The sequence below is a fragment of the Felis catus genome, chromosome B4 (genome assembly GCF_018350175.1).
Source record: "Felis catus isolate Fca126 chromosome B4, F.catus_Fca126_mat1.0, whole genome shotgun sequence".
NCBI lineage: Eukaryota > Metazoa > Chordata > Mammalia > Carnivora > Felidae > Felis > Felis catus.
In genome coordinates, this window is record NC_058374.1 from 114,561,160 (window position 1) to 114,633,248 (window position 72,089).

General features: G+C 41.9%; 1 long non-coding RNA gene across 1 annotated transcript; it reads right to left on the reverse strand.

Annotated features, from left to right (window-relative positions):
- Positions 1-23,892: 23,892 nt before the first annotated feature.
- LOC109501718 lies at positions 23,893-27,434 on the reverse strand. Its single transcript, XR_006600965.1, has 3 exons — positions 26,161-27,434; positions 25,590-25,698; positions 23,893-24,618 (listed from the first exon to the last, which is right to left on the reverse strand). It is a non-coding gene; the product is annotated as an uncharacterized LOC109501718 (long non-coding RNA).
- Between the last annotated feature and the right edge of the window lie 44,655 nt (positions 27,435-72,089).

The following is a 72,089-nucleotide window of genomic DNA, read 5'->3' on the forward strand; positions in this document are numbered from 1 at the left end:
TGAAGAACAAAGGGCACAGATAGGATAAATAAGTTGTCCAAATTCACACAAGTAGTAATGGACAGAGGTAGGAGTCAAATTCATGTATGAATTTGAACACACCCTTCTGTTTCAAATACTGGGTTCAACACAAAGTCTCTGACGTAATTTCCAAAGATTTGCATGGTGATTCCTCTCTCATCTTACAACCAAAGCCTGGCAGCTGGCAGCCAGGATCTGAGGTCCTGACCACTCAGGTACCTATCTCTGGGTGCCTAAGCAGTCCATTTAAGTTCCTTTATATACTACAAGTTACAAATCATAATCTGGGAGCTTCTGATTTAAGTTCTTTCTTACCAAGGAGAGGTTCAAGAAACAGAAAAGAGCCTTTCAAAGAATGATTCAGTCTGATCTGGGTTCCCCACCCAGGTGTATTGGAGTTCTTCACTGTGTCTCTCCCTCCTCTGAGGCTATCCTGGTCTATGGCAGAAAGCTGCCTCCCCAAATGGGGGCTCTAACTTCGCATTTGCAGAAAGCTTATGGTCTTTCTCTCTGCTGAATTTTGCTTTATCATTAAGTGGCTCTGAGCTCTTCACATGGTCTAGTGTTCTTAGCCTCCGCTTCCTCATGTGTGCCCAACACCGCAATCAGACTGTCACTTTCAAAGTGTTGCCCACTTGAAAAGCTTCGACTTTCATGCAAATAGTAGAAAAGAGAATTCTCAAGTGCATTAACTAGGACCCTACTTGTGCTATTGCCCAGTATAATTTCTTAAACTTTCTCTCTCTATGACGTTTATCATTACTTCTTGTAAATGATGACTGATGTGAAGGTCACAAGTTATTTAGTGCCTTTAGATCTCATCCAAAGGTACTTTCCAGCTGAAAAATTCCATGATTCCACTGTGTATCAGTTTCATGTCAGGCAGGATCAGAGGCTTGGTCAATATTATTTTTTCCACACTGAAACTGGGTAAGGCAGGACATCTTACTTAAGTTAACAAATGTGTATCCTTCAAGTGGAAGAACAAATAAAACTATAATTTATGAATCTGCTAAAGGTTCCTTCCTGCTAGAAAATATTAACCTTTTCTCTTCTTTAGCAAGAACTTGATACATATACATAGTTTAAGATCAACATGTTTGGGGGGTGCCTGGGTGGCTCAGTCAGTTAAGTGTCCGACTTCAGCTCTAGTCATGATTTCATGGCCCGTGGTTTTGAGCCCCATGTCGGGCTCTGTGCTGACAGTTCAGGCCCTGGAGCCTGCTTCAAATTCTGTGTCTCCTTCTCTCTCTGTCCCTCTCCTGCTGGCGCTCTGCCCCTCTCTCTCAAAAATAAATAAACATTAAAAAAAATGTTTGGGAATGTTGGTGTCTTACAGTGATTTTCTACAAGCGTATTTCCCATCTCCAAACTCAATATTCCTTCTCCAAATGTTCTTGAGGCAATATTTGCATGTATTCATCATCATGGAGATCTCAGCTTCCTTTCTGCTCTTCTCTGACCTCACCAGTATTTCTGTATTTCCTAAGTCATTATTTTCTACAGAGAAATCTCCACTAGATACATCAGTATTTGAAAGTAGCTGACACCAATAGAGAATTTGCTTTCTGTTTACTTGATAAAAGGATCTACCCCAAAGTAAGACCTGACATATTTTTATCTCCTTACTTGTGGGGGAAAAAAATCAAATTGTAATTACGTTGTGATAACTGCAGCATATTGTATCTCATATGTTGCCGTAATCAAATTGTTTCTAAACACTAACAGGAAAAACTATAGTACAAGTAACTTTTGGAATACCCAAGTAATCCAAAGAGGAATGACTTCTCAAAAAATATAGGGCGCAACACCGCACATTTCAGTCTTCAGGCTGGGCAGGGAAACATTCACAAATTACCCCTTCCAATTTCGCTATTAACATAGATTGATGTAAAACTACCTGCTGTGGGTGAAACACTCAGCCTCAGCAAATGGTCTCATTTTGAAACTATAGGTGTCATGGAAATTGTGCTTTCCTTCTACAGCTCATTGAAATGGAGATGGGATGGAATGGAGTGCAGGGATCTGCTTTCTAATGAGGCAAAATGAGATGCATCTGAATTGGGGCATGGACTGAAATGAAGGGAAAATTCAATCAGTGCCTCATTTTTATATCCTTCGAAAGGCTTTGAGCAGCTGGGCAGAGCAAAAAGACACCCATGCTCAAAATGTCCCAAGTAGGATACAAAATTCATGAGGAAATTATTTTCAACTTTCACACAATGGCTCTATTGCATATATTATCAGTGTAAAGGAGAAAAACGTCTAACCTCAGAGGCACATTTTCATATTTTTCATCAACTTAGTTTCTTTGATACAAACATAAGAAATCACTCCAATCATCCTAGAGTCCATTTGCAATCTCTACTATCCATAAGATTTATCTGACAGAAGCAAAAATATCAGAGCAAACACACACACACACACACCAAATGAAAACAACTACAACAACAAAACCTTTATAATAATCAATGAAAAATATGTATTCTAAAGAATTGTGATATTTGATACTATGCAGCTAGACTATATTCCCATTTCTACCATTGGTGTTTATAAATTAACCTACTATTGCAGTAGAAGGAAGTGAAATTTTACACAATGGATTATGTGAAACACAAATTAATGAAACCAGCCAAATGTTGAGTCCTTTTTTTTTTTTTTTTGAGAGAGAGAGAGAGAGAGAGATGGAGAAGGTGCAGGTGAGTGAAGGCCAGAGAGAGACAGAGAGAGAGAGAGAGAGAGAGAGGGAGAGAGGGAGAGGCCAATGTGGGACTCACGAACTATCAGATCATGACCTGAGCTGAAGTCAGATGCTTAAGGGACTGAGCCACCCAGAGGCCCCTGAGTCCTTAATTTACGTAGAATTCCTCTTAATTTTGTCTATTTCATCATCTTAAATTTCAGAATGATAGCATTCTTAGGTTAGTGGTTCATAGACTTAAGTTTTTTTAGGACAGTAAAACTCCCAAAGCAATGGAGAGAGCTAACCAACAGTTGACTTGCCAAATTGTTCATTTTGCCAACATCAACAATAACAAAAAGCTACCATTTCCAACATTTCAGAAAGGAAAGGATATTTCAACACCAAAAGTGTAGGAAGTTCATAATTTCAGAACAAAAGAGAGCTCTTCCCAAGAAACACTATTTGTTAACCAGAGATAATTTTAAAGGATACATTTATGATTTTCTGTAAATACAGAAACATTTACAACATTAAATTTTATTTTATAATACCATGTATGTTGTGTTTCCCTGGTGCAAGTTTTCCTTTAATCAGGTAGCACTGTCTGTATGTATTTGATACATTTGTGTGCGATTGTATTATGAGGACGGGCTATATCATGCAGCTTGTTTTGGTGTTTCATTTTTATACCCGTCACTATCAAAAAATTCCTCTCTATATTGAGCACTAGTGAAAATATCAGTCTGAATACTGTTGTGATTAATTTGAAATAGTCTAGGCAAACCCTGATGCTAAGGAACAAGAGCCCCCATGTTCCCAAGCCCTTTTTTCTTCCACTTTGCCCACTGTAGACAGGTAGGAAAGCTGCTGAGTGGCTGGGGCCCAAAGGAAGCAAGCTGAGGGTGCTCTCCACTCACTGCTCCTCATTTTAGGACAGAACCATTTTGGCCCTCCCTGCCATTATGGAGGGAAGATGGACATTTCTTCAATCTGGGTTCTAAGGACTCCAGGTTCAAAGGAGTATAAACTTTGTCCCTGCCAGGTGTTGGGAACCCCTGCTGTGGGTGGGTAGTCTTGGAATCTGTCAATGTCACATGGTCTGAAACAGCCCAAGGGTCAGTGTGGTTGTAGGTTGAGTTCACATCCATCACAAAGCATCTTTGCATTTGCAAATTAAGCACAATGGAAACTGGTGGTGGGAATGCCAATGTGCTTAATTTGCAAATGCAAAGGTGCTTTCTGATGGATGTGAACTCAATCTACAACCACACTGACCCTTGGGCTGTTTCAGACCATGTGACATTGACAGATTCAGAGACTACCCACTCTGGAAAACAGTGTGGAGGTTCCTCAAAAAATTAAAAATAGATCTACCCCATGACCCAGCAATAGCACCACTAGGAATTTACCCAAGGGATACAGGAGTGCTGATGCGTAGGGGCACTTGTACCCCAATGTTTATAGCAGCACTTTCAACAATAGCCAAACTATGGAAAGAGCCTAAAAGTCCATCAACTGATGAATGGATAAAGATGTGGTTTATATATACAATGGAATACTAGTTGGCAATGAGAAAGAATGAAATCTGGCCATTTGCAGCAACGTGGATGGAACTGGAGGGTATTATGCTAAGTGAAATAAGCCAGGCAGAGAAAGACCGATACCATATGTTTTTACTGATATGTGGATCCTGAGAAACTTAACAGAAGACCATGGGGGAGGGGAAGAAGAAAAAAAAAGTTACAGAGAGGGAGGGAGGCAAACCATAAGAGACTCTTGAATGCTGAGAAGCAACTGAGGGTTGATGGGGGGGGGTGGGGGGGGGAGAGGGGAAAGTGGGTGATGGGCATTGAGGAGGGCACCTGCTGGGATGAGCACTGGGTGTTGTATGGAAACCAACTTGACAATAAATTATATTTAATGTAAAAAATAAATAAATATCGGGTAGAAAAAAATTAAATTAAAAAAAATTTTTAAGCACAGTGGAAAAAGCACTGGCTTTAGGGACAGAAATGTTGCCTTCCAGTCTCTATTCAACATTTACTTGATTTCTTGATGTTTTTTGATGTTTTTCTCATGCCTGAGCCTGGGGGTGTGGAGTTTTGGTAGGAAGAGCACAGCACTATAGGGCTATTTTCATCACATCCTATCAAGGATACATACTATCAACACAACTTTATCACTGTTGATATTGACCTTGATCACCTGGCTGAAGTTGTGTTTGTTAGATTTCTCCTTTGTAAAGTTATTCTTTTTTCTCCCTTTCCATATTGTGCTCTCTGGAAGAAGTCACCCTGTGTAGCCCACACTTACGTGAAAACATATGCACCCAGAGGGTGGAGTACCAAATATAAATTATTTGGAATTCTGTGTGAAAGATTTGTCTATTCCCCTCCATTGATTAACTGATTCATCCATTTATTTATGTCAGTATGTTGTCACTCTTTTAATTTTAACTGTTCTAACTGTTCTAATATGTATAACAGTGATAGTCTTAAGTTGCATTTCCCTTAATGACTAATGATACTGATCATGTTTTCAAGTGCTTATTAGCCATCCACAAATCCTCTCTGGTGAAGTCTCTGCATGTTTTTTGGCAGTTTTCCAGTTATAACTTTCTTTTTTGAGATTAGAGATTTCTTTATATATCGTAGATACTAGTCCTTTGTCCGATATGTGATTTGCAAATATTTCTCCAGTATTTTGCTTGTCTTTTCATAACAGTGTCTTTTGCAGAGCAAAACTTTTAAAGTGTGAGGAAGTCCCACTTTTCAGGTTTTTTTCTTTTATGGATCGCACTTTTGGTGTCATATCTAAGAACATATCACCAAGACCTATGTCCTGAAGACTTTCTCCTATGTCATCTTTTGAAAGTTTTATAGTTTTACGTTTAAATCTATAAGCCATTTTGAATTAATTTTTTTATAAGATGTGAGATTTAGGTGAACATTTATTTTTTACTATCAATATCCATGGAGCCAAGAATGTTTTTAAGGAAGTGATATCAATGGATATGGACTCTAAGCTAGACAAGGAAGAAAATTAAGATGAGAGGAGGTTTGTAGATCATTCTTTTTAAAAGGCAGAATTTAGGGGTGCCCAGGTGGCTCAGTCGGTTGAACATCTGACTCTTAATTTCGGCTCAGGTCATGATCTCACAGTTTGTGGGATCAAGTCCTGCATTGGGCTCTGTGCTGACAGTACTGAGCCTGCTTGGGATTCTCTCTCTCCCTTTTTCTCTGTCCCTGCTCTGCTCATGTATGCTCTCTTTCCCTCTCTCAAAGTAAATAAATAAACATTAAAAAAGAAAAAGCAAAACAAAAAAACATCCTACCCTTCAAGAAGCTGTGGGGAAAGAAATATCCTCTGGAGATCTCTGGGTTTCTGTTAAGGTTACAGAAAATATTGCATTAGCTGATCACCAAGTGAGGGGTAGGGGGCAGCTTCAGAGTCCCAGAGGTGCTGGCAGCGGGGAGCAGGCTTTGTGTCCGATTGCAGTGACTTGAGTGTCATAAAATTTGGGGGGACACAGTTGTTGAACAAGTTCTGGAAGTCAAGGGAGGCAGTTTGGCGGGGGTGGGGGGTGGTCCTGAGAGAAGAAGGTGAGCAAGTGTTCAGGCCACTCAGTGAGTCAACTCTGTGAAAGCACTTTGTAAAATTATATCTTACGAAGCTGGAAATTACCAGCCATAGTTAGGTGGTGAAAGACGCTGTACAAAGCAAGTTAATATGTTTGATTCTCGTTGTCTAGAAATTACTTATGATTACATTTACATGCACGACAGTATTTTAGAATATTCATTGGCCTAGACATGATGATCCTACAGTTAGTCATAGAAGATAAATATATGAACACATACACAGACACAAACACAATTTAGCCAAAAACAGTAAGTTCCACAGCTATAAAATGAACAATCAGATAGTTCACAGATTGTGTTTTAAGGCCCTGGTTGGATCAGCCCATCTTCTCACTGGTTCCTGCCTCTTCCTCCTTTGTTCCGTTTCCATTTTCCATCATGTTTTGACAGGTGAGGTTGTTCGTGCAAAGGGATCCAACAAAAATACAGGAATGCCACCTTGGCCTCCTTATCCAGGATGGAGCAACCCTCCCTTTCCTCCTTGCAACAAAGCAGCCTAAACACACACTCTGTCAGCACCCCTCAACTGAGCGCAATGACGAAAGACGGTGGCACAATTGTTTTGCTTGCGGGGAGGGGATTTGTTTGCAGTCAATAGGTCACCCGCCCTCTCTGCTCAGGATCAGCTCTCCGCCCAAACCCCTGTGCCCTTCGGTCTTAGAATGCTTCAGGCTTCAGCCAGCACAAACATGTCACAGCAAGAGGAACAGGGATTGTATTTGCACGTGCAGTTGGTTTAAGCACAGGCTTTCTTTGATCCTTCTCTATATAAAAAAAGCTTTATTATCATATTATAGCCAAAGGAATTTAGCCTTTAACCTGCAGTTTCCCTACACTTAGTAATAGAAAGCCTTCTTTTCTGACAACAGCTGAGGTCTGGAATAATTTTCTTCTTTCCCCTCGTTCCTGGGGGTGAGGGAATTAACAACTGTTTTATATCAATGAACATAATAGAAAGGGGTCTTTGGTAACATGGAGGGAAGAAAGAGAATCTTCTGGCAGAGCAATGCAGAGAAATACACAATACAAGTGACGAATATCTGTAAAAGGAAGATGTTTATCTTGTAGAAGCTTTACCCTGAGACCATACCAGGTGCGCCATTTTCCTTTTCGGCCCTCCAGCGGGCAGAGTGGCTCAAGGGGAGCCCTCCCTCCACAGCCCATCTTCACTGAGGGCTTGGGAGCTAGGACTCCAGAGACCACTGAGAGGCAGAGGGCCAGCTGGAGAACAGGGGGAGGCAGGACAGAAAGTTGTATCCCATTCCTACCCCTGCTGCCCCATTACTCACTGAGGAGGAGGTTCTTATGAACTAATTTCCACCAATGGAAGAAGCCTGAAAATGGCTTTGCACCATCCTCTGGACCCTATGTACATGTCTGCCTAATCATCCAATAGTAGGGTTTGGTTTTGTTTTCTCCAAGCAATGATTTCTGTATTAGTTTTCTATGATGTGTATCAAATGACCACAAGCTTTGTGACTTAAAACAACACATATTATCTCATAGTTCCTATGGGTTAGGGTCTCACAAAGTTGCTGTCAAGGTGTTGGCCAGAGCTGGGGTCTCATCAGAGGCTTGAATGGAGAAAGATCTGTCTCCAAACTCCCTCAAGCTGTTGAGTTTACTCCCTTGCCACTGTAGGAACTGTGGTAAATTGCTTCTTCAAAGTTAGCAACGAATATAGAGACTCTAGTGTGAGTCTACTGGCAAGATGGTATCTTACATAACCTAACATAATCACGGAGTGACACTCTGTGGCCTTTGCCACATTCCATCGGTTAGCTGCACGTCACAGGTCCTGCCTACACTCAAGGGGAAGGGATTATACGAGGGTGTGAACCCCACGAGGCAGAGTTCATGGGGGCCACCTTAAAGCTTGTCTGTCTCAGTCTGTGTCCCCCAGCCTCAGAAATGTAAGGGTGTGGCTAGGGAGTAATGGAAGCAACATGTGTAGGGGAAACATGGAATGAGGAAAGATATTTTATACTTACACACATATACTCACGCATCCTCACCTAAAAACAAAATGAACTTAGGAAATTTTCTTGGTGGTTGATGGCGTGAAACTTTGCCACCATACAGCCATGGATTTGAACCCCTGATCTATGGCTTAGTAGTTGGCAAACCCTCGTAAGCCTCAGTTCCCATCTTTAAAAATGGAAATAGTGGTACCCGCCTTTGGGTTATTCTGAGAATTAAGTTAGACAAAGTAGATAAAACACTTAGCACAAGAGAAGGGCTCAGAAAATGCTCACTACCGTATCCAGGTAAGAGCCTTGGGTACCTTAAACAAGGTAGAGTTTTCACAACATGCTCTAAACACGGAGAGCTTAATCCTCCAAGTCGGGGCGTCCTTCTGAGGCTTGAAAAGATTTGGCACTAGCTGGCTTTCAGGCTTCCCACAAAGCTGTGGGTGTCCCCTAACCTCCTGGGTGGCTGTGCCTGCTGTCCTTACCCCTTCTCCTGCATCTTCATCAGTGGAACGAGTAAAGTTTTGCAGAGCTGGACACGAGGTCCCTGCAGACCTCCAAACTTCACAACTGAAATGCCTCAGTAGGGGCCGGCCTCACTCCAGATGCCTCCATCCACACTGTCCCTGGGCAGAAACTCTGGTCATAGTCTACCGTTCTATCACAAGCTTCCCAGCTGCTATCACAAGCTTCCCAGTGCTAGTCCCACTTAGTCCTCGCAACCTGGCTTCCAAGATGGGTTTACTTAATTACTCACTCACTGAGCACTTACTCAATACCTACCACATGCCAGGCACGGGGCTAGTTTGGGGGAGGGGTAGCAGTGAGTACCAAACCCTTGGCCCATCAGCCAATGCAGAGGCAAGCCAACAAACTAAAGCTGACTCTTGACTTTGGACAGGAATATACCTGATGCCTTACATCAGTCCCTCGGTCTACAAATATAGGATGTTCAAACTGGCCCCTCACTTCCTCTACATTGCAGATTCACCCAGACTTGCACTTCTGGAATATGGTCTCACACCCCTTTTGTGTTTCCAAGTTCCGCTGCAATTTCATGTTTCATCTGATCAGCAATTTTCATGCTAGCTGGAGTACTTTCTCAAACAGTTTCACAAACCATGTTTTCCATGGAACATGAATGGGGGACTCACTTCACCAGTCTTGGGCACCGCCCGGCTTAAAGTTCCACTTTTCATTTATCCCACTTGACTGATCATTTTCCAGCTAAGAACCATCACTTTCTCAGAGCTCATTACTTTTATCTGCATCATGGGCACCTGCTGATATCCTTTTTAAAACTTTGTTTTCACAAAGAAATGAACTATTTACTATTTCACAAGAGTCGCACTGCATACATCAGTGAATAGAGAAAACAGAGCATGTTGAGGTGCGCACCAGCCTCCTACACACCAGGTTTCTCACAGCCCAACAGGTGTGCAGCCAACAGCCCAACAGGTGCGCAGTCAAGCCTTGTCAGTCATTTACACCTTACCCATGCTCATACTCATACTAATACTCACAAATACCAACACCAACACTAATACTAATAAAGTTAAAATCTATCAAGAGATTACCATGTGCCAGGCATTTATATGTGTTATGCTATTTAACCTTACAATCACCTCTTGAGAAAGAGACTGGTATCAGCACTTATGTCATCAGGACACTGATGTTTAGAGTTTTTAGGCCATCTGCTCAAGGTCACACAGCTAGTTAGTGTAGTGTGAGATTAAATCCCTAGAAGTCTAATGCAGTGCTGTCACCCAAGAGTGAAGAGAGATGTGTGGGCCTGAGAACAAAGTTAACTTACTTAGTTACTTTGTCCAAGGTCATCCCTGGCTTCAAGCCCAAGGAGAGGAAGCATGATCAGTAGTCACAAAGACCAATGGTTAGCCAGTCACCTGTACTTTAGGGTACCTGTCACAACCCAGCTCTGGATATGAGCAAAGAAAGGACAGCAATGGATGTCTGTGCTAATGGGAGCCAATGTGGAATAATCAAGAACAGAAGAGGGGTGTCTGGGTGGCTCAGTAGGTTAAGCATCCGACTCTTGGTTTCCCTGCTTGGGATTCTCTCTCACCCTCTCTCTCTCTCTGCCCCTCCCTTGCTCACTCTCTCTCTCCCTCTCTTTCTCTCTCAAAATAAATAAACTAAAAACAAAACACACACACAAACAAAAAAGAACAGAAGAGAGGCAAAAGATGTAGGGTGACTTAGCTAGGAAGGACTAGGAAGCAGACACAACTTTCAGATAACTCTTTGGATTGAGGAATAAATGCCTTTCTCTGAGCAAAGCTTATAATTCTGTGTGTCTAGGGTCCCCAACAATGACAGGGACGGATGGGTGTGAAGGGCACTAATCAAAGGCATAGTAGACTTGTGTTTACACTGAGAAGGACGGCGGACCTGGAATAGGCCTTTGAAGCCACCCTTGCTCACGCAGATCATAACGCACTGTGAAGAAACGTCTTCAAAGAAAAGGGGGGAAATTGAAATACACATGTCTAGCCAGTTATTTCACTAAGGCACTTCAAAGAAACATTTCCTTTGATCATTTTGACTTCTCATTAATAATGAATGTGAATATATGACTCATAGAAATTACTCAGGGACCTTGGGCTAATGGAGGCTTTGGTTTGACCCACCACCGGTGCATGGGGGAGGATAAAGTAGAAAATGGCACGCGGGCTATAAATCTTCTGCGGGAAGTGACACATATCCCCCTACTCATACTTCACTGGCCAGAGCAAGTCACACAGCCCACTTAACTTCAGGGGGGACAAGGAAATACAACCTTGCCTATGTCGGTAAGGGAGGGCGGGACACCGACAATATCTGGTGAACAGTGCTGATGACTAACGCAAAGGCCAAGTGATAAGTAGGTATTTTTAGGAGGTCAAATGAAGAAGTATGTTCAAGAGAATAAGGCACTTATGAGTTTTGTTACATTTCCGTAATAATTTCTCAGATAGAATATCCCCATAACAGCCTTCAGCATGAACTCCACAATTGTTTGTGGAAACAAGGTGCCCTGATCTGACAATATCACCAAGGAAAAATAATACCCCCCAAAATGTGAAATTTATATAATTGGGACAAGAGCAATTTTCTCACGTGTAAGAGGAGGATGAAACTATACATCCGCCATCCTCGATCACTGGTGGGACTGCTAAGAAATATCATTGTAGGACTCTGCAAAGGTGAACTACCAAAATTTGGATGGCACCATTAACCTTCTCTCCCTTGAACATGCCTATTGTCTTTCTATTTCTCCAAGGCATTTCAAAGTAAACTTCAAAGAATTTTATTGTATACCATCATATCTGGAGCTTCAAACAACGTGATACCGACGATTTTGTCTCATAATGAAGACTTATTACTTCATTCAACAAACATTTGTTTTGAGGGCCTACTACAGGCAGTATACTTCCCTAGACCCTAGGGATGCAAAGATAAAACATAGTGCTTACCTTCAGGGCACTCACTAATAAATCTAATGTGGGAGAAAGAGCAGGGATTAGAAAATTATAGGATATTGTGTAAGTATGGTTATAGAACTATGCACCAGATACAGTGGGAGAGCTGTTAGTATTGATATTTATGGTGACCATCACCTGCCTTGGAAGGGTACAGTGAGCCTGTGTGAGCCATCCAAAACACAGGACCACCTCTTACAAGTTGTGTAAGATGTTTGTCACAAAACTCCAGGCTGCATTTTCTTGCAGGCTTCTTAGATTTGTATGGATGTCGGTGTGGTGTCTTGAGCCAGAGGCTCCTCTGTTTCCCTCCAAGGTCATCGTTTGAACTATCTACAGAACTGCCAGCATCTAACCAACATTAAGTACTCTGCAGTATTTTCATTATATGTTTACTCTTATTTTTACTAATATTGATGTAATGGTAATCCTTAACTCATTGACTATTTTTTTCCTGAATAATCATCGATTATACAGCTAGACTGACTAAGACTCTTCTAGCCACATTGGAAGTCCCAGATGAATACAAGCCACTATCCCTGACCTCAGAAATTTTTTAAACTAACTGAAGAAGGACAAAAGCACATAAATCAATTAGAGGTTAATAATTTCTAATCTGTGTGACATGGAGTCTAAAAACAATCTCAGGTGTGAGAACCAAGAGATCAGCCTTGGATAGGATTTCACCTGGAGCTGGAAGGAGGTTGAATATTTGGATAGACTAGGAAAAAAAGACTAGAAAAAAAGACTGATGAGAGTGTATAATTCTATCAGTCTTTGTCCATTCTACTCCAAACTCATTCCTTGCTGTACAGATTGGAAGCTGCCCCCGTGTTATAGCAAAGAGGGCAGCACAGCTGAGAAAGTTAGTGAACTCTGCTCATCTCCCACCCCCCACCCTCACACACCTGCTGTAGCTCCTTTCAGTGCATCTGTTTACCTTGTGCCATTCCCCCAGCCTCCTCTTGGACAGAGCAAGTCACGGTATACTCCACTGATTCTCAAAGTGTGGTGCCCAACGGCCACATGAACATCATCTGGGAACTTGTTAGAAACACAAATCCCTGGGCCCTACCCCAGACCTAGTGAATCAGAAACTCTGACAGAGCCCTGCAATCTGGGGTTCAGAAAGCTCCCCAGGTAATTCAGATGCACACTGATGTTTGAGGAACATTGTGCTCGTCAGGCATCCTGGTTTCAAACTCTAGTACTGTTGGTACTTGCCAGCTCCACAGCTTAGGTAGATGGTTCATTTTGCTAAATTAGACAAGGGTAAAATAGCATTACCCACCCCCTTGGGGTCATTGTAAAGAATAAATGAGTTATTGTGCATAAAGCCCTTAATGTAATCCTTGGCAATTAGGAAGCACTCAGTAACATAGTACATTATCACCTGGCAGATCTTCTCTTTACTTTTAAGTGATAGTTTACTTTTTCTTTCTTCCTTTTTTTTAATTAAAATTTTTTTTAGAGAGAGAGAGGGCTCAAGAGGGGAGAGGGGCAGAGAGAGAGAGAGAGCGAGAGAGAGAGAGATGCTTAAGCAGGTGCCATGTTCAGGGCAGAGCTTGACACAGGGCTTGATCCCATGGCTCTGGGATCATGCCCTGAGCAGAAATCAAGAGTCAGTCACTTAACCGACTGAGCCACCCAGGCACCCCAGTGACAATTTACTTTTAAATAATATTCGTACCACAATATGGAAAATCTTAGAGCTGTGTTTCTTCACTCCTCATCCCCTTCACCGCCCTCACCATTCTCTCTCTCTATGTATATATACATTTTAATAGCATAAAACTTACCATTTTAACAATTTTAAGCATATAATTCAGTGGCATTCAGTACACTTACATTTTTTAAGTGCAATTTACATTTTTCTGCTATCACCACATCCTCCAATTCCAGAACCTTTCTTCATCCTCCGGAACTGAAACCCCAAGCCAATCAAACACTAACTGCCCACTCCCTCTCCCCGCCAGCTCCAGGCAACCCAGCGCTACTTTCTGTCTCTATGAATTTGACTACTCTAACTACGTCACATGAGTGGAACCATGCACAATGTGTCCTTTTGTGACTGGCCATTTCCTTAGCACAGTGCCCTCAAGTTTCATCCATGTTGTTGCATGAGTCGGAATTTTCTTCCTTTTAAAGACTGAATAATACTCTAGTCTATGTATATGCCATATTTTACTTATCCACTCATCTGTCAGCATACACTTCCACTGTCCCCATGTTTCAGCATTGCAGACAGTGCTGCTGTAAACTTGGGTGTACAAATATTTCCTCAAGTTCCTGCTTAGAATTCTTGTGGTGTAAACCCAGGAGTGGGATTGCTAGTGATCTACTAATGTTGGCGGTTTCCCATCTAATAAAGATGAGCCTTACTTTCTCTCTGTTTCATCTGTCAAGCTGGTGTGGCCATGGTTACCAGACAGCAGCACACTATCCACCTTCTGTATCCAGAAAGATATTATAGGATTGCCTTATAGTCTTTCAAAAGTGGAAACTAGTGAATAAACCGCTGGGTCCTTCTCTAAAACATATCTCCTTCTATCCTAGACTCCATTTCATCATAGCGAAGGGTTTTCCACCCTACCTACAAAGTACCTAAAGGGAAAACTTTATTTTCTTCGAACCCCACTGGTAACAAGGATCAGAGAATAAAGAAGGATTATAGGGTGGACTGTCTCCAATGATAACTTAGTCTTCCTCCGGTTGTTTCCAGCCAAGCACACAGTGTCATTAACTTTGACTGTGGTCATCACTTTGGCTTCAGGTTTAATTTATTTTGACTAGGAATATTGTCCTGGGAAACACTACAATTTCCTGAAGAGACTGCAAATCAGCAGTCTTGACTAAAATCATACATGGCCATTATCTTTCCTCTGCTTGAGAGATGTAGGAAGACAGTATGTTATTGTGAGGTGGGAGGTTTTCTTTATTTAGGTCTGCCTTTTGGCTGAGCTATAAGGTGAGGCAATTAGATACCCAACACTTATAACAGATATGTTTAACTTCCCTGATATGTCCTGCAGAGGTTAAGCGAACACAAAGATAATAAGCTTTAACTGGCAGTTAGGTGGTTCAGACTTCAAACATTTTAGACTGTATAAACTATAATGGCGAGACAATAAACAATGTGCTCATTGAGCTCAAAACCACCTTGAGCCAAAATATTTCATGTAGAATCATTCCTACCTGTGAGGTCCACAAGAAATGGGTACTAAACATCTTTTTATGCAAGGCTTTTAGTTTCTTTTGTTTTGTTTTTTGTCAAGACTAAGCTAAACCAACGTGACCCCTCTAGGAGGCAGTATTGGGTAGTGGAGAGGTGGTCTGGATTCGGTTTGGTTAGGTTTCTTGTAGCCTCTTTTACTAGCTACGTGACCTTGAGCAAATTACTTAAATTCTTCATATCTCAGTTTCTCCACCTGAAAGGTATAGATACTAATAGCATCTACAGGGTATTTCTTGTCATTCAAGTGTAACTGACATCTAGAAAAGGTCACTTAAAATGAATACACCAAAATGTCATGAAAAAATAGGTGTTTTGGAGCATTTTCTTGGAAAATGAACTAAAAACTATATAAATAATAAAACTGTCTTACATTTAATGAACTCCAAAGTTTTAACTGTATAGTTAGTTTCAGGAAAAACAAAAACCTTGCAAATAAGTTACTTAGGAGGTTTTTGTTAAATGTTTTCGAACAAAACCGCATGAAGGCACCACACGATATTGTTCATTTCATATTTGACCTCAAAGGAACATTATCAGGATATACACTTTGTAAAAATATTCTGGGTGTAATCGGTTTGCAATGGCCTCTCCTGCTCCCTTGATGTGGAATGATTCCTTCGGAAGTACTTGTCATTTTCCGGTCATTGTTTTCTTCAACCATCAGCAGGTTACGTTATGCCAAATCTACATTTGCCAATGGCTTTGCAAGTAATTCTAGTATCTCCCGTATCACTTTCCTCAACTCCACGAAATTCTAAATACTTAGCAAATTGTGTTTTTTCCTTTTGTGATTCATCTGCTTTATAGTTTCATTGTACGGTTTCATTGTAAATCTCTAACTATCAATGCAGTTATGAGCGACAAAGGGGACTGACCCATGGCCAGATGTATCGCAGAGTAAAACAGGAAGGGATAGTTGAATGGAGACTGATTTTAATAAATGGCAGCTCATTACAACAATGTTTGCCCGCCTGACATCTTTTAACTACAGAGATTTGGAAAATGAATACTAAGGTAGGAAAGACCCCAGATTTCTCATTAAATTGCTACACTCACACCATGCACTCAGCATAGTCCCTGGTGAACAGCATGTGCTTAAGAGGATCTCCATGTTCACAAAGGTGTTAAAGGCATTTAAACCATGTTAATAATATAGGCTAAGAAGGTTATCTCCCTTAACTCAATTCCCCCTTTCCATCAATAAGTAGCACACTTAGAGAATAAAAGAATCCTTCACTCCCCAACCTACCTGCATTGCTTGCAACCCTTCCCCCTTATTTCATTTTATCTTCTCTCAGTAATACTTATTCCCATTTGACGTGCTATATATTTACATCTCTGTGTTTTGTCCATCTCCTGACACTAGAATCTAAACTCCAGTGGCCAAGGACTTGGTTTGTTCCTTGGTGTACCCCCAGCACACAGTAGGCACTATTGGCACATAGTAGGTGTTCAGTAACTATTTGTTAACTGGATGATGAATGGAAGATTCCTTTCATCCTCATCAATCCAGGGCCCCAGGGGCCAGGGGCCATCACAATGATCCCACAATAAGGGAGCCTAGTACACAATGGCCTGTAAGAGCCCCTGATGTGAATAAGAAGGGATACTGTGCAAATCCTAGGAAGAAAGGACAGTGCAGAGATCCCAAGAAGCACACAGTAGAAGGAAAGGTTATGGATAGTCACTGTAAATGCAGGCCTTCTCTGTCCCTAGACAAAGATATATTCTAGTTCAATTTGGAGGGAAGACAAGAGAGTTCTCCTGACGGGCAAAGCAAGGACCTTGGATTTCTCCCTTTTACAAAGGAAAAGATTTGTTGTTGAGTCACGGTGTAGTAAAAGAACTATCCCATGAGGGTCAGGAAACCTGTGTGCTGGTCTCACTTTTGACACTAATAGGGTCTGTAACTCGAGAAAGTCGCCTCAGACCCTCAGGCCTTTACAGTTTTATCTGTGCTGAGGGAGTGTAGCTACATCAGCATTTCCTAAACTGTTCCTCAGAACGTCTGACCCTCTTCTGTGCTGATATGGCAGCCACTAGCCGCATGTGACTGTTGAGGACTTGAAGTGTAGCCAGAGCCACATTTTAAAATGTGAAAACTGGGGTGCCTGGGTGGCTCAGTCGGTTAAGTGTCCGACTTTGGCTCAGGTCATGATCTCACAGTTCATGAGTTCGAGCCCCGCGTCAGGCTCTGGGCTAACAGCTTCAGATTCTGTGTCTCCCTCTCTCTCTGCGCCTCCCCAACTTGCACTCTGTCTCTCTCTCTCAAAAATAAGCATTAAAAAAATTTTTAATGTAAAAACTAAAGCAGTATACACAGAAACACTAAGAGTGGCAGGAGAGCTACAGAAGTTCCACAGTTGAGAGGACACGTTTTGTGTCAGTGAGTCAAACCCAGATCAGGAAGGCTGGGCTGCCCCACACTTGCCAACCTCTCCCCTGCAGGCCTCCGGGGAGGGGCTGAGGAGAAACCCTTAAGGGCCTATCTAGCTAGATAAAGCAGAGAAGCCACAGCCTGTAGACTCTGACAGAGATTGCTGTGAGGATGATAAGAAACCTATTTCTGGTGCCTGACATTTCTGCCTGTGCTTCCAGACAGTGTCCCAAGTTGTGCGCTATATTGCCTAGGATTGCTGGGGTGCCATTACAAATACAAGTTTTTCCTGGGTGAACCTCAAAAATTCTCCTTTTGCTTACCAGCTTCTCCCTTGTCCTCTGTAACTGCCAAAATATTGCCTTATAAAATGTGCTGCTTTTTATAAGCTCTGAGCATTTATTCTGAATTAACTGTTTTTACAGCTTTAGATATAATTTATGTATACTAAATTTCACCAATTTTAACTGTAAGTGAATTTTAGTAAATGTATAGCCATGCAACCACCACAATTATGTTTTAGAATACTTCCATGACCCCCAAATTTTCTTTGTGCCCCTCTGCACTCAATTCCCCTCTCTACCCCTGGCCCCAAGAAACCACTGGTGTGCTTGTTGTTACTATAGTTTTGCTTTTTCTAGAATTGCATGTAAATAGAATCATATAGCACAGTATATGTGATATTTTGTTTTTGGCTTCTTTCATTTAGAATGATGCTTTTGAGATTCATCCATGTTATTGTATCAGTACTTGGTTCCTTACAGTTGTCAATATTCCATTGTATATGATCATTTTCTTTTTTCTTTGTTTTTATCTTTCTTTCTTTCTTTCTCTCTCTCTCTCTCTCTCTCTCTTTCTTTCTTTCTTTCTTTCTTTTTTTAATGTTTATTTATCCTTGAGGGAGAGAGAGAGAGAGAGAGAGCGTGAGGAGGGGAAGGGCAGAGAGAGAGAGGGAGACATAGAATCTGAAGCAGGTTCCAGGCTCTGAGCCATCAGCACAGAGCCTGATGCAGGGCTTGAACTCTCGAACCACCAGATTATGACACGAGCCCAAGTCAGATGCTTAACTGAATGAGCCACCCAGGTGCCCCTGTTTTTCTTTTTAAATGGGTATTTGGATTGTTTCCAGCTTGGGACTATTATGAAATAATAATCCTATGAACATTCCTGTGTAAGTCTTTCCATAGACCTATGTTTTTATTTTTCTGAGGTAAATATCTAGAGTGGAATTGCTGGGTCATATGGTAAGTGTATTTTAACATTTTAAGAAACTTCATTTTTCAAAATGGCTCTATCATTGTGCATTCCCATCAGCTGTGTATGAGATTTCCAGTTGCTCCATATCCTCACCAGCACTTGTTATTGTCAGTCTTTTGAACCTTTGCTATTCTAGTAGGGGTGTAGTGGTATCTCATTGTGGTTTTAAGTTGCAGTGCTCTAATTACCAATGATGTTGAGAGTCTTTTTGTGTGCTTTTTTGACCACCCATATATTTACTCAAATATTCAAATATTTTCCCCATTTTACTATTGGATTGTTTTGTTATTATCGAGTTATAAGAGAACTTTATGTTATCCAGATACAAGTTCTTTTTCAAATATACACCTTACAGGTATTTTCTTTTAATTAATGCCTTTCCTTGTCATTTCCTTATATGTTTTGACAAGATAATGTTTTTAGTCTTTTTGAAGTCCAATTTACTAATTTTTCTTTATGGTTCAAGCTCTTTGCAGTCTACATAAGAAACTGTACCTAATCCAAGGTCACAGAGATTTTCTCCTACATTTTCTTCTAGAAAGTATATGGTGTTAGCTCTTAGATTTAGGTCTATGATCTGGTTTTTGTTTGTTTGTTTGTTTATTTATTTGTTTTAGAGAGAGAGAGCACAAGTGGTAGAGAGACAGAGAGAGAGACAGAGAGAAAGGGAGAGAGAGAGAGAAAGAGAGGGAGAAAGAGAGAGAGAGAGGGAGAAAGAATCTTAAGCAGGCTCCATGCCTGGTGCTAAGCCTGAGGCAGGGCTCGATCTCACAACTGTGAGATCGTGACCTGAGCTGAAATCAAGAGTTGGACACTTAACCAACTGAGCCGTCCAGGAGCTCCTGGAAAGATTTTTTTAAAAGAATTTTTTTATATACAGTTGAGCCTATAACCTGCAGCTTCCAGCCACTAAACATATACAAATTTATTCTTTCTTTGAGACACTTTTTCACATGCAGAGAAGTACCCAGATGATTCATAGATCCAAAACCACAGCCTAAGCAGGACACAACAACAACATTTCCTTCCTGAGCATGGTGCTAAGAAAACAGAGAACAGACCAACAAAGCCAGAATGGATCCCTGGAGTCTGCAGCAGACAGACCCCAGCTAGACCATCCTGGACTGACAGTCCTAATTTGGAAAGATCCTCAGGGAGCAATATTTGGCAGGGTCCCCTCCCTCCACCCAAATTTAATTCAGAACGGACTTCCACATACTTTTTAAAAAGGCTTTAAACTGTAGTTTTTGTTTTCAATCTTGGAAAACCAGGTGTAAAAAAAAAAAGTAACAACATGGTGTTAATCTGAGAAGTAAAGTACTTGGAGAACAGGATGAGGACGGGACAGATATCGGAACATGGAGGTGGCTCCAGCTCTACAGCCTCTAATTCACGTGGCATGTAATCTTCTTAAACAATGATTACAGATACTAAATGTGCATTTGTGGTGACTGGAACTGTCATTAATTACTCTGCAATATCCCGTTGACCAAACTCTCTCCTCAAGTAAATACATGTAGCTTCCACTGAAATTAGTGGGTGTCACTTACAGGTAACTGAAAGGAGAATTTGGTTCTGTGACCTTACAAGGCACTGTGAAGACTGGGATTTACAAACGATGACTAAGGGAGATTTCTAGCAGAAGCAGTCAGCAATAAGGAAGGAATTAAATATCTTTATTTCGATGGAGTTAAAAAACAAAACAAAACAAAAACCACCTTCTGTCTAGACTTTGTTTGGGGCAAGATGCTAGGTACTGCCGGGGGAATCCAAGCTAAGACACAGACGCCCTGCCTTGACCTGCTCCCACAGCTGCAGGGGAGAGACCTGACCAACATCTCTTGCATCTAGATCATTCCCTCAGTCCTCAGCCTAAATGTCACTTTCTCCAGATGAGATTAGGTCTTGCTGGCAAGATGCATCATGTTTGCGATTACTTGTTTAATGCCTGTTTCCTCCTCCAGTTCCAAGAAGAGAGGGATCACATTTATCTTATCATAGGGTCTGTGAACATCCTGGTAAGAACACAGGAGTCAGAGCCAGCAGCCTGTGTTCAAACCTCTGCTCTGTCACTCACTCTCTGTGTGACTTTGGGCAGAAGATGACTACTTTAGGTCTATAAGATATCAGAAATAGAAATAAAAATATTCTAAGGCATATGAACCAATGATCTAGATTCTAGACAGAACTATTACTTTCTTTAGAACATAATTTTGAAGCTCCTTAAGAGAGATTGGAAAGTTGAGAGACTACTCAAATCTTTCTTTCTCTCTCCTCCCGAGAAATAGCCAGGTTCAAATGTTATTTTTCCTACCACCACATCACTTTCCACCTGTCCTCCAGGTAGTCAGCTTTAACTGTAGCACACTCCTACCTCAGGGCCTTTCCACTTGCTGTTCCCTCCACCTAGAACACTCTTTTCCCAGGGAGCTGTATGGCTCACTCTTCCACCTCCTCAAGGCTTATGCTAACTTATCACCTCCCTATAGGACCTTCTCCAATTACCTTAGCTAAAATAGCCCCTACCATCTCATCACTCCATCTGCCTTTTTTTAATGATACGCATCCCTACCTGACATCTGTACATTAACTTATTTTTACCTATTTCCCCCCACTAGAATGTAAGCACTCTGAGGGCGGAGGTGTTGCTGTGGTCACTGCCATATCTCCAGCCTGTAGAACACTCTGGTATATAGTAAGTCCTCAATGAATAGTCAGTATAGAATAAACAAATCTCAGTCTTCTTTTCTCATTGTGAGACACTTGACAATGTTGTTCTCATGCAGGACACATTCCCATGCTGGGTATGCAGATCATGGAAAATCTTAAAATTAATTTTTTGTCAGGTAAAATAAGTTGGCACCATTTTGCTTTAGATAGGAAGGGGGCATGGAATCCAGAAGCATTTGACGGATGTATGAGTGATGAAATCACACGCTTAAAGATCCCTAAGCTTTTATAAGGGACAGTATATCTGCATCTTACCAGAACACAGAGCAAATAAAATATAAAATTAAAAAAATTTTTTTAATGTTTATTCATTTTTGAAAGAAAGAGAGAGACAGAGCATGAGCAGGGGAGGGGCAGAGAGACAGGGAGACACAGAATCTGAAACAGGCTCCAGGCTTCAAGCTATCAGCCCAGAGCCCGAGGCAGGGCTTGAACTCATGAACTTTGAGATTGTGACCTGAACCAAAGTTGGATACTGAACCGACTGAGCCACCTGGGCACCCCCAAATTTAAAATTTTTAAATGTTATTTTGTAAAAAGAACCTTGATTTTTTTTCTAGACTTCTACTCTATAGGTATTATCATAAGTCAATATGCTTTTCCTTCTTTACATCTTGACTTAGATAAAACTTCCTTCTTAAAAACGTCTCCATGACTCCCTCCATTGAGCATTATGTGCTCCCCCCATATGTCCCCATGGAACCCCAAGCTTACCCTACTGAGGCTCTTAACACCATGTATTATAATACATGTAAATATTGCCTGTTCACTTATTTATGTTATTTACTCACCCCCACCCAACACCATCGCCTCCTCACCTCCAACCTGCAGGTCACAAGCTTTAGGGCAGACAAGCCCAAGTTACCTCATTGAGCATTTTACACACAGCACATACTGTGTGAATAAAATTTGTTAAATCAACTAATAATGTAAGTTCTTTTTAAGACTAGGCACACACAAATCATTGTTTAAAATAGAAAATTTATCATGTATGGGGCACATGGGTGGCTCAGTCAGTTGAGCATCAGACTCTTGACTTTTGGCTCAGGTCATGATCTCACAGTTCATGAGTTCGAGCCCTGCATTGGGGCTTGGGATTCCCTCTCTCCCTCTCTCTCTGCCCCTCCCCTGCTCGCACTCTCTCTCTCAAAATAAATAAATAAACTTAAAAAATCCTTAAAAAAATTTATAATGTACAGAGTTTGATAAATAGTAAAAAATGGTGTGACTTTTCAGGCACAACTTTATTCTGGGTGCCTGTAGTTTGGAATCATGAGTATTCAATTCTAGAATACCATCCTAGTTTTCTTTTCCTTCCTCTGCATTACAAATTTGCCCACAGATAAAACTGAAAAGAAAATGGAGTGCTGTATCAGCGAGCACACACGCCAAAACAAAATTTACAATGTAGGTAAGGGAGAGAGGAACATTCTGGAAGCCCAATAAGTCACCTCATACTCAGGGAGAAAGAATTTTTTTTACAAAACTGAAAAAATCATGAGGTCACAGCTTATAAGCACTGCAATAATTGGTTATTGCCACTCCTGTGAGCATTAGCAAGTCACTTGCTGAAGGGTGTGACTTTGACAAGGACGCTTCAGGTTGGCTACAATTTCCAGCTGCATAACTCTCTCCCACTCAAGAGACCGTATCAAAGGCAATAAGCAAGAAGAGCATTATTGCAGGAGTAACCCTGAGTCCTTGGCCACTTCTCCAGAAATATAAATCATTTCGCACTCGGTACCTCACAGCTTATCATGGCAATCATGGCATGAGAAACTCGGGTCTAGAGCTGTAGCTCTCCCAGTATCTTGACTGGGGACAGCTTAGGCAGGACAAAAGTTTCTGTGGTCCATGTATTCCACTCCTTTCTACTTTCCAATCAGGAAAAAAACAAAACAAAACAAAACTCAGTAATGACAAAGACTACAAATGCAAAAATTCAAAAAAACTAGTTAAATCAAGGACAGTAGCAATTGAAAAGCATGATTGACTCAAGGCAGAATCTGTTGTTCACTGATAACAAAGACCCTTCATAAACGCAGTGGGAAGTCCAGCTCTCTCTCTGCATATGTGCACATGCATTGGGAGTTTTGCAACACTGGCAAGTATTACTTGTGAGCAAAGCTATCTCAGTGGAATAGTCAACAAACTCAACAAAAATAGGAATACCTATAAACTCACTTATTTACTAGTACGTAGGCTGTAGTATATCATAATCAACATCCAGGAACTCCCGCATTGTCTGATTAGTTCATTCAATGCCCATCAAATGGATCTTTTCAGACCTTACATGGACCATGGAGTATACCTTGAGAAACATTTCAGTGAGACAATTACACAATCAACTATTAAGTTTAGCTTCCAATATGTGCCTAATACAGCTTACTGCTTGTGACGAGGATAAAAAATATGAACAGGTCTGAGGAGCTTGTAGGTACTCAATAAATATTTAGAAAAATCATGTATCAGAGAGCAAAGGAACACATATGACTAGTATTGCTGGAAAGAATGAAAACGTTTTCATTATGTACAGTATTTCATGTGCAGTAATTGAGAGTAAATGCAATCCTTTCAACACTCTGGTCTCAAGATTTGTTATACTGTATCTAAAACCCATTGACCCGCATCAGCAAGTCATCCATAATACGTGCAAGATAAATTGCAAAGGGAATACCATCTCGGAGACCAGCTAGGAGTCTGGGGTAATAAAACAGGCCCAAAGTCTGGGTTTCCAGTTAATTTGGCAACAAGTGTGGATAAGCGTGAACCATAATTCTATAATATGCTCGAGGCTTAGGAATACATGTATGAGTTAATAAGTAGAAGTAGCTGTGAAACACAGTGAGATTTGATTCAGCCTTTGAAATCTCGTACACCTGCTATGAAAGTATCTGCAGTGAAAGAAAATCAGATACAGTAAATAATTCACAACACAAATTCTCTCCTGTGGGTGGGAAGTGAGTGGTGTTTGCCTTTGTCTCATTTTATATCATTTGTGTCAGAAAATCCACAGCTACAACGTAGACTGCTTTCTAAAATGGCAAACTAAAGATTCTAAGCTGACAATAGGCAACTGCAGAGCTGATAGGAATTTGCTGGTTGCCTGTAGTACTATCAAAAGGTACAGTGGGCTGCAGAAATTCTTTTCTTGGTCGTTGCCTTTCTTTTTCTTTTCTCTGTGCAGGCTGTAAGTAGATTGTAAATTGTGTGATACTGTTGAACCTGAAAAATAATGCAAGGCTACTTTTAGCATGATCTACCAGAGCATAAAAATTTTGCTTTTCTACCAAAAACTACTTGACCAGTGTACTTGATCTTGATGCCTGTGACTTCATCTATTTTTTTTTTTTTTCAGAGAAGCCTGAAGGTCAGAGAACCAGGGAATGAGAGTAGGATCCCAATAAATGTATTAATCGTATTTTTAAAATTTTCTATATCTTATGATGTTTTGACATTTGGAGAACATTACAGACCCAGGAAAGAGTGCCCCTCCCAGCGCTAGCTAATTCCTAAAGATGACATCGGACCATTGATCACGACTTTCATGTGCAAACCAGTCCATCCTGAATCCATATCCCTTAAGCATCTCCTTTATCTAACCCTCATACACCAAGCCAATAATTTGTCTTCCCTAATGCATCTCATGGTCAGGTACCAGGCAACTACCTCTTTTACAATCCAAAGGCCACGAGAATTATTCCAACTAGCCAATCTTAGCTGTTGACTCTATTTTACCTTGCCTTTTCTGCAGAAACCCCAATAAAGGCTTTGGCCTATGCTTTCTTCTCCCTCCTTTCTGCCTCCTGACTGGAACTGGGGGACCTCTTGTGGCCCTGCATGACATGGCATGCCCCCTCTTAGGATACATAAGTGATAAATTCTTCTTTCAATGGTATTGGCTTTTCCATGTTGTCACTCAGTCATCCATAATCAGAGTCCCATGGGTACAAACAAGGCCACGGGCTTTTGTGGTCATTTTTCGGAACATGCTTTCTTGGCCTCAAATCTGGCTCAGAGATGACCTAATTTCAAAAAGATAACACAAAGTACTATAACCCCCATCCCAGGATGGGAGCCAGGCCCTTTCCTCATCTCTGCCTATTTCCAGTGTGGCGCAGTGATGTATGGGGAAGCACACTCTCTTACTGACTTTCTGTCATGGCACCAAAGTCCAGAAAACTTGTGTGACCTACCGAAAAAAGTAGGAATGGAGATCTGTACAGGAAGTGAAAAAGTAGAGCCCCGCACTCCTGATTCCTCAATGTCGAGCCACTGGAATAACACCACTGATCATGATGACAGCTGTGAACATTCGTTTACTGAGTGGTGGCTCTGTGCCCAATGTTTTACACGCATCATCTCATTGAACCCTTACAATGAGGCTATGAGGTAAGTGCTATCATTATCCCATTCTGGAGATGAGAATTTAGGCATGAAGGTCATTAGTCCAAGGTCATGTATCTAGTGACTGATGACCTGGGACAAGACAAACCAAGTCTAAACCACAGCCCAGGCTCTAAACCCTTACCCTATACTACATCTGCCAAAGCTGAACAAGGCTCCATTTCCCTCATGACACAGAATTCAAGAACATAATTCCTTTCGTGAATGAAACATCGATAGTCTGAAAACCTCAACCCCTAGTTGGCATCTCTAACTGACTGGTAGATGATGCCATATTGCCTTCCAAACCAAACATACTTCTGATAGATATTCACAAGCAGGGGCAGGGGCAGGGCCAGGCAACATTGTGAAATAGGCAACCTCCTGATTTCTGGTGATTGCTTTTCCTAGAATTCAGGGATCTCACTACTTTTGCAGGTGAACCAAATGACTCCACTCCCCACATTGTCCTCTGTGGTCTGTGCCTTAGGCTCCAAAGTATTTCTGTGGATCTCTAAACCTGTCCGAATTCTCATTCTCTCTTGAATTCTCTAGAATCCATTAAGGGTTCTAGATTCAAATGGACCGGGATTCTAATTCTAGCGACCTCTAATTCTATACAACTTTTAGCTGTGTGACCTTGATTTCCACTGTCATCTATAAAACTGCCATTGTAGCATGGACTTCCTCAGTTTTTTTTATAAAGATAAAAATGATACATCACGTGTGCTGTGCCAAGATCAATTCTTATCATGTAATTGATATTCTATAGTGATAGTTCAGTCATGAGGAATAGTTCCCCAATTTTCATATGTACTATTTCAATATAAAGTAATAACATTGGTTTCTAAGAGCCACAAAAGCATCAGTCTCTTTACAGTATAGACATACTTCACAAAGATGGCTTAATAAGCCAGCCATGAAATTAAGCACTGACCTAGCATATCTGATAGGAATTTGAAAGAAATACAGGAAGTTCTGATAAATATAGACAGTAGAATAAATGAAATTTAAGCCATGGGTCTAAGAAGAGAATGCAGTCTACTTTACAACGTTGCCAAATGTCTGCAGTTCTTATGTCATAAAATTCTAGGAAGAATGTAATACATTCAGCAGAACTAATAAAAGGAAAAAGCAGGAAGGCAAACATCATAAGTCAGAAGTCTTCATCTCTGTTCTGCCACTCGTTGGCCATGTGACCTTGGCTATATCTCTACGGATGTCAATTTCCTTCTCTGTACAATGACAGTGTTGGACCAGACAGTCCTGGAGATTGCTTTCAGTTGTACCATTCTATGAGGTGATGAGTCCGACTCTACCATTGTCCTCTCCCCTTGTTCTCTGGAGATATTGTTACCACAATAGTTACTGTTGCCTCCCAAGTAACATCACGTAGCAAAGTCTAGTCACGCACAGGAATTCTAGGCACTGTGACCGTGAATCCTAATCCCTCTTTGGTCACACCGTCATTGAATGACCTTGCGCGGGGCACGTAACTCCAGCTAACTGCCTCAGATGCCTCACCAGACAAAAACCTCCAGGGATTTACAGGATAAATTTCCAACTCATTGCACTCTACAAGCTGCCCTCCAAATGCCTTTACAATGTTTACCCTGGGACCACCCATGACAAATCATGAAATTAGGCTGGTTTCCTGAATAATTTTCTTTTTTCTTTCTTTCTTTCTTTCTTTCTTTCTTTCCTTCCTTCCTTCCTTCCTTCCTTCCTTCCTTCCTTCCTCCCTCTCTCCCTCCCTCCTTTCTTTCTTTCTTTCTTTCTTTCTTTCTTTCTTTCTTTCTTTCCTTCCTTCCTTCCTTCCTTCCTTCCTTCCTTCCTCCCTCTCTCTCTCCCTCCCTCCTTCTTTCTTTCTTTCTTTCTTTCTTTCTTTCTTTCTTTCTTTCTTTCTTTCTTTCTTTCTTTCCTCCCTTTCTCCCCCCTCCTTTCTTTCTTTCTTTCTTTCTTTCTTTCTTTCTTTCTTTCTTTCCTTCCTTCCTTCCTTCCTTCCTTCCTTCCTTCCTTCCTTCCTTCCAGTAGGCTTCACACCCAGTGCAGGGCCCAACATGGGACTTGAGCTCCCAATCCTGAGATCAAGACCTGAGGTGAGATAAAGAGTCAGATGCTTAACCGACTGAGCTACCCCAGGCACCCCTCCCTGAATAATTTTCAATCATGGTGTGTCTCCACCTCCAACATAGAAACCTATTTCTCCCTATTCAAACCATAACCATCTTTCAAGGGAGGCTCAATTTAAATGAAAATTTAAAAGGCTGAAAAACTGGTCAAATTTGTGGCAAACTCAAGGCTAGGAAGGAGGGCTGATATACACTGTACAATAAAACCACCAGTATTTCAATAGGCTGAAATAGAGAGTGGAAACCAAGGAGAATTAATGCCAACTTTCAGCAAATATTTTTGAGCAGATGTGTCTTATAATGGAATTGGTGCTATAATCCCCTCCCGAAATTTAGTGGATAGGAAGTTCAATATTTCCATAACAATAATAAAATAATGATAGCCATTTATTGTGCAAATTTTATGTTTTAGGCATTATGCCAAAGGCATCACATACCACGTCCATTAGAATGCTTTCAGCTGCAATTTGGAGTACCCAACAAAAATTGGCAGAGTAGTAAGGATTTTCTATCTTACAGCCATAGGTAGTGAAGGGGCTGGTTCCAGGGTTAGTTGCTTAAGCAGCATAACAACACCATGGAAACTCATCCTCCAACTCTGCCATTCTTGCAGAGTCAGCAACATCTCTCCTTGTGGTTGCACAATGGCTGAAATGATTCCAGGGGCCATATCTCAACATATAGAAAAGTACACCTCCGACATGTCTCTTTTTACTATTTAGGAAAACCCTGCACACAGCGTCCCTACAATTTCCCTCACATCTTATTGTCTGGAATCAAATCACTTACCACACCTAAATCTGTCAATGCCAAGGGAAATGGACTGCCAATACCATCTTAGACCTGTCATGATTCACCCCTCACTCACCTTCCTTGAACACATGGGATGGTGTCCACCTTCCCAAACAAACCTCTCCACAGGCAAAGAAGAGAAGGATTGGGCTGGGAAGTAGCAAATGGGTAGATAGTCAACAGTATTTACTACACATACATTATCATTTTAATAAATCATCTTCAAATGAGTTATGTTCATTTTATAGATTTAAAACACTGAGGCTCAGAGGAGTCAAGTAACTTGCCCATAGTCACACAGATAGAAGTGGGAAATCCTACATTCTTAATCATCATACTGATGGTTCTGAAATGTCAATGTATGTAGGAAACATCAAGAGTTAGTGAAAATGTGGGATGCCTGGATGGCTCAGTCGGTTAAGCGTCAGACTCTTGGTCTGGGCTCAGATCATGATCTCACAGTTCATGAGTTCGAGCCCATGTCGGGCTCTGCACTGACAGGGCAGAATCTGCTTGGGATTCTCTCTCTCCCTCTCTCTGCCCCTCCTCCACTTTCTCTCTCTCTCTGCTTCTCTCTCAAAATAAATAAACTTTAAAAAAAATTTAAAAGATTAAAAAAAAGAGTTAGTGAAAAATGAGGATTTCTGGACTCCACACTCAGAGATTCTGAGGGTAGAAGCCCTCATTTTTCATTTTTAACAATTTCAGTTAATTTGGATGCAGGGTATCTATGAACCACATTTTGAGAGAGAGAGAGAGAGAGAGAGAGAGAGAGAGAGAGAGAGAGAGAGGGAGAGAGAGAGAATGGGATTAGCTATCACTTGGGCAGAAATCTGAGTTTTTTTTAAAAAAGCCCCGATCTTCTGGAAGCTTCAGACCCACCATCGAGCAAAAGCTATTGTTTGCACAGGTCAGGCCCTATATGGTGTCCATGTCTGGCTCACTAATTTAAGAAGGATGTAGATAAAATGTGAGGGGAACAAGGTTCAAGAGGGACCTCTAAAAGCTGGGTCTTCTAAGTAATCATTGAAGAATTTGGGAAAGTTTAGAGTGGAGGATAGTCAACTTTTTGGCTTAGGGGAGAGAGGAAGCCATCATAAACCTTCAAATATCAGCTAGGTTGTCACATGTAAAGGATGTTAAGAGGTAGAATCAATGATCAGAAATCAGGAAGAGGCTCATTTTGTTTTATTATAAGAAAGAATAGCCTAACAATTAACATTGTGCAATAATGCAAAGGAGTCTGCCTCATTCAAGCAGAGGCTGGCTGACCCATGACCAGAGCTACAGACACGGTAGAAGGGATTCCTCAGTTGAAAGGAAGGCAAAGCAGATGGCTCCTAAGATAGACTGTGGTCCTCCAATCTCCTTCTCTGCAAACCGACTTATGTTAGAGTGCAGAGGAGAGGGGCAGAGGGAGAGAGAGAGAATTCCAAGCAGGCTCCAAGCTCAGTGCAGAGCTCAATGTGGGGCTTGATCCCACAACCCTGGATCATGACCTGAGCTGAAATCAAGAGTCAGACACTCAACCAACTGAGCCACTATGGTCATTTCTGCTGAACACCTTGGAGTGCAATTTAGCTTCTATTTTAATTTTGTTAATATTAGTTTTATTAGCATAATTAATATAAAATTATTTTAATACAACATATTAATAGTAATGTTAATTCATAAATATATTAATATAACTTCTATTCCAGGTTAAATTTCTATTTTAATGTCTATATGTTAATTCATTTAAAAAATGAAATTATTATTTAAAATGAAAAAAAATTTTAATTTATAAATATCCTGTTTGCCCTAGTTGATAGGACATGTCTGACTTTTCTTTGTGTCCTTGTGGCATCGAACTTATAGATACCTAATACATAGTTGGCAAATGAAAAAGGATGGCCTAGAATGGTGGATGAGCACATCCAATTATAACACTGCACAACATGAGTAGTGAGTAACTTTTAATATTTCTGCCCTTCTTACTACCATTCTTCCCCCTTTGGGCACTGAGCATTGTGGTTATATTTGCAATATGTACCTTCCTCCCTAACCATCATTGATTGGGCCAGAAGTTAACACATGCTGATAATTTCTTAAAAGGTGGCTATACTTATATGCAGACTCAGAGCATGGTCTACTGAAAAAGAATGAAGTCAATGAAAGACAAAGAGTGAGTTCTCTGGCTTCTCCACCCCTGGATCCCAAGGTCTTCCTGAGGGCCAAGTGTAAATGTGCCCTTGGTCTCTGTGAGAAACCTCTGTGTCTTTATAAAATTCCTTCCTTCCTTTCTTCCTTCTTTTCTTCCTTCCTTCTCTCTTTTCCTTCCTTTATTCTTTTAAACTTTATGGAAGTTTAAACGGTTTTAGTTCGTTTCAGCCAGAATCTTGAATCCAAATGAATTTGTCTCTAGGCTTGCTGTTGAGGTGACTGATGACAATATCCCATGTCCTGACAGCTCCAGGAAAGCTGAGAATTTAAAGAGCTCAGATGATGAGAAAGCACCTGTATGATGCCAAATATTTTGGAGAGTTTGAGATCAGAACTACTTCAGGCTGATTTCTTTACCACTCCAGCCTTGAATCTGCAGGGACATCAAAGCCCCTATGAAGACTCCACTGCAGACCACAAATATCCTTTTAACAAAAATTCCCCCCACAGGAATGATGAGAAAGGAAACAACCTCTAGGACAATGAGGCCAGACCAGCTCAAATGAGAGATGGGAATATCCGGGGGTATCTACAGTCCCCTTGTGCCACAAAGAGTTTCTCCATGCAACATTTTGGGTCTGCATAAGGCAATCCATCTGTAAGGTACAAGTAGCCTTTCACAATCACATTTATCAGTGAGTAATCACACGAACTTTGTATTTCAGTTTTGTGGCAAAATCGTTTCACAATATGCACATGTTTTCCTCATTTGTACCCCATGGCTATCAGGCAGAACATGTTGATGTCACATTGATATACTCACTGAAAAACAGTGCCTGAACAAATCCAGGTGACACTCTTCCAAAACCCCCAGTTTCAATGTAAATGGCAAAGCAGCACTGGCTGTAAATGAGGGGCAGCGGGAGATGTGCGGTAGCAGAGTAGGCAGGGACATCGTTGAGAATTTTTTCTCTCCTGCGATGAAGATCTCTCTTGTGTTGGTCAAAGTGGGCAAATCATTAACACATTAACACAGGAGTGCTGAGGAAGAAATGCTGCTTCTTGGCTTTCCTATTCCTTAATTTTTTTTTCTATATTTCTTTATTTTTGAGAAAGAGAGAGAGAGCAGGGGAGGGGCAGAGAGACAGGGAGGAAGAGAATCCCAAGTAGGCTCCACGCTGTCAGAGCAGAGCCCCATGCAGGGTTCGATCTCACAACCCGCGAGACTATGACCTGAGCTGAAATCAAGATTGGACGCTTAACCAACTGAGCCACCCAGGTGCCTCTGGCTTCCCTATTCCTTAGTCTTACTTAAAGTCCAAGGCATTTGTAGACCCTCTTCCTTGGGTCCTTTTCATCCTCCTTACTGCTTTTTGATTCTTTTGTTTGTTCCCAGGGGTAGGAAAGGAATCAAAGCACAATGATTTTCACATTGAAGACTGGTTTAAGGAACAAAATTTGCAGTGTGTCTTGAAATGACTGCCCCTATTTCTATAAAATTATTCCTCTTACTGCCTTGTGGATGCTGAACTGGTTGCAGGTCTGAGAATATGCTTTAACCACGCAACACTTCTGTTCAAATTTAGCCTAAGAAGTTGAGTTGGCTTCCCTTGATCTACTTTTTCCCCCTTTGATCTATTTTTTTAGTTAATAGAATTCAGGTTTTATTCCTGAAATGATATTTATAAAATATTTTTTTTTTAATCCAGAATCCTGGGGCACCTGGCAAGCTCAGTCAGTAGAACGTGCAACTCTTGATCTCGGGGTTGTGCGTCTGAGCCCTATGTTGGGTGTACAGATTACTTTTAAAAAATCTTTTTAAAAATATAAAAATAAAATAAAATAAAATCCAGAATCCTGTCAAGGTAAATGCCCTACAGTGGCATCATGTTTGAAAATGTTCTGTTTCCATTCTTCTTTCCACACCTACCAGCTGGCATTCATTTGTATTCTTTTCCCCCACTACCATCATTATTCTTTTAGATACTCCAATTGACCCACATTTGTCCAAAGGAAGCCAATATAATCTGGTTTCTGTATCATTTTGACATTGGCTCTTGGATTCTCGAGCACTTACTTTCTAGCAAAAGTGAGTCTAGGCTCACTTTGTACTTTTTCTGTCTCAGACCTAGAATCGGTTATTTTTCCAAGGAGTCTTGTTCTTTTCAATAAATAATGATATTTAGAAACCAAGATCTAGCTTCTAGATGTGCTCATTGCTAATGGGATGTAACTGTATACAGGCTCTTTCAGTATGTAGAACTAAGGAATGTATTTTTTCAAGAAATCATGGGTTCTTACTGATACCTCCAATTCTCATCCAATATCATAGAAATCTTCCTCTTTCTCCTAGTTTATATTTTTTGTCTTCCCTCACATTGAGAACCTTATTTCAAAAAATTTAAAGGTATTTTCTCATTTGCTGTATGCTTCAATCCATTCAAAATAATCTCAGTATTGCTTACCAATACCACCACAAATAAATCTAAGTTAAAGGAAATATTGTTTAAAGTTCTTTCTATTCAAAGAATACATCCTAGAAAAGTGTATTAACACTGTGCCTGAATCAATTCCATTTTTTTCTAGGTCTGCCTGGGTGGCTTAGTCGGTTGAGCGCCCAATTCTTGATTTCAGCTCAGGTGTGACCTCACAGTTCATGGGATTGAGCCCAGTGTTGGGCTCTGCACTGACAGGGCAGAGCCTGCTTGGGATTCTCTCTCTTTTCTCTCTATCTGCCCCTTCCCCACTCTCTCTCTCTCAAAATAGATAAGTAAACATTTTTTGAATTCTGTTTTTTTCTATAGTTATACTTGATGTACAATTTGATATGCAGTTAAGATCATTTTTTCTGTTTATATTCTTTTTTTTAATTTTTAAATGTTTTTATTTCTTTTAGAGAGAGAGAGATTATGAGCAGGGAAGGGGCAGAGAGAGAGACACACACAGAATCTGAAGCAGGCTCCAGGCTCTGTGCTATCAACTCAGAGCCTGACTCAGGGCTCAAACTCATGAACCAGGAGATCAGGACCTGAGCTCAAGTCAGACACTTAACCAACTGAGCCACCAGGGCTCCCCTGTTTATATTCAGTTTTAATGTTTGCCCTTTTTATTCTTTGTATTTAATTTTGTTTTTTATTTATTTTAATTTTATTTTTAAAATATGTATAATTTTTACATGGTTCAAAAATCAAAACTGTATAAAAACATAAACTCAGAGAAATCTTAGTCCCATTGCTATCCTTTCCACCCTAATTGCTTCCAACCCTCTTAGGTGGCTATTTTTATGAGGTTATAGAATCTTAATATTTTTATTTTTGCAAATCTTTTTATTATTTTTTTATTTTGATATTTAAAAAGTTTTCTATTTTTACTATAGTGGTTACCTTTATACTAACTAATACTTTGTAATTTTTGATGGCCATAATCCCCCTTTTCCTTACATGGACTTCTAAAATTGGTTTAGATCTTTAAGTAGTATCTTTTGACTCCCACTTATGACCTAAATGCCAGTCAGTGGTTTTATTTTACTTCTCTTCCCTTTCTTTTTCTTTTCTTTTTTTTTTTTTTTTTTTTTTTTTTACATTTATTTGTTTTTGAGAGACAGAGTGAGACAGAGTGCGAGCCGGGGAGGGGCAGAGAGAGAGAAGGAGAGATGCAGAATCTGAAGCAGGCTCCAGGCTCTGAGCAAGAGTTCAGCACACAGCCCAACACAGGGCTCGAACCCACAAACTGTGAGATCATGGCCTGAGCTGAAGTCGGATGCTCAACCCACTGAGCCACCTAGGCGTCCCTCCTCTTCCCTTTCTCTTCTCCAATATTGTCAGCTGTGCTATTTCTAATGTAGAAGAATGTGCAATATTTACAGGCTATTCTTCCAACTTTGTTCACAGTCTTAGAGCTCAAGTTAAATACAGTCGGTGCTCATCGGCAGCATTTTTGCTGCTTTTTCCTCAGTCATCTTCTAGTGGGATACAGTTCATCATCTAGCAGATTCCTCAGGATGAGATTATGATTACATGTACTCTGATTTCTTGCATGTTTAAAACTAGTTGCCTATAGTCATATTTAAATTTTTTCTTTTTTTTTTTTTTTAAGCTTCTTTATTTTTGAGAGAGAGACAGAGCATGAACGGGGGAGGGGCAGAGAGAGAGGGAGACACAGAATCGGAAACAGGCTCCAGGCTCTGAGCCATCAGCCCAGAGCCCGACACGGGGCTCGAACTCACGGACCGCGAGATCGTGACCTGGCTGAAGTCGGAGGCTCAACCGACTGCGCCACCCAGGCGCCCCACCTATAGTCATATTTAAAGGACAGCTGGGCTAGATAGATAACACAACCTTGTTTTAAAAGTGGGAATGGAAACAATTCAAGTAATCGACAATCAAAGATGTTTAGTTAAATAATGAACCCTGGTCCACACATCTATCCCACATGCTACAACTGCTGTAGAAAAACAGGAAATGATATATAAACGTGGAATGGCCAAATTTGTGTTTTTAAAGTATAAGGATGCTGTAAGTATGTGTACGGGTGTGTAGCAAAAAGCAGGTCAGAGGTACCTTAAAAAATTAGCAGTTATTTTCTTTGATTAATAGAATTATTGGTGATTTTTAGATTCTCCTTCGTGCTTTTCTCCCCCCAGTTTTTCAAATTGTTCAACTTGTGGGATGGGAGAGAACGCGGTATTTTTTTTTAAAGCAAGACAAAGATCTAAAGCTTTCAAGGCTTATTTTTAATGTGTTGGTTTTCATCAATCCCACAAGACACCGTGTACCAAAGAGCAGCATGATCTAATTAGCAAGCTCAGGACAGTCTAGGCTGGTCTCGGTGCTCTGCCTGTCCCAGGTACTCGATCAATGTTGGCTGGTGATTAAGAAAACTACAATTAGTCAGCTCTGAGCAGAGTCATTTTAGGCAGTAGTGTTAGTGTTTTTGAGTCAAGCGTCTGCCCTCCCAGGACTGTGGTGAGGACAGAATCAAGTAGTGTGTAAGTAAAACTGTCAGTGTTGTGTCTGCCACATAGTTCTCATTTCATCCAGGAGGGAAATATATATTGTTACCCTCTTTTTCTCAATAACTGATGGGGATGTATTCGCATTTACTTATTCTGAAGGATGTAAAAGCGAAATGGACAGATAGCCAGTTAAAAAAAAAAAAAAAAGCCTGAGGCAGCCTATGAGAGTGTTCTAGAGAAACAGAGAGGAAGAGACAGCTCAGAGAGCACACAGAGAGCAAAAAAGCAAGACAGAAACTTTAAATTTTTTTTATCAACGTTTATTTATTTTTGGGACAGAGAGAGACAGAGCATGAACAGGGGAGGGGCAGAGAGAGAGGGAGACACAGAATCAGAAACAGGCTCCAGGCTCTGAGCCATCAGCCCAGAGCCCAACGTGGGGCTCGAACTCCAGGACCACGAGATCGTGACCTGGCTAAAGTCGGACGCTTAACCGACTGCGCCACCCAAGCGCCCCAAGACAGAAACTTTAGAGATCATTAGAAATTACAGTAGTTAGGCCTTCTAAGTAAGAGTGGCTTGTGGGCTTATAAGTAAGAGTGGAGGAAACCTGTGTCCCTAAATCGTAACTGTATTGTTATAATAAAAATAAGCAAGTGGAGTATCCACGTGCTTTGCTAAGTAATGATCACAGGATAGTAAACTCATCACAGCTCTTCCACCGGCTTCCCCCAGTGGATCTGACCAAGAACAGACAGCTATCAGAGCGACTATCAGAATCTGAATGGGAAATGCCAGGCCTAAAAGTTTTTTCTGAACACCTCTTCCAAGGGATTATGATGACTAACTAGATTTGGGAGTCACTGGCCTATATATACATGTGCCCACCATCCATCTCATCCAGCAGGACAGTCCCAGAATAAATATTACAAGAGCCCCTCCTGGTACTCCTGGTCTTTCTCTCAAGAGATACACATTACGTGCTCTCCTACCTGGACCTCAGCCTCCCAAAGGCACTTTTGTGAAGGCGGCCTCACCTCTATAGGGACGGCCTTGAACCATTATTTCCACTCCATGATGGAAGACAAGACGTAGAGAAAAATCACCCCTTGAACTTAAATTCACATTAAAATGTCAACCAATAACCATATTCTACCTGAGAGTGGAAACTGATGAGTGGAGAAGACAAAAACATACATTTTAGTGGGGAAGGAGAACGGGAATCCTGAGCACCTCAAGAACAGTTGCTTCTGCTACTTCACCATTTGGTCCAAGTCAATCAAGAAGGTCAGAAATAAATATGGATTTGACTTTATCTGCTGGTTATTTAAGAGCTTTTGCTCATTTCTTCTTTACCTATTTTTGGTCCCCAGTTTCTAGAAAAGTCAAAATTAACCAAATCAGTGGACAGTGACGTCATATTGTATTTCGACTGCTGAAAAACCAATCAACACTCCTCGTCGTGTTAATGTGTCATCCAATTTTGAGTGTTGTTACCTTGTTCTGGTTTAATCTTGATCTGTTGCTTATAAAATAAGGCTAGGCAAAGATAAACATAAAAACCCGAGTGTTCCTAAAAGTATTCATGTTATAAAAATGTAGGAGAAAATATTTTAGGTCCCCTGGTGCACTGAGTATACTCAGTGCCCTCCATATTCCCCCTTATATCTGCCGTCATGTCCCTGGACTGCCCACCTTCCCCAGCCCCACACAGCTCACCTGGCCCATACACTGCGGGTGTTTTCATCCTTCCTGTCTTGGCTTATCATATTTCTAACTGGGGCCTTTTCCATAGAAAGGAGTTTTAGTTACTGGACTCCTCAATTAATATTCAAGTTACCAAAGTTACCAATTTAAAAGCCTGGGTTGCGCTGCTTTCAGTTCGAATGACAACTCTGTTTATAAGACTAGTAATGGAAGAAAAGTATTTTCAAGTTTTTTTCTAATTCTCCAGAAATTGCAGCGGACAGACTGACCTGCTCAAACAATCAGTTCCGTCTACAAATTTAATCAATTAAATAGTCTTAATTTTAAACTGCATTAACAAAAGTAAGACACTGAAATTTATTTCTAAGTGCTTCCAATGTCTTACAGGACAAATTTACAACTATAACAAGCAAAAACTTCCCTTGCTACACTGTGGTGAACAGAGCTGTTGATTCACTATGTTTTACATTTGAAACTAATGTAACATTGTTGTGTCAACTCTATTCAAATTAAAAAATTAAAATCAGGGGCTCCTGGGTGGCTCAGTTGGTTAAGTGTCCAACTCTTGATTTTGGCTCAGGTCATGACCTCATAGTTCATGAGATCGAGCCTTAAATCAGGCTCTGCATTGTAGCATGGAGTCTGCTTGGGATTCTCTCTCTCTCCCTCTCTCTCTGCCCCTCCTCTGCTCTAGCACATGCACTCTCTCTCTCTCTTTTTCCCCCTCTCCCTCAAAATCAATAAATAAACTTAAAAAAAAAGTCCCTAGCATTTAAGCTCTCTTATTGCAACTATAATCAAATAAACTTAAAAAAAAATCATAAATTGAGTTCCCTTAAGCATTCCAGTTCTGGTTATAAACTTAATCACCATCTCTTAAACCTTTCAAGAACCTTAAAATCTCAAGATTAGAATGTTACCCATTTTATATTGAAACCACAAAGACAATCCTTTAGGGTCAGAATATGTTACATTCTCTTGAAATAGCAAACATACTGGTCCTTTTTAGAGAAGCTTAATTTGGGTAGATGGAATTCAGCAACCCCCTGGCCTAGGCTGGATTCAACTAATCTCTTTGCTGCCTGATTGAACTCTGTATTCTTTTCATGTTCTTTTTGTCCAGCTCTGTCCCTACAAGCCCCCATCTGTCTAAAAACCATCAGCCTTTCTTTATGTTGTCCAAAATTTGACAGAATCAATTACTCCTTAAGGTTGATGTGCTAAATACTCCTTAAGGTTGATGTGCTAAAGCTAAAAATTCCTTTGAAATGCACACATACTCACTTAGATGGAAATCACATCACTGTTTTCATACAATGCCGCCATCACCACACACACGTTGGTTTAGATTACTCGAGAAGGGGCACAATGAGGTAACAGGCTTTTGTGCAATGAGTTTCAGTTGTCTCCTAAAAACATTTTTTGTGGTATTTGTTTTGAATGCCCTGTGGAAAGAACACAGGCCTCTTGCTTGGTAAGCAGTTTTTGAAAGGCTCGTCTCCAAGGCAGTTACAAACTCAAGACATTGCTAGGAGAAATTCTGTTGTATGAAGAAGGTTGGAGCTGGAAGGGGTCTGATGGTCATTTGGTCCAACGCCATGCTGTACAAAAAAGAAAACTGAGCTCTAAAGAGAGGGGACAAAGGAGGGAGAAATGCCTTTACTGAATGCCTCCTGTGTTCCAGGCACCGTGCAAGTTAACCTTCAATTAAGATGCATAGAGTGGTGCTTAATAATCCTTTCCAACTGGCTTTCCCCCTCAGATACACTGCAGTGCTACCACACTCCTCAAGTTCACCCATCTTCTGGCCCTGCGTCCTTAGCACACAGCTTGACCTTCCCTTCCACGGAGTCAGTGGAAGCAATCCACCATTGGCTATTTCAAATTTCAAACCCAGCCTCACATGTACCCAAATACCTTGTGAACAGAAGCCCAATTTTAATGGCCTGAGAGGTAAAAAGGAGGTGAATAACCAGAAAGTCTTCCCAGAAGTTTAGAGAAGCAGGAGTAAGTAAGACTGGACAGAGCTGAAATATGGGTGCAGGGTCAAGGGAAGACTGGAGACTGGAGGCAGCAAAGCATATTCACAGAGAGATGGGAAGAGGGTGCACATGCAGGTCATATGGGAAATGATGGACAGAGCAGGAGCCCAGAGAAGGGGGATGTGGACGCAGGTTGAATTATTAAATTGGAAGGAAGGAGAGATGCTTCATTCTCCAAAGCATGGGGAAAGAGGGGGGGTGGGCATAAATACTGCTTATAATGGCCCTAGGGTAAGGGGGAAGTGGGGATGGAGGAGAAGCCAGGCCGGGGATACAGACTGGGTGCACATGGGAGAGTCTAAGTTCTGGACATCTCCATGAACTAACTAATGGGAGTAAGGGCATGAATGCGCTGGAAGGACATGGAGTTTGAGATTTGGGGATGGGGTAGTCCTGAGTGACGACACAGCACGGTAGAACTCCTGAAAGACCATGCCCTAGTAGATGCCAAGTAAAAAACACTGGGCTTGAAGCCAAGGATCAGAGGAGCCGTGGCTCAGAGGGGTCATCCTCCTGGACACTGGAGTGATGAAGGCTGACAGGTGGCAGAATTTGGGGGAGAGAAAGGTCATGACTTTGTTGCCAAAAACCTTTTGTGAGTGCAGAGACAGGTAAGCAGGTGGACACGATGGAGGTGACACAGGGATGAGACACGAGCCTCAAAGCCAAAGGGAATTTTGTATGGGAGGTGTGGAATGGTGGCCAGGCAACAGTTTTGGGGAGCAAGGGTGACACTGACTCCCAACTCCCAGCCTGAGGGCAGAGCAGAGAGCAGGTGCCGTCCAGCAAGATAAAAGGGAAACAGGGAGCTCAGAAGAGACTAAGGCTCATTTGGCAGCAAAAAACCAGAAAAAACATTTAGTACAAATGTTAAGGATGTAGGGATTCTGTTTACAACGGGATGGAGTTTCAGATGGCACAATAGAAAGGTGAAGGGAGGGAGGCAGGGGAGAAAAAAAAGAAAGCATTCTGGCATGATCTAAATAACAGGATAAAGACTAAGGAGGTGTGTGTCTGAGGCAGCAACTAAGGATGAGAGGAACAGGAGGCAGAGGACCTCTGTCCTCAACTTTACTAGCCTTGTGACCTTAGGTGTGACTTACTTGCTGTCTCTATGCCTCAGTTGCATCGTTGTAAATGGGGAAAATGCTAGCGTAGACCTCATAAGGCTGTTCCTGTGAGAATTAAATATACTAATACATGTAAAATGCACAGAAAATTGATCAGCATACAGTTATAAAAGAAGCACTAACTTTAAAAGGAAAAAGATTCCTACTCCACACTTTTCCCTCAAGCGATGGTCATCCTGTTACATTAAACCCTCAATAACACATCTTTGCTTCCTATCACTTACATGAAGCAAAAAACCAGCAGGCAAAAAAAAAAAAAAAAAAAAAAAAAAATCTGTCAGAGTCACTGATAAGATTCAATTTCTTGCAAACATATAAACATATCCTGTGGCAGTTAAGCATTATCCATCTCTTGAAAGGAAGGAAAGATGAAAAAGCTGTTTGAGGACACTAAGAATCTAGTTATAAATGTCTAAGATGGACAGTCAGTAGTCACCTAGTATATAACTCAGCAACAGAAATAAGAATCTCGTTAAGAAATGGGCAAAGGACTTGGACAGTTTTCCACAGATGATATACAAATGGTCAATAAGCAAATGAAAAGATGCTCCACATTACGAATCATCAGAGAAAGGCAAATCACAACCACAATGGGTTACCACCTCACACCCACCAAGATAGCTACTAGCAAAACAAAACAGAATATAACAAGTGTTAGTGAAAGACAGAGAAGTTGGAACTCTTGGCCACTGCCGGTGGGAATGTCAAACGGAACAGCTGCCATGGGGAAAGCTATGATGGTTCCTCAAAAAATTAAGAGTAGGATTACCATATGATCCAGCAATCTTACTTTAGGGTATATATTCAAAGGAATTGAAAGCACTCAAACAGACACTTGCACACCTATGTCCACAGTAGCATTACTCAAGAGGTGGAAACAGCCCAAATATCTGCTGACATATGAATAAACAAAACGGTATATACATACAAAGACATATCACTCAGCCTTTAAAAGAAAGGGAATTCTTGGAGTGCCTGGGGGGCTCAGTCGGTTAAGCATCAGACTTTGGCTCAGGTCATGATTTCGCAGTTAGTGGGTTCGAGCCCCGTGCTGGGGTAATAAATAATTGTTGGTTGTTGTTGGCAATAAATACTTAAAAAAATAAAGGGAATTCTGACACGCTGCAACATAAATGAACGTTGAAGGCACTGGGTTAAGTGAAATAGCCAGTCACAAAAAGACAAATGCTTACATGATGTATCTACAGTACCCAAAATCACAGAAACAGAAAACAGAGAGGTGGTTACCAGGGACTGGGAGGAAGGCGGAAAGGGGAGTTGTTTAATGGGTATGGTTTCAGTTATACAAGATGAAAAAGTTCTGGAAATCTGTTTCACAACGATGTAAATATACTTAACACTAAATTATACACTAAAAAATGGTTATGATGGCAAATTTTATGTGTTTTTTGGGGGTTGTTTTTTGTTTTTTTTTTTTTTTGGCCACAGTAAATAAAAAGGAAAGAAAAGAGAGCCATCTAGTATCTCCCCCCTCCCCGCTCCACTTTACTGATGAATAAAATGAAGCCCAGAGAAGAGAACTGACTCATCTAAGGTCACACAGCTCACAGAGGCAGAGTGAGGACCAGAACCCAGGACTCTGATCCCGGCTGCAGGGTTCTTGCTGTTCCACTGAGCTCTCGACACGAGGTGCTGAGGTAGTGGAAAGATGACAAACTTGATTTATTAGTGGTGACAGTGACATTCCACTGAACCTGAAAAGGATAAAGATTCTACTCAGTGCTTACAAAGGCTCATGTGCCTGTGCCTTTTCTCCAGATCCCATCGGGATTATTCAAACCAGCAGGTCTGAGAGGCCACACTGGAAATCTTAGGATATTCACAGCTTCTCTCCCTAGTCTGCGGCAGGCCCCAGAGCAGACGAGAGCAGCTTTTCTGTGCCCAGGCTGTCCCCCTGTAATTTAGAAGTCCAGACAGTTACACCGGAAAACAGGAAGAAAAGCTCAAAGCTCGGGGGCCCGCTTGAAAACAAGCTCAGTGTGGGGTCTCCAACGTCATGGAGTGAAGCTACTAGTTAAAACGTGCTGCTTTGAAATGGGTTCACTCACTCCTGTCTGGACTCAGGGGGGAGGAAGTCTTTCTCCCATTTAGGGAGATTTCCTTTCGCTCTTTATTCCAAATTCCACACAGGAGACAACAGGAAAAGCTGGCCCCAGCTCAAGAAGCAGAGATGAAAACCAGACCTTCATTTTTGGTAAGGGTGATGTCAATAGGTTGCCTTCTATTTAACATCAGAAATTTCTTTTATTTCCATGGAAATGACGAGTATGGCTGAGAATCCCCATAGCACCTGGCGTGGTGATTCCAGAAATCTCCACAGGTTTACGCAGCTTCAGAGCTGAAGCCCAAGACCTCCCTGGTCCTGGTCCCTGTGCTCCTCTGGTCCTCAGGACACACAAACATCTCATGCATACAACACCCCTCTCAGCTCTGAAGGTGTTAGGCAAATCCTTCTTGCATTAATACACCCAGTGATGAAGAACTAAATAAAACATTTTGGCAAGGACATTTCTAAAGATCTTTCCACTCCAGAAATATTTTTTTGTTTTGTTTTCAGCAACCCTACCGAGGCTGAACCAGGATGCCTATAAAAAGTCTTCTGTGCTCCCCTAAGCACTCTTAATGAATCGTCAGGAAGGATGGAATAAGAGGGGGGTCAGAGAGCTGGAGCCCGAGCCAGATGCGGAGGCTGCCAGTTTGGCTCGGTGCTCTGGTGGCAGCTGAATGCCCATTCCCCCCACTCCTCGAATTGCTGTGGTCTCTGCCCATACTCCTTAAGGCAATTGGCTGTGCTCCTGGCTCGTCTCGCCTGTGTGTCTGCTAGTTATCGAACAAAGGGTGGAATTGCTCCCATGCCCAGTTTCCCAGATGCTCACAAGCACGGAGCCAAGGATCAGCTGAAACAGAAGGGAGAACTGAGCCGAGAAGCACTGTTGACAAGACTCGGCCACACCTGAGCTGTGGTTCCTGCCACAAGAACTCACCTGTCGTGTAAAAGCCAATGAGCCATTCAGGAAACATCACGCGCCTCCTGTTTAGAGTTGACCCTGGGAAACAAGAACTGTCTTGAGATGGCACTAAGCATGAAAGTGAGGGAGAAAAGCCACAAGGCCCTGGGTCCTCTGCAGCACCTCCCCCTCCTGCAGACAGAAGTCAGGAGGTAAGAGGTTTTGCTGGGTCTAAGCGTCCCCCCTCTGACCTTCCTTTCCTCCACTACGCGTATTTTCCCCCAAATCCAAGGACCATCTTCACAGCCTGAAACTCCAGAAGAGCTGGCCTTTTGATAAGACCTTCTCCCCACAGTGAATGCTGGAAAAATGCTTTCTCTAAGCTGAATGATGTCCACCTCTCGGCTCATGGCTAGCTTTGGCAAACCAAAAGGACCTGCAGAGTGGGTGTGCATACAGCCCCTGGAAACAGGAACACAAGTCTCTTATGACTATCTGTATCACCCAAATGTCCAGGGGCCATGAGACTATCTGAGACACCTCCGGCAGTTTTGTCTTCAGGAGCTAATTCCAGAAGAATTTAAAATACAATTCCTTACCACCATGTTCAAGGAAACCAGGATACAATATCTAAAGAAGACTGTAGAAATGGGGACCGCAAAGGACCACTAGATCTGATGTGAGGGTGTTGAATTTTTTTATTGACTGCTCCTTTGGAAGGCAGGAAAAAGGAATTGCATCCATAATTACTTCATCTTCTTTATAAAGAACATCTTTATAAAGATGAGGTTGAAAAAACAAACTTGGTCACTGAATCAAGACATTTCTTTTTTATAAAGCTGTATAAAGGCTTTATAAAAGTAAGGAGAACCCGTGTAGTGTATTAATCAGTACTGACTTGGGAGTCTTCTCCTCCACACAGTATTTACAGGCCAAATCTGGGAGTCAGGGATATGGAGTGGGGAGGGAACTGCCACTCACAGAGGATCTGCTCTTCTCTAGGTACCAGGCTGGGGGCTTTATATTCAGGACCTTTGAACTCCAGACCCTTATAAGTAGCCACCTCCCCCAAATCCCCACTTGGATGGCTAAAAGCATTTCAAACTCATCCCAAACTGGGTTTCCGATCTTCCCCCAAACTCCTGTTCCACCCACAGTCTTCCCCAATCCAGTTGATGGCGGTTCTGTTCTTCCAAAGGCCAAGCCCAAAACTTTGGAGTCACACTTGACTCAAGCATGACTCTTCTATTGTCCTCTTACCCCATTCCCGATCTGTCAAGAAATTCTGTTGGTGCTGCCTTCCAAATGTAACCCAGAATCTCTCTCTCTCTTCCCACCTCTACTGTCACCAGCCTGATGAAGGTCACAACATCATGTCTCACTCAGATTAGTGCAATGGTCTCCTAGCTTCTACTCCTGCACCTTTATAATCTATTTTCACTATAAAAGGCAGATGGACTTTTTTTAAAAACATGTGAATCAAATCATGTCACCTCACCACCCAAAATCGATGAACAGCTTCCTACTCTACTCAGAGTAGAGTAGAGCCAAGGTATGGGGAAGTATATTGCTCCTATGATAGGTATAGAACAACGGTGTGAAGTATAGTGTTATCACGAGGCATGAGGAATTGGGACCAAGATTTCAATCTGCCACCCACGATTATATTAGTTAAAACATTACAATATTGCCATCTCTTGTGCAGAAAATGGTCAAAAACTGACCATCTCATATGGCTCAATATGACACCATCTATAGAATATAGAACTAAGATGTACACAAGGCTTTTGTCCAACTAGCTACTAGAACTCCCTGGAAAGCAGCACAAACAGGCGATACCCCACAAAGTGCAGATTTGCTAAGCACATAGGAAATGAGAAACATCTGTGACTGTCTGTCTCTGAAATAGCAGTTTGGTTCCCCTTGAGTAGAGTCATGATCCATTGGAATCAAGCCATTCAATAGAAGTTAGGAATTATGTGAAAGTAAACCTTCAAATCTGAGTCCCAGTCATATTTTTCCCTGGAGAGTCAGAGGTATCGTGGTCCCACAGGATGACTATTTTAAGTAGAGAGTTAATTACATTTGAGACTTTGTTATAATTGTCCCTGTGGAGTAAACCTCTCCTGCAGAATCACACCAATAGCACATCCTAATCAAAATTTCCTAGTTTGTTATCCTCTCTTCCCCTTTTCAGCAACTACACATATCTGCCCATGACTTGCTTCTTCTGCTTCAACCTTTGTTCATGCCCATCTCCTTGGAATGCACGTCATCTAGCTGATCTTTCCCACCCTTACTCCCTTCCCCATGCAGACTGGCTTAGATGTCTTGCACTGCTTCACCATAGCTATGTGGACATGCCTATAATGTTGTTACAAAAACGTGTAGGCATACATCTATTCCCACCCCCACCCCCCACCCCAGACTGTGAGCTCTTTGAGTGAAGGGACTGTGTTTTATTTATCTTTGCATCCCTAATACCCAGCATTGCACTCAACAAATAGTAGGGGCTCCAAGACATTTAACAAAGGAAAGGGAGAGTATTAGAGTAGGCTACATGCAAGTCCAGTAACAAAGCCCAGTTTATGCAAAGGCTCACGTGGGCTGCAGCATATGTGCCTGGCTGCACAGCTCTCCTCCAGAAGGTAAATCAGGGATCCAGCCTTCTTCCAGCCTGTGACACTGCCATCTCCAACATGTGGTCTCTAAGGGCACTGCAAACAGGAAACAGGGCATGGGGAAGGTACAGTAGATACTAGGTTGGCCCAAAGTGACACCAATGACTTCCTTCCCCATTCCACTGGCTAAAGCTAGTCACATGGCACCACCTGGTCACAAGGAAGGGGTGGTCAGGCAAAAACTCACACAATGGGAAGAGAGTACAAGCCTTTTGGTAGTCTGTCTCTGCCACATGGAGAAGGAAAGAAGTGAAGGGGCAGGTAAGGAGGAAAGAACTTACTCAATGCCTAAATACACAAGCACTACCTTTTAAGCCCTGTTAAGAATTCTTTTCAAATTTCCTGTCAATTGGACCTTTAAAACCAGATATAGAAAGCAGTCCAACAATACGCTTAGACAGAACACACTAAAAATAAAAAATCAAAATAAGAATACACCCATGACAGTTTCACGCTTAAGCATAGTTAAGAGGACGATAAGTTTCAGGAGTAGAGGACGAGGTTGTGTGTGTGTCTGTGTGAGTTCTGTGTCTCAACTGAAAGAAGGAGGGAGAAGAGGTGTTGGGAAGGCTTACGGGGCCCATGGAGAAGCATGACCGTGGGACTGCACCTACTCTGAAAAAGACTCAGTCTTCAGTGTGCAAAGTAAACCCAGGAATTCATCAGACATGAATACGTAGTGAGAGAATCACATTCATCAGGATTTGAGAGTGAGTGATGAGGAGGAGGCCACTACCTATGGGTAAAGCAACCACTTTCCAGGAGGCTGTACATAAGAGAAGGTCTGGTGTCAGAAGCCAGGGGTGGGTGACAAGGAGGGGTAAGAACATTCATGGTGGAGACCGATAGCCGTTCACCAAAATCCCTTTCCTCTCCTTCTGGCACAAAGTCTTCCTTGCAACCTGGCACTGCCACATCCACGGAGTATGAACAGAAATGACATGTGCCACTGTCAGACGTGGTCTACAAAGTCCTTCCTTCTATGATTTTTTGTCTTCCAGCCGGACACAGATGGCAACGATGCTTTGGTGAAGCCATAGATGTTTGTCATCATTCTGGTCTACCTTAACGAGCACAGCATACAGGTGGAACATTTTTCTGCCCCATGGCTGTGCTAGGATGGCCAGCAGACATGTTCCTTGCTACGTAGGAAAGCCATTTGCCATCTGCAGTAGGAGGGAATTAGACCACACACAAGGAGCAGAGACAGACAGAAGGGAGAGAGAAAATTCCAGCTGGTTTGAGTTTCTCTCCAGGTTTTGAAAACAGTGATTCCTAAAGCTTTCCTTTGAGCTGCTCTAGTAAGTTTCCCCAACTGCAGGAATCAGTTAACTTCCTTTTCCTTTCTCTTTTTATGTCTGCACTCACAGAGAAAGGTCAAGAGAAGCCCGCTCCTGACTCTGCACCCCCCACCAACCATATGAGACAATGAGGAAGAACCCAGTGGCTGAGTGTGGGATACGCCGTAGTAGTTTGTCACTGCTTCGAAATTGAGTTAGCTCTTCAGAGCAAAACAGTGAGAATGCTCCCCTGTGCTCTCAGGAGAAAGCCTACCCTCCACCCAACCTGGGTCAGGCTAGGATGGAATGGAACGTCAGCAAAGACCACCGAGTGCACAGTCCATACATTAGTACTTTTTTATCGGGGTGCTTTTTACTACATCTTCTGTGCCTGCCACGTCTCTACTGACAAACATTTCAAGGCTGAGAGATTCTCTGTATTTGCTGCTCATCTCACGCCGGAGTGACTGAATACCAGCTCTGGTAAGTGATGACATACACGATCTCAATTACCGTTTGAAACTTCCCTGTGAGGAAGGCGTCATTATTCTGTACTGTGGTAACATAGATGTAACGTAAGATTCCCTACATTAACGCTTTTTGAGTGCACGATTCAGTGACATCAGTATCTTCACTTTGTTGTGTGACTGTCACCACCATTCATCACTGGAAGTGTCCCATCATCCCAAACTGAAACTCTGTACCCATTAAACAAGAACTCCCCATTTTCATCTCCCCCCAGGTGCTGGCAACCACCATTCTACTTTCAGTCTCGATGAATTTGCCACTTCTAGGTACCTCACGGAGTGAAATCACACAATGTTTGTGTTGCTTCCACCTTTTGGCTACTGTAAGGGATGCTGCTACAAATATTGGTGCGCGAGTATCTGTTTGAGCCCTGGCTTTCAATTCTTTGCAGTATATACTGAGAAAAGGAATTGCTGGATCACATGGTAATTTTATTTTAAGGTTTTTGAAAAATTACCACTGTCTTCCGCAGCAGCTATGCCATTTTCCATTCCCACCGTCAACGTACAAGTGTTCTAATTTCTCTACATCCTCGGAAGGTATTGTATTTTATCTCCATATTACAGTCAAGGAAACTGAGGCCCAGAGAAGTGGTAACTTCCTCACAATTACACAGCTACTAAGTAGTAGATCGGTACATGGGAAGCTGAGATTCTTCAAGTTGTCATGCTTCCCCGGCCCCATGGCTGCCCTCAGACACAGAACAGCAAAACAGCAAAAATACAAGTCAATTGAAACCTTAAAGCAAGCAGACCCATCTCTGGGAAAGGATTTGTTTCTGGGAGTTAGCAACTCAGTTGTCCTTTTAATAATGACAGCCCCATGGACGCAGCTGGGACTTCTTGGAATAGAAACGTGTGTGTGTGTTTCATTGAAAAAAAACCCAATCCTATTAACTTATTAGCAAGCTTTCACTCTTTCACTCAGCTGTTATACATTCTTTCATTCAAGTCTTTCTTAGGTCCAAATTCGGTGCCAAGTGTATTTTTAATGGCTGTAAACAGCTGTGCCTTGGTTCTTGCTCTCATAGAACTCAAATTCTAGAGAAGGAGACAGGCAGTATACAGAAAAATATATAAACTGGACCATTTCAGTGTTGTAAGTGCACTAAAGGATATCAACAGGGGGGCGCGATAGAGTAACAAGCCGGGGGTGGGGTGGGCGGGGACAGGGGAGGTGACTTCGGATAGCATGAGGCCTCTCTGGAAAAGATGACACATAAGCTGAAACCTAAAAGTGAGAAGGTACCAGCCACATGAAATCTGGTGCAAGAACATGTGGGCCTGCGGAACAGCAAACACAAAGGACTTGAGGTAGAAAAAAAAAAATTGGCTGCTCTAAGTAAATCAGGATTTTAGTCTGATGGGATCATGGCGATGAAGGTTGGAGAGTAGACGGGAATACAGTCAGACATCAGGTCTCTTGGTGCAGGAGACCAGCACCAGATCCGATGGCTCTTATAGTAATCATAGCTCATGTTTATTGAGCACTCAACTAGATTTCAGATTCTATTCAAGCTATTTTTGTGTATTAGTCATTTAACCATCATGACAATTCTATAACTAAATACTATTATTCTCACTTTTGCAGATGAGGAAACTGGCCCAGAGAGGTTATGCAACATTCCCAAGGAGATCCAGCTGGTAAGGGGTAGAGCTTAGATTTAAATCCAGGCAACCCAGCTCTAGGGTCTGTGAGGTCATAACCACTCTGCTATATGGCCATGTTGAGATCAGTGGTTTGGATGGTATTCTAAGACCAAGGTATCACTGAAGGGCTTTAAGCACAGAGATGTCAGGACCAGTTTTATATTTTGAGGTGCTCATACTGGTGGCTGCATGGAGCAAAATGAGAGGCAGAGAGACTAGCTGGAGGCCATTATGAGGGTCTAGATAAGAGATAATGATGGTGTGGATGAAAGAGGCAGTGATGAGGAAGGACAAAAATAGGTATCTTTGGGAGACTTTTCAAAGCAGAGCTGTAGTAGTTGGTAATGATTTGGATGTCGAGGTGAAAGGAGGGGAGAAATTTGGGCTCACTTCCAGGTGTCTGACTTGAGTAACTTGTTGGATGGTGACAGGCTTACTGAGTTGGGGAAGAACAGGGTGTCGAGAGGATATGTGTTGGGTATTTGAATGTCTAGCATTCATTTTCTTAACTACACCCCCATTTCTTGTTAGGGAACACCTCTTTCATATAGGTGACAGTCAAGCCAAGAGGTAATCCAATTAGATATTCCACCTCTAGAATATGAATCTTGAGGAGAAGGACACAATTCAGTTCCTGCACAGGCGGCTCCTAACAAAGTTTTCCTCTGGAAGGCAGTTGTTGGGCTTCCTACTTCCCAAGCCCAGGACTCCAGCATCTTATCAATACATTGGATCCTAAAGCCTTCTCTGCCTAAGTTAGCCAGTGCCAGTTCTTATTGCTTGTAACCAAAAGGAGTACAGGGTAGAGACAGGGTGAGGGCAGGGTGCTCTGAACTGAGAGATACATTTTGGATAGGTAAAGTTTGAGTCTACAGCCATACCATCCTGAACGCACCCGATCTCATCTGATCTCAGAAGCTAAGCAGGGTCGGGCCTGGTTAGTACTTGGATGGATAGGTCAAGTTTGAGAGGCTGATGAGATGTGTCAAGGAGGCTGTTGGGTATATGCACCTGGAGTTTAGGATTGAAGTTTGGGATGGGGAGAAACAAATTTGGGAGTTATCAACATGTAGATGGCATGGTGCTTTCTAGCATAAAAGCATCTTGATTTTCTTTGGAGGAAATATTTCTCCTTCTTGGCTAGTAATCTTGATGTAGCTATTAATCAAAATCCCAAACACTCTTCTGGTCAAGTAGCCAGCAGGGATCTCATGCCTGGACAGTCAGCATATGCCATCCATATGGCCACAGTAATTCTTAAGAAATGCTCAAAGGAATTAGGTCAATGCAATAAGAATTAGCTAAAGAACTTTTGATGGAGCAATCAGGAGCAAAGAGATCTCTTTCTGGCATGATTGCTAAGCTGGTACAATGTAAGCTTAGAGCTGTCAGAACTTTTGTTTGTTTTTACACCACCTTGGGGCCTTAGCCTGAGTGAGCTGAATGACAGCAGAAAACAGAGTCAAGTGACAAGGGAGAGAGGCCACACTCTGATGCGGCATTGAAGACCTTGACTCTGTCATTCCTGAAACTAACTTCACAATAATGTGAATTAATAAATTATCATTTTGCTTCAGATAGTTAAGTTGAGTTTGTTACTCACAACCAAGCAATTTCTCACAACAAACGGCACTTAAAGCCCTGTTACCTGGATGAGATTACACAGAAAAAGAGCACAGATAGCAAGGACTGACCTTCAACACACTGTAATATTAACGATCAAACAGAAGAAGGAAGAGCCAGCATTTTGGTCAGATTGTCTCTTGTCCTTGTTGACAACAGGGACCAGAAAGGTAATACAATTCTTTATATTGCACAAAGAAATTCTGTTGGTAGAAATTGATTTTTCCCCCACTGGGTGATAGGCACATAGGGGGCCTTATAGTTAAAAATTCCCAAATTAAAAAATTCATGTGGCGCCTGGGTGGCTCAGTCAGTTAAGCATCCGACTTTGGCTCAGGTCATGGCTCATGGGGTCGAGCCCTGCGTCGGGCTCTGTGCTGACAGCTCAGACCTGCAGCCTGCTTTGGATTCTGTATCTCCCTCTCTCTGTGCCCTTGCCCTGCTTATGCTCTTTCTCTCTCTGCCTCTCAAAAATAAATGTTTAAAAATTCTTAAAAATTACAAAATTCACTTATGATTTGGTATTGCCGCGTCATTCCTGCATTCAAAGGACAGCATCTCTTTGCTGGAGAGCTCTGTAGCCGCTGAGTCATGCCATCCAAGATAGCTGTGGCTACCTGCCTTTTCTTGGCACCCAACATTCTGAGATGTGGAAATTCAGGGAGTTTGGCCAGGAAAACACAGGCCATATGCGGTCTTTTTGTAAATATGCATGAGTTCTCTGTGGTTTTACTGCTTGAGGGCAGGGAGGAGCTTGGACCCAGGCTCTGTTGGACCCTGAATTCACTTTGGATGAGACAGATTGGTGCCTGCCAACCAGGCTCCCCTGTTCCTAACAGTAGCCAGGCTGGCATCTTTGGCTTCAAAGGGGATTGTCCCAGTTCCTATGTCAACAGCAGGCTCTCCACCCAGCTGATAATTTGAGCAAACTGAACAGAATCATGAGTAGTGGGAGGATGAGTTCCACCCAACAGGGCACTGAGACAACCACACGGAGGCTCTGGAGTGGGAAACCAGTCTCAGGGAAGGCAGCAGAGAAATCATAGAAATTCACAAATGGTAGGGACTGTAGAAACAGTCAGGTAAAAGTCTGCAATCAGGAGGAAAAGTCTGCCCTTTTAATGAGACACGGAAGATAAAGGGAAGGTCACACTTTTGCAACACAGGAGAATGTGAATTTCAAGTCATTTCCCTCTGCGTGGGTAGAATCAGAGAATCAGAGACATCCAACTGTCCCATGACTTAAATACTTATCACTGACTTTGAAACTAGAAGACCCATTGATGAACAGCCCACTGAAGCACTTAAGTACTCAGGCTCTGAAGCCAGACTGCTTGCCTTCATATCCTGGGCTCATGACTTGCTTTCTTCATGATTCTGTACCTCAGTTTCCTCACCTATAAAATGAAGATGGTAGGGGGCACCTGGGTGGCGCAGTCGGTTAAGCGTCCGACTTCAGCCAGGTCACGATCTCGCGGTCCGTGAGTTCGAGCCCCGCGTCAGGCTCTGGGCTGATGGCTCGGAGCCTGGAGCCTGTTTCCGATTCTGTGTCTCCCTCTCTCTCTGCCCCTCCCCCGTTCATGCTCTGTCTCTCTCTGTCCCAAAAATAAATAAACGTTGAAAAAAAAAATTATAAAATGAAGATGGAAGTTTGAACCTGGAAAACATCACGCTAAGTGAAAAAACCCAGACGCAAAAGGACCAATATTATATGATTCCCATTATATGAAGCGACTAGAATAAGAAAATTCATAGAGACAGAAAGTAGATGGGGGCTTAGCAGGGGCTAGAGGGAGGAGAGAATAGGGAGTTTTTGTTTAACGTGCAGAGAGTTTTTGTCGGGGATGATGAAAAAGTTACGGAGATGGTTACCGGTGATGGTTGCACAACATTGTGAATGTACTCAATGTCGCTGAATTGTACATTTAAAAATAGTTAAAATGAAAAAAGAAAATGGCTACTCCGTGAGGCGGTGGATATGTTAATTAGCTTGACTGTAGTAACTATTTCACAATGTATATGTAATCAAAATATCAAGTTGTAACCTTAAATATATACAACCTTTGTCAAGTACACCTCAATAAAGCTAAAAAATGGTTAAAGTCATGATTTTTGTTATGTATATTTTACCACAATTTTTTTTTTTAATTTTTTTTTTCCAACGTTTATTTATTTTTGGGACAGAGAGAGACAGAGCATGAACGGGGGAAGGGCAGAGAGAGAGGGAGACACAGAATCGGAAACAGGCCCCAGGCTCTGAGCCATCAGCCCAGAGCCCGACGCGGGGCTCAAACTCACGGACCGCGAGATCGTGACCTGGCTGAAGTCGGACGCTTAACCGACTGCGCCACCCAGGCGCCCCACCACAATTTTTTTAAAAAAAGAACGCTGTTGCTGCACACATAGCATTGGGCGAAGAAGTCATACAAGAGAATCAGTGCGGTATGTTGTCAATATGTAAAATTCAAAAACAGGCAAAAATCGTCAGTGGATTGTGGTCACCACCGAGGGTGGTGGGGACTGAAAAGGGACTTCTAGAGGGGCTGGTCGTGTTCTGTCTCCTTATGTGGGGATTGGTGACCTGAGTGGTTGCTTTTGTGACAATTATTGAGCTGTCCCTTATATCTGCACTTTTCTGTGTGTATGTTAGGCTTCAGTAAAAAGGACCTCCACCCCCACTCCCCTCAAAATAAGGGTGATAATAATATCCACCTCAGAGGCCTATTTTGGTATGCAATAAGTGAAAGCAGACAATGTGTTTAGAATAGTGCCTGCCAAGTTGGGGTCTCTCCATCTTCAGTGGCAGTATATGCAATCCAAAATACTCCTACCACTAGAAAGCTTTCCGGATGTCCCCCTGCATTTGAGATGCCAATCATTCCCTCCTTGTCCACACTTCCCAGGTTTCGAGATACTTTGCATTTGTTCTTCCGGATCCCCACCTCGCCTTTTCTCTGCTTCTAGATCCTGACCCACAGCAAGGTGCTCCCCCTTGCCCTCTAGCTTCCTTCCAATCATGTTGCACTATAGGGGCAGGGAGAACCAGCAGGAAATTGGAGGAAAGAGAGTAATGTATTTGTTCCCTTGGTGTTCTCCCTGTGGAGTCACTGTGGCCTGGCTGTGTCCCTCAACCAAAGGCCACACTGCTGTGGAGCAGGCCTCTCTACCCAGCTCTCTTCCCCCAAGTTCTGGTCATTGCTCTCTCCTGCTGGCCCTTTGGGGCTAGGAGTGGCAATGGCGCCTCGTGATTGCTAACCCAAGGATACTGCGCTACTCACCCTGGTAGTTTCTCATGGTGTTCTTGTATCCTGCCTAGACCTTTATGAATCACCTTTTTATTAACACCTTCAATTTCCCCAGTCTCAGTGTGTTATCTACTTTTGCTGGGACTCTGACTACTATCTACATTCTTAGAGACCTATGGAAGGGCCCCCAGCATTTCACATGATCCCACATAATCAGGTCCCTGCTGACACATAAGACATGAACAGCCACCCAAGTTGAACCAACCAGAGTCTCTCCTCTGAGAATTTGGCATAGAGCCATGGACTGAGTGATTAAACCAGAGGAGAGCTTGAGCATTATAAGATCATTAGAGGTAGCAAGAGTCAGGGCTGTGGCCACCCAAAGACACGAGCAAGCTAAAGCTACCCCATGGCTGTTGAAAAATCGGCCTAAGGAGGAAAAGGAACAGATGTAGCGGTTTGTTCATGTTTTAAAGGCTTTTATATATTCAGAAACAAAAGATGTTTTAACAATACACAAGAAATGTAAAATCATCTCATGTACTTTTCCCAACTATTGAACTGTGTCTTTAAAGTCCCCAGAAGTATTGTTCCTACCCAAGTCATATGAATGAGACTGTGTCTAAATATTTACTGTTCAAAATGTAGGAATGCTACTTGTTATGAACTCTTGTTAATATGTGCTGGGGTGGATGTGGCGAGGAGCAAGTAATGCTATTCAAGAAACTGGTTATCCATTAGTGTGTGAGATTTGAATTTAGATCACTAACGAAATACAATGGGATAGAAAATATGAGAATGCTTCATGGTCCTAGGAGCAAATATTGCTTTCTGAAACTTATTTTGGTGATACATATAATGGATTACAACGTAAAACATATTTCCACAGGGCCCGAAAAGTATGAAAAATTCTGGTTGACTAAACTCTGTAGTTCAGAAATTACTCTGGTATGGTATCAATGTGGGGGTAAATAAGGGAAGAAAATACAGTAGTGCTTTCACAAATAATTTTGCTAGCATCTATAGGAATCATGTATTTTGAGCTTTTTTTTATAATTTTTTTTAACGTTTATTTATTTTTGAGACAGAGAGAGACAGAGAGAGACAGAGCATGAACGGGGGAGGGGCAGAGAGAGAGGGAGACACAGAATCGGAAGCAGGCTTCAGGCTCTGAGCCATCAGCCCAGAGCCCGACGCAGGGCTTGAACTCACGGACCGCGAGATCGTGACCTGAGCCAAAGTCGGACGCTCAACCGACTGAGCCACCCAGGTGCCCCTATTTTGAGCCTTAATATGCCCTTTCATTGATGATTTGAAGGTGGGGTCAGCCACCAAGTTACTATCCCACCATCCTCCTTCTCCCTTTCCCTGTTTTTCAGACTGGAGAAGGTAAGAGCCAGACCTTTATCATTCAGGTCCCTCCCCAGTGCCTGGAACATCAAAGGCTCTAAATAAGCATGTGATACATCTCTGAAGTCTGATCTGCTCATAAAGCTATTGTATCTACATCAATCAATGTTATGAACAAGGTTTTACAAATTCCATATATGCATCCTATCATCAAACATCATATCATCACCGCAATCCCCCATAGTGCTTTAATGTAGATTTTTTTAAAGACAGCATCTTTTTAAAATGAGCTATTTTTACATTATTGTTTACATTATTTTTTAAATGTTTATTTATTTTGAGAGAGAGAGAGAGAGCATGTGAGCATTGTAGGGATAATGGGTTGAATTGTGGTCCCTGAAAGATATGTCCACTTGGAACCTCCGAATGTGACCTTATTTGGAAAATGGGTCTTGGCAGATATTATTAAGGGTCTCTAGATGAGATCATTCTGGATTTGGGTGGGACTTACATTTAATGAGAAATGTCCTTATGAGAGAAAAGGAGAAGACACACAGACATAGAGGGAAAGTTGTGTGAAAAAGAGGGCAGAGATTGGGGTTACAAAGCTCCAGACAAGGAATGCCAAGGGTTGCCAGGAGGCACCACAAGCTAGAAAGCAGGCATGGAGCAGATTCTCCCTCAGAATCTGCAGGGGCAGCATGGCCCTACGGACACCTTGATTTTTTTGGGCTTGCAGCCTTCAGATCTGTGAGAGAAGACATTTCTGTTGCTTTAAGCCACCAACTTTGTGGTGATTTGTTATGGGAACCCTAGGAATCAAATAGACCAGCTGAATAATTTACCAACAGTTTATAAGTCACACCGATTATATGTCTGGCTCTCTTGGCTCTTGTTTGAGTGACAGCCTTCCCTTAGAGGATTTTGGTGGGCCACCTTTGCTGCAGTTTGTTTTGAAATACACTGTTAAATTTCTATGGCTGATTAAACGTATAAGGTCACACAGTAACTACCTTTCACAGGACTATAGACCATCGCTTGAATTTTTCTTTTCTTTTTTTAATGTTTATTTATTTTGGGGAGAGACGGAGAGACAGAGTGTGGGAGGGCAGGGGCAATGAGGGAGGGGGACACAGAATCTGAAACAGGCTCCAGGCTCTGTGCTGTCAGCCCAGAACCCCACGTGGGGCTCAAACTCAGAACTGCAAGATTATGACCTGAGCTGAAGTTGGATGTTTGCTTCACCGACTGAGCCACCCAGGCACCCTGGCTTGAATTTTTCTAAATCTTATAAAGTAAAATAGGTTCAGAAGTAAAACTGAAAAAAAAAAAAAACAAAAACTGAATTTTTACTTCAACTGAAAGGCAGAGTAACAGCAATCAGGAACAAGGGACGGGGTCAAATAGTCTTAGATAGGAACCCTTTAAATGGATAAACTAGGACAGATGACTGAAATTCTCCAGGCTTCTCCTGTTCATTTGTAAAATAAGAATCAGTGAACTCCCCAAAATATTATCGGATAATCGAATGCAGGAGACATCACCTTGACAAAGCCTTAGCATCTCAGGAAAGGGAGGTTGGGAGAGGATATTTATAGAGTTTGGGGGTCTGAATTCAAGCGACTTCAGGTGAGTCTTTCAAGGAGGGAATTGCCTACGATTGGGCTAAGACCTTGACATTATAGGTTAGGATTCATGACTACAGCTAGGTGAGGGTCTTAAAGCGCAAGTCTTGATGGGTAACTGTGCTTTAAGGAGAACAAGAAATTTGCTCAGGGTGAGCAGACTGTTATCACAGATAAGTTGATCTGCAGGAATTTCCCAAAGCAAACAGAGGAGTTATTTATTGGTTTATACTCTTACCTTCCCCTAGCAAATATTTCACAGAGTGAATAACTAAGTCATATTGGCATGGGGGGGGGGGAGGGGTCTCAGGGTTTTTTTGTTTTTTAGTGTTTATTCATTTTTGAGAGAGAGAGTGCGAGCAGGGTGGGGCAGAGAGAGGTGGGGGGACAGAAGATCCAAAGCGGGCTCTGCACTGACAGTGAGCCTGATGTGCAGCTCAAACTCACGAACCCTGAGATCCTGACAGGAGCTGAAGTCAGATGCTCAACCGACTGAGCCGCCCAGGCGCGGGGGAGGGGGGACCTCAGTTTTAAGTTCAAATAGCTATGTCATATTGATCGCCATGGTTGTACTTGACAAGGTAGTGACATCCAATGCCTGTTGCGGTAAGGACTAATTGAGATCATGGGTCTATAGTGCCTGCCACATCCCAAGGACTAAATAAGCAATAACTTCTTCTTATTATTACCCATTTTTATTTACTTGGGAGAAGACAAATGTGGCTGGAATATGTTGACACCCCTCAAATTGTTTACTGTTTCTTACAAGTAAGAAGCAAAACAAATGGCTTTTAGTTTTCCTGTAATTCAGGAAACTAAACCACTGAGGTTGTTGGCAGAATTTGCATTTATGGAAATAAGGAGACAAGAAGGAATAAAAAGTGAGGGTGCCTTTTCTCGTAATTCTAGCTGGCTTTCTATCTGCATTCCCCCAAGGATTCTAGAGTAATATCAACTCTCCACAAGAGCTTACTCTTGCACATGCAGAGAGGGGTCCTGGGTGGTGCCTCATGTGGAAATGCAGCACTTAGGAGCCTCAGGGGTCTGTGTTCCTCCACTGTGCTGAATGTCAGCTGATGAGTACAATTTTCTCACAAGGGGAAGCTACACCTCTTCTTCCCCTGAACATGCAAAGCCCAGAGGAATTCCTGAGTGTTTGTGCTGGCTATAGAATCCACAGACAGTGGCTGAGATCTGATCCGTCCTAAGGAACAGAAGATAACATGGCCGGATGCCTGTCTGACTCTAAAAACAGTGCTCACTAGTGCTTCCCTCTGCTCTCTCCACTGAACCCTGGAGTAGTGTTCTAAAGATAGGAGGGACTACTCAGGTTCAGACTAATAACAGAAATGCTGATCTGAATGAACAAAAATGCAATGCATCGACTATTTAAAGAAATGAAGTGGCATATAATTTCCAAACCTGCTGTGAGTTTAAGAACCAAGTAGTAGATGTACTCAGCAAGTGACTAGATAAAATGATATATAATTAACATTTTTTGTATGCTTAATTGTTCTGAACGTTTGCCCTATACTGCTTTTGCATTATTAATTTACTCAGTTTGTTAAAAGGGTTTCCTAAGCTGTGACTTCATTTCAGTTTTGAAATCCAAATATTGGTATATTCTGGCTATTATATACAAATATTGGTATATAACTGAGTGCCCACAGGTCAGGTTCCAGGGCCTTACCGGAATCTGGGATCTGCATCCTAGCCTGTCATTTTCTAGTTGTGTGTCCCTGGCCACACTACTTAACCCCTCTGTACCTCAGTTTTCCCAATGATAAAATGAAAATAACCACAGTGACCTCGGAGGGTATTTGGGAGAATTTAAAGGAGTTGATTCATGTCAAGTAATTCAATGCATAGTGTGTCATACATTTTAGTTCTAGTTTATTTTCCTTGAAATTACCTATAGGAATTTTACCACGTGACATTTCCCACAACATTATCCTATGGGGTCAATACCATGAGAAAAAATTCTGCAACTCTTTTAGTTTGAACCTGTGACCCTAGCAGCATTGTGTTATTAAAAGAAAACTGGGTAACAAGAAATTTGAGTCTGAGGTCTATTTCTCCTTCTTTGTGCAAATATCTCTGCAGATGTAACCTAAGAAAAAACTTGCCTCTGTCTTGGGATTCCTCGATATTTTAAGGGGGCTTTTTTTGTTTTAAGTGAAGAGGATGAAGGGAGATTATCCTCATTTACATATAGCCCCTGCACGTGCGTGTGCGTGCACACACAGGCACAGACACAGACACCTGTGACCCTAGCGGCATTGCGTTATGAAAAGAAAACTGGGCAAGAAATTAAGAAATTCGAGTTTGAGGTCCAGCAGGGCCATCAACCATGTGATTCCTAAATGCATCACTTCAGCTCTTTGGGCCTGTTTCCCCCAAAATTAATAAATAAGTAAACAAACAAAGAAGATGAGTGGACTGACTGCATCCTCTTAATGCATGTGCTAGAAAGAACTCTGGAGCAAGAGTCTTTGGACTCTTTAAGTTCCAATTCTAGTACCCGTCAGGTGTAAAATCTACAGCAAGTCACATAACCTCTTGGAACCTCGATTTCTGTTGGAAATAAGCCCACCAACCCAATCAGAGGAGGGACCCAGAGACTCGGAGCACAGTGCAGTAGAGTGAGGCTTTAACCAATGTTCTTGCAAGAGCAGGTGTCTGCTGGACAGGCCTACTCAGCAGTTACCACCTGCAGGTTCTCTCCTAGGGTGAAGTCCTGCCCCTGATTCTTCATTGGCTGAGTACTACAGAGGTTACAGCCTTACCGGAAGTCGCCTGTGCCCACGCAAGGCCAAAAGTAGTCTGATTGGAGCAAATGTACATTCCTTGCTGTGACGCAGACTTCAGCTCTTTGGCGCATGCTCATTGCAAAGCCCGCAAAAAAAATAAGCCCCTGAAATGGAGGGGGGAGAGGAGGGAGAAGAGCCAGGAAGTCAAGTGTCTAAGGGTTTGGGACTCCATGGGGGGGAGGGGCGGGGGGGGGGTGTTCGAAAAGCTGTTCATACTAGACAGCACAGCTTTTAATTTGGTATTTCTGAAAATGAATCACCTCATTTACTTCTCACAGTTTCCACATCTGGAAAATGAACAGAGTAATATCAGAAATGCTCCTCTTCCGGTTAGTGGTGAGCCTAAAATCAGGTAGTTAAGAAAGTACTATGTAAAGTATAAAGCACTAAGTAAGTGTTAGGTAATATTATTAATTAAATTCTATTTAGTCTAATTTTTATGCTAAATCTTACTGTTTTCCTATGGTCTTTTACAAGTGTTTGTGCTCCTACAGGTAGAATTCTGCCAGTTAGAACCAGAGACTAGAAAGATGTATTTTTCAGCACTCAGGCTATCTACTATAAACGGTATCATCCCATACTTAAGGTAGCAGCTATAAATTTTCAATTTGCCCCTGAGTCATTATTCAAGCATGACTCTATGAGTCAAGAAATCTAAAAATTTCTATTTCTCCTTCTTTGTGCAAATATCTCTGCAGATGTAACCTAAGAAAAAACTTGCTTCTGTATTGGGGTTTCTCAATATTTTAAGGGGGCTGTTTTTGTTTTAAGTGAAGAGGATGACGGGAGGTTATCCTCATTTACATATAGCCCCTGCGCGTGTACGCATGCATGCACAGACACAGACACAAACATCAACACAAACTTTATGCTCCAACCAGAAAAGCATTTTCCTGTTACCAGGCCCTTATTCATGCAGTCCCCTCCACCTGGAATTTCTTTTCCTCTTTTTTCTGCCTGTCCAGTCCTACCGAGAATTCAGGGCTTCGTTAAAATCTCAGATTTTCAAAGAGATGTATTGAGTGTTCTTTACCCTATCAATAATCTTTCAGATAGCTCCTCCCCTTTTAAAGATGATGAAACTGACAGATGAGAGATTAAATTCTTTGTTCAAGGTCACCTTTGTGGAATTTGCAGAAAAATTTAACTCACATCTTTCTCCTCTATACCCCAGGTAGGTCTTCTCAAATCATTGTAGTCTGAACCAATTTACATCCTGCTCACCAGTCCAATTCTCTTATAACACATATTATAACACATACATAATATCATAGCCTGCCTTAAATTATAGAGTTCCTTGTGAATAGAGACCAGCTTCCCCAGAGAGTTGTTCCCATAGAACAGTAACCATTCTAGGGGGCGCCAGGGTGGCTCAGTCAGTTAAGTGTTGGTTTTGACTCAGGTCATGATCTCGCAGTTCCTCCCACGTCGGGCTCTGTGCTGACAGCTCAGATCCTGGAGCCTGCTTCACATTCTGTGTATCCCCTTCTCTCTGCCTCTTTCTCTCTCTCTCTCTCTCTCTCTCTCTCTCTCTCTCTCTCTCTCTCTCATAAAATGAATAAACATTAAAAAAAAAAAAGTAACCATTCTATTCTCCAAATCCCTCATAGCTTTTAGCGCTGCTTTATGCATCCAGCTATAATAAAATTTGTATTTGTTGAACTGGAGTGGAATACCTCAAGGACATTTCCTACTACCTTTCCACGAATGAACTCCATTTTGTATGTTTCCATGTTGATTCCCCCCAAGGGAGATCTTCTGGAAGTATCAAAAACATCATAGTGTAGATGCAAGAGAAGGTGAAGATCCAAGGTCCACCTCTGCCTTCTGCTGGATCTGTAATTCTCAAATGCAAAGCTCTCCTTGGAAACAATAGGAATAATGGGCAATCCCTTCCAGACAGCTTTTGGGAGTGAACTGTCCTTGACATATCCTGAGTTAACTGTGGTCTGAAGGCCCAAGGCCATTTGCAGCAGGATTTTAATGACTATCATTACTTCTGCCATTACCACCACCCAATAAAACCATGACTGACTTGATGTGATTACCCTCTGTTGTGCCGTGCCACCAAACTTCAGCATGTGACAGAGCATATGGTCTTTGCCAACAGCATTATTTATCAAAGGAGGATAAAAATCACAGTGGCGCCCTGCTTTTCACAGGAGGTAATGGCTTTGGGCAAGACACAGCTTCAGCTCAGCTTGGGTCCTTCAAAGACACAGCCCCCATTTTCCCACGAAGCACTTCATAAAAGTGAAAATGGAACACATGCTGAATGGGATTTGCAGAATAATGAAAACCCTATAATTAGGAAGCAGTAGTTAGAATTATATTACCCCATAAGAGCAAAGCTTAGTAACAAGTTAATGCAATTACTAATTCAGCTTTTCTAGAGATAGAAGCAAACAGTGCAATTAAATCCTCAGTCTTTATTTTTTTCAGGGGCCTAATGAAAGGGAAATAAATGAGCCGGATCCCCTTCTTCCTACCTCTGTCTCAGCTGTGCCATCCGGGGATAGGTTTCCCACCTCCTCTCTCCAATCTTGTCTGAAAAATAAAACAGGCCACCAGCTGTGAAATGGATTGTGCCCTCCAACTTTGTACCTGGAATAGAAGCCCTCATTTTTGACAAAGGTTGCCAAGAATTTTGCATCATTGGCAGCTTCCTATTCCCTCATTAGCCTGCTTATTCTGCTTAACAAAAGATGCTCTGTGTGCTGATTTGTATGTGAATGTCAGTGTGCCCTGTGTGCATTGATTTTGACCCGTCCCCATCTGTCCCCATACACAGTTGTAGTCTAACCCACCATCTTTACCTGTAACTCTTCTCCCACACAAACCCAATTCACTCCAAGTGATGGTCCCAAATCTCCCAAACGCAGTGTTCACTTTCTGATGACTTTTATGCATACCATTCGCTGTGCTTGACGAGCCATTTCGGAGAGGGTACCAAATGCAGGTGATTTCTCTCAGCTGCCTATGTTGGAGGAGGCCACTGGTCTGATGTAGTGACTAGCAATTCACTGCCACAAAGAAGACAGATGAGAGGGTGGCTTCATTCTTTGATGCTAAGAAAAAAGCCCTTAAACTCACCTATCTACATGTAATTATAACCTTCAGGATCCAATAGTGCCAAGCCAAAACAGTCCCTGTTTGGACACGCATCATGGTAAATGAACAACCGAATTTAGTAAATGGTTGGCCAATTAAGAACACAGAATAGTGACTTCTGGGTGATCATTTTGATCAATCTAACTCACACATTTCATGTTCAACAGAAGTGCTCAGTGAAAAGACTGAACTATGTGTAAATGGAACCCAAATTTACAAACAGTTAATTTGGATGAATTAACCGGTCCTTCACTGAATATAAGGTACCACTGATCATAAGACATACCATTATTTAACGAGTCATGGAGGGAAAAAAAAACACCAACAAAGCTCAACGCCATGTTTACTTATTAGAGAGCTTCATCTTCTGTTATGTTACGTTTATTTGATACAAATATGTATTTGTTAAGCAACTCAGGGCCATGATATGAATATCTATGCCAAGTTTCCACATGTTCCACCACAACCATCATCATGTCTGTCACTGACCAATAGTGACTTTGATACCATTGACTGTATGATGCATCCTGATCTCAAAGTTGTTGAATTGTAAGAAAATGGGTACTTTAGCATCGATGAAATATGGTATCTGTATCCTTCAGATGAGGATCTCGTGCAATCGACAGCCTCTCCTCACTTGACATCGGCTCCTGCCCCAAGTGACAAATGGATCTTGTCTGTGTACTAGGAGTCCTCCTCTCCTTCTGTCTCCCCCTTCTTATGATCCATGATGGTCCTCTCAGGGCTATGCCTCACACTGGCCTACACTTTGCACTTTGGCCACTTATTAAAAGTTTAAGCTTTTCTCCTTTTTTTTTTTTTTTCCTTTCCCAAACTCCTTAATGCTTGCCATTGTCACCTTATTTCTGCCATTGTTGCTCTCTGTTTATTTTTCTTAAGCTTTTTTTTTTTCTTTTTTAACATCAAGAAAAAATTCCTTTGGTTAAAAGTCTGTAACCGTCCCCGTTCTCTCCCAGGAGGCTTTTAAGAGGTCTTCAAAGATTGGGGGTAGAAAAGTTCAATGATCTACGTGCTAGTTCAAAGACTGCCCCTCCTCCACTTCTGGGAACCACCTAGATACACCCTCTCTATTAACCTACCTTTCCCATTTTTTAAATTTCAATTTCTTTTTTTCTCTTACAGTTATACAGCAAGATCAAAGGAACACCTTGTCCCTGGGCCTTCAGCACGGAAAGGCCTTTAGCTCCTCACAGGCCATCACCCTAGTTACTCAATGGTCTTATGACCTCTCAGCCACAGTGAGCAAGATTGTTCTATGTACCTCACACTCACACACCCATACGCATGCCCCTAGGCTTCCTGTTACTTTTTAAATTTACTTTGTTCCACCTTCACAGAGGCTTTTAATATTCATGTTAACCTGATTTCACCTGTATGGAAGCATTAAGGGACATGTGGGCATTCTGTGATGTGTCCTCGTTCTAAATGTCCCCAAGGGTGGTCCCGGCCCACTAAAAATAAGTTTGCTTCAAAGCCAACTTAAAATGTTTACCTCCCTGGCTCCCTAACCTCAGTTACCCTTCAGTGACTAGTGATAGTATTACTCTTCCTATTCAATGTTTACATACAGTGCTGGGCAGGAAGATGTTCGCAACTGGCTGGGGGTAGAGGGAGGGAGTGTGGTTTTGTCCATTTCGGTGGAGTAAATACTCCCACCATGGCTGATTTCGAGCCATCAATGGGATGTCACTAAACGCAGTTGTAATAGGTGCACAGTGGTACGGATATAGTGGACATAACTTCAAGAGTAAATAGTAAAGTGTGATAAAATGATTAGGAAGTGAGGAGTTTTACTATTAACTGCCTTTGTTTTTAAGATAGTTTTTTTTATTAGAAAAGTTCCTGTAAGTTTCTATAAGCTTATTAGAAGTTTATATAAGTTAATTTTTAATAATGCCTGTGTTTAGTAACCAGCTGAACAGAATTTTGGAAAATGTAGCAATTGGTTCTTGAAAGCTCCAACAAACATATTTAATTATATTGTAATAAAAGTATATACTACCTAGTATTATTACTATTATTTTCATATTTTCTGTACCCAACTAGATTATATACTCTGGAATATGAAGTATTTGTCTTATGCTTCATTTTATTTACTATGCTGCTAAACACAGAAGGTAATTAATCTCTAACATTAATAATAATGTTTACTCATCAAAAATGTTTTTGAGGGGAGCCTAGGTGGTTCAGTTGGTTAAGCGTCTGACTTTGGCTCATGTCATGATCTCAGAGTTTGTGGGTTTGAGCCCCGCGTCGGGCTCTGTACTGACAGCTAGGAGTCTGGAGCCTGCTTCAGATTCTGTGTTTCTCTCTCTCTCTGTCCTTCCCCCACTAGAGCGAGCACATGTGTGCGCGCTCTCTCTCTTTCTCAAAAATAAATGAACATTTAAAAATAAAAAAATAAATAAACATGCTTCTGAGGGGCTATGAAAATTTACTAATAACAAAATTTTGGCTTTGCCCCAAACCTGACTCTTCCTGCAATCACATCTTTAACCCCAAAAACTTTATGAACTAAAAATATGCTATCAAAAAAGATATAGTATCAGTGTAACTGAATCATCTTTGACACCAGATATAGGATCATCTACTATTAAGAGTGGTGGTGACCAGCTTTGTTATCAAAAGCTGTTGAGAACACTGATCACCTTTCAATCACCAACAAGCAAGCCAGCTAACCTCTATTAATGTTGAAGTTAGAGCTCTATGGGAGAAAGTATTCTTGGGGTGGAAGTCCCCTGGTGGGGTAACCAAACTGACAAACTTAATTAACCAAACTCCCAAGAGCAATCACTCCCTCTTCCATTTACACTTAAAATGAACTGGCATATAATCTCAAATGCAAACTTATTATCGAAGAGACACTATTGTTGTCCTCACTGGAGAAATAGCTTTCCCACAACAATAATGTTGGTTTCTATTAACCAGGATCCTTCCTTTTCCAGAAGCAAAAAATCAGATTAGCAACAAGGAGGACATTTGTTGAGTATCAAACCAGGAGATAGGAAATATAAAAGTCTTGAAAGATGCATACTCCAGGATATGAACAATACAAATAAATCATCTCTGTTCTGCAGTGGAGTATATCTGTCTAAGCTCAAGACTATTAACATCTACCAAAGTGTGTCCATCATAGTTAAAAAGTATTGGTAAAGACTGAAAATTCTCTACATATGTCACCAAAACCACTATTATCTCATGCCAGAAGTGTTACAATTGAATGAGTTTTAGCTTTATATGCTATAGTTACATCACAGACAGCTGTCTGAGCATCTGCCCTAGTCCAGGACTGGCAAATCCATAGCTCATATGCTGCCTCCCACTCCTTCTCACACCATTGGCAGACATCATTAGTTGATCGCTGCACTTTTTCTCCATTGAGTGCCACCATTCTTCCCAACACAGTCTATACAAAGCACTCCTAATCCTGGCTCTGTGCTCTGAATGAAGAATTAGGAGACAAGGCATGTACAGGTCTCTTGCAGGGAGGGTAAGGGCTACACGTGACTCATGTATTATTTCAGGTTCATTTCGATGGTGTTGCTATCATAGAGCTAACCTTTTGAAAATCTTGTTGCCAATTGATCCTCACTGTAAACTCCAGAGTGTAAAGTCAAGAGCTTTATGTTGGCTTTGGCTTTTCTCTGCTCCAGCATTGCAATGTGGTGGTGGTGGCTGGGGCGGGGAGGGGGGGGGGGGAGGTGTCCTATGTCTTACTTAACCAGACCAAATTGTTCACCATCACTTCTGTCAGCGAAATGTACATGTTAGAAGTCAATTATTTAAGCTTTCCTGGCTTTTTGTCATTACCACTTGTGGGCGCCACTGAACTAAAGGGAAGCTGGTTTTCTTTCCAGTACCTTCATATACTGACACTCTGCTTAACCTTACCATCCAGATCAGGAGCTCCTGACCTAACCTGTACCACCATCTTGGATGCACCAAACAGCTAGTCACTTTCTACACAAACAGAAACATCTCTTTTTACCTCCCTGTACCTGCCCGTTTCCTCAGATCCCAATCACCTTACATCCACCTCAGTCTTTGTTCCTGTTTACTTGTCTTTCTCCTCCCATTAGATTGTGATTCCTTGAGGGCAAGGCCAGTCTTTGTGTCCCCACACCATTATGATTCCTAGCACACAGTGTGTCCTCTATAAGCATTTGTGCTACATTAGAGACGTACTGTGCTGAAAGTCACAGGCCTCTCATTCAGGGTGACAGAAAAGAAAACCATACCACCTCATTAAGTTGTAGCAAATTTTCTACATGTATTTAGGCATGTGCTTAGGGCCTGCTTTTCAATTCTTTACACCATGAAACAGCTCCCATATGGGTACTAGTCTTCTGCTCCGTCTCAGGGTAGAATTCAGCTTCTTAACTCTGCATCCTAAAAGGTCTGATAGAGAAAGAATCTGGATGTCTTTCCCCCTAATGCTGTAGTGGTTCCATTGATGGTCTTACAGGAAAGCTGGGGGGAATGCGGGGGGTAGGGGGGAGAGCAGTCAAGTTTCTAATAAAAATTACTTGTGGTTACCTCCCTTCTCCCACTCTGAAATTCTTAGAGTCACCGCCCCCCCCTCCCCGCCAGCCCCCAATTGTTGACTTTAATTGTGTTCTCCCAATAGCATTTTGAAATTGAGCAAGCTCCTGGGAGCATTTTGAAAGGCCCTGTGAGCTTCCTGGTCAGTATTTTCAATCTCTAATTATAACTTTGCATGATGGCTTCACTTAATACTTGTCAGGTGGGCCTGGGAGTAACTGATGGTTTGAAACTAAATCTTCAGTAGCCACCATCAATGTATTGAGGCTTAATTCCTCTTCTGTTCTTAGAGAAGCTGCTGAAAGCAAAGAGGAAATATATGCTATCCTCAATCCTAGGAAAACACAGGGACTTTATTAGAATGTGGTGGCATATTTATAGGAACTTTACAGCTTGTGGGGCTCAGGGCCTGAATTCACCTACACCTTCATCTGCTTCCAGGGCAATCTATTGTGCGATGGTCTGGATATGACCCTTTGGAAATCCTGCTTTTAATGAACTGATGAGGAAAGGTGCGTACTTTTCTCTGGAAAGAACATTTTTCTCGCCCACTGACTTCACAAAGAGATAAAAATGTGCTAAAATATAGTATAGAAATGATGGGACTATTCTGAAACAGAGACAAAAGCATTTTGACTGGAGAAAGGAATGTCGGTGATGTTAGAGAATTTCTTTAATACAAAGAATAGACTTAACTTTTTGTGTAGAAGGGAACTTTGTCTCTCAGTCTTGAGTTGTGAGTTTCTGTTCTACCAAACTCTTATGCTTATGTTGGCTTCACTGTCTTCTCACCTTCCCTTAATCCTTCCATGTGGCTTTGTTGGTATTTATTGTCCTTCTAGCAAGCCATCTCCTTCCTTTCCATGCTGCTGCTTCCATCACATGTAAACTATGGTACCTTCCTTAGCCCATTCCAGATGCTTCATCCGTCCATTCCCTCATTCATAAGGCATGTATTGTGGGTCAGACATTGGCTAGATGGGGCAGACACACACCCGCCAGGCAGTCCCCACTCTCAAGGGACTTTCAGTTTATTGAGACCATTCGGGAACCATCCTGGCAACATTACAAACTGTATTAAAATTTTAAACTATGTTAAAATTCTCAGAGACCATCATCAATCCTCCATGCTTGAGGGTTCTGATTAGCTGACACATTTGTAACACTAACCTAGTGGACGAGATGTAACTGTGATTCCTTGACCTGAATTGAGAAGCCCTCAGTGTGCCAACAGTGCTTGGAAAGAAAGCTGAGGGAGACTGGGAGAAGTCTGGAACCTCAGCAACAAAGAACACACATCAATTCATAAAAAGAGAGTTCCACATTCCTCTAGTTCAGCAGCTGTAGGTAAGATACCGTGTTCCTGGGGACGAGGCTCTTCCCACAGCAGAGCTGTCTTACTCCATTATAAGCTAACCTAGGACGACTCACATTCCCTCTCTTAGCATCCTCCCTGGCCAAACTAGCCAGATCTGGCACTCACCTCAGAGCCCACAGTGGGATTCTGACATCCAGCTGCAGCACTGGCACACTAGCCCAATAAGAAACCACTGTTTTTATGCAGTAAATGATCCTTAATGCCAAAAGCACGCTAAGATGTCAATTGAAACAGAGGTCTACCTCCAAAGTAAAGAGCTTCAAAGAGCATTCCAGATTTCACCCCTAAGCCCATACTTGAAGTCAGTATCTATGTGCTGCTAATGATTGTTAAATTAAAAGGCAGTCGTTTAATGGAGCACTTTCAGTATCCAGTTGCCTTCTGCCATATGGCTTTGGGCATGAAGTGATTAAACTATAATGTCCAGAGCCTCTGCTGCTGGGCTATTTAATGGTGCTATGCATCATGAGCCCTGAGATGACGGGAAATCTGTTTTCAGTTTACGTCCCCAGTGAAAAGTGACTCCTTTTGGCCTACAGGGGTTTAAGCACTCCTCCAATCACTATGGCTTGCACACTCACACTAACCCTGCATACAGCCACTAGATGAGACAGGCCTGACTCTCAGAATACGGGCAGGAACCTTCATCATGCAGCCATTCCCAGGGTTCAAAGACAAAGAGAAGAACAATTTGTGGTGACTCATAAAGCAAGAAGCAAGAGCAGAAGACCCTGAGATAAGGATAGTTAGAGGCACACGGAATGGGCTGCAGCCTGGAGCAGCGCAAAAGTTCTGGCTTTTGGCTAATGGGGATGGCTACCAGGCCTTGGTCATGCCTTATGTGCCAGGCACTCCACGGAGTACTTTATAAAGTATATTTTTAACATTTATTTATTTTTGAGACAGAGACAGAGCATGAACAGGGGAGGGGCAGAGAGAGAGGGAGAAACAGAATCTGAAACAGGCTCCAGGCTCTGAGTGGTCAGCACAGAGCCCGACGCAGGGCTCAAACTCACGGACTGTGAGATCATGACCTGAGCCGAAGTCGGACGCTTAACCGACCGAGCCACCCAGGCGCCCCATCCATGGAGTACTTTAACATAGATCACCTCATCTAATCATCCCAACAGCCCCTATCAAGGACGTATTATTATCATCCCCATTTGCTGAGGGCAAAACAGTCTTAGAAGAATTAAGTAAGTTGATCAAGGTCACAGCTAATTAGTGGTGGACCTAAGATTCAAACTCAAGCCTTCTTGACTCTAGAGCCCAACTTTTTAAACCACGATGGTGGTTGAACATGTCTGCCAGTTTCTTACTTAAGGGGTGAACACCACTATAGGTATTTTTTAGTTCCTTGCTTCTAAATATGATGAGTAAACTATATGTGATCTTCACTTCAATGGGCAGACTTAGTCATTTTTAACATATCCTTTTGTTGGTTTCATGAAAGCCAAGTCTAAGGAACCATTTTAAGTGCTACATATAGACACATATAGACACCTGATCCAGCAAACCATACCTGACTATTATCAATAAGACTCTGGAACTCAGAAAGGGCAAAAATAGATAACTATCACCTCTTCAGAGTTCTGCTCGATATGGCTTTTGCTTTCTCAATGTGATATTCATTACATTAGTATAGGCATTTTTAGGAATATAACACAGTTCCTGTTCCCAAGGATCTTACACTCCTACTGGGGAGCCTGGAGACAGAGAGTTCAGTAATACTCAAGAACATAAACAATTCAAGCCTTTAATGGCCCAGACAGTACTAGAGACATGCAGAGAATCAAAAGACCTCAGAAGAAAGCCCTTATTACTTTACTATGTGAGTGAGCAACTCATAGACTCATCCTACCAGACTGAAATCAGAAAAGGAACTTTTGGTCATATACTTTACTCACCATGGATAAATCACTTACAATCATAATCAGTCTGAAACGTTGGGTGCCCATGGTTGAAAGTCTTGTGTAGCTTTAATAAGACTTTAGGCACTATGCCAATCAATTCCTTTGGAAATTTCTACCATAATTCTGAGAGAAAATTCTTGCAAAAGACAGAGGCACTGTCTCACCCTCAGTAAATGGGTTCTCTTACCTGATGGGCCTTGCTTCGTTAACTTTTAACTGGTGCTTTTAATATTCAGTTTGTACTTTTAAACTTTTAAAGCCTTTATCAGATGTTCTTTGAAACCAAATGCATACCACTAAAATACACATGTTTCCAGCGTGATCAGATTTCTTTTCAACTTATTCACAAAGACCTTGAGAGGACAAAGAATGTATTTAATGATAGGAACTAACATGGCGCCAGTAATGAATGGTTCGGTTCTGCCAATAATACCCAAAACTAAAGCAGTAATTTTTTAAAGCCTTGTTTTGCTTTAGCAATTTAAAATAAAGTATTTTCATATGTATTATCTTATTTAGTCCCTCTGACAGCCACAGAGCCAAGCAGAGTGAGTTTTACTATCCCCATTTTAAAATAAATATGGTTCAGAGCCCTCAAATAATGGAGCCAAGCTTATGCAACCAGTAAGTGACAGAGTTGGGCACCAGAACTCTGGCCTCCTGGCCCCCAGCCCATTGCCATGTCG